Genomic DNA, 70217 nt, shown 5'->3' with positions numbered 1-70217 from the left:
CGTAGGGTTTGATTGCAGCCCCTTTTTGGGCTCGTTCTTAGTTCTGGACCAGTTTCGAAAAATTATTTTCCGCATCAGTAACCTAGTCCCAATATTATAGGAAAATAGGATCCAGTTTGGAAATCCTGAAGTTATCCTTTAATGAACACATAATCTGAGGGACACCAGGGCCAATATCCCCCTTTGGAGCGTGCATTGGCATTTTAAACAGTCTTGATTTTTGGTGCTAAGTGGCGTTAAACAACAGAAATGTGGATAATGTTTATACACCCTGTTCACTAAACATAAACACATTGTTTCCAGTCAATTGTCTCTTAATAAGAGTTGTAATTCGACCAGGAGAGACTAGTAGGTCTCTAAGGCCCCTTTCACAACAGACCATAACACTGTTCAGGCCGCAACTTTTAAAGGTTAAACTCATGTCGGATTATTCTACAGTGATGGTTATTAAGTGTATGATGTTGTGGTAACCGTTTTCTTTTGGGTCCTTTATCTCTGGGCTCCTTCAGAGACCGTGTGTCCGAACCGAATAGCGATCGATTCCCGCGAGGAGAAGGGCTTCGACCTCCTGCTTCATTTGAACTTGGCCAAAAAGACCCGAAAGACACAGGGGTCGTTTTACGGGACTAGAGCCTATGAAGTAACATCTCGTGTTGATCTGAGTGACTCAACAAGGTAATTTGTGCTTTCTTTCCCTTTTTCCTACTGGCTTTGCTTTTCCTTTATTTGTTTGTTTGCTTGTAAGCTTGCGAGTTCATTGCTTGTCCAACGCCTCTTCGATCATCGTATTATCACCGGACCAACTGACATTTCCCCCCTCTTCCCCTGGTCCTGCTGGTCTCCAAAAGGTCCCTGTTCCCCGACGGCCTGCCGCCCTCCTACGTCTTCGTCTCCACCCTTAAGTACGAGGGCTCCGTGACCATGGAGGAGTGGGATCTGTGGCGGGTGCAGACAAAGGACGACAAACCTCAGATGGCCGTGACGCTGAACGGAGCGGACTACACGGTGGCGTTCACCACCACCAGCGAGGCACCCAGTGGCATCCAGACCGTGACGTTCTCGCCAAAGACCGCCAGGGTAAACCGAAACCGTACGCATGCTGCCAACAGCTGAACAGAGGCACACTGGCACGATTCATTCGACCCCTTGCGCACAAACGCTCTGCGTTAGAGGGTGCCACGGGTTTTGGTGGGGGCGGTGAGGGACTATTTTGGAATTGGGAATCTTTCATGCGTTCCAAGAAAACTGACATTGTCATTTAAATCTCCCAAGTGGCACCAAGGATTTGACCGTTTGCTTCCGCCATAAATGTCGTCTTTGTCCCAATGTAACCTCAGAATCCGGACTTTTCCAGCGCATGCATCACATGTCCCTGCTATTTACTTATTTACTTGTTCATTTGTTTATTTATTTTCACACATGCAATCAATCATTTGCCCTGGTCTTGGCTCAAAGGGGCGTCCATTAACTCTCCATTAGAGATGGTTACACATCCCAGCAGAGCTAGAGACAACGTTCCCAACCCTCATGGCACCAGGCATTCATTTATAGTGACCACCGTCTGTCTACCCTCGTAGCTCTCTCCTCTCTCAGTCTCTCACCACAGGACATGTGGAGCTCCTTAATGCCTTGCATTTGATAGGCAGTAATGTGCTAATGTGCAGCGGCACGCCAATAGCTGTTTCCAACGTGCTGTTTCCAACATGCTGTCTCTCTTGACAAAGGTCCTGTTTGATGAGAGGTGGCACCAGCTCAGACTTCTGGTGACTGAGGATGATGTGACGCTGCACGTGGACGACCTGGAAGTGGAGACGCTGCCCTTGGATCCCCCTGTTGGGATCTTTATTAACGGGAAAACCCAAGTGGGGAAGTACGTCAGCAAAGAAACCACCGTACCGGTACGTTCAATGAGGACGGCGAAAGGTTTACAGCACTGTTTCTATTTGAAACATGTTTAAAAGCAAACTAATTCATGTGCTTAGAACATTTTCAATACTTTTTTAACATTTTGACACCATAACACTATAAAAACGCGCTCTGAATTTTTTATACTATTCATATCAAAGGTGCACAGATGTTAAGACCCTGATCGTGTTGGTCTTATCAAGAATAGCAAGTTACATATTAAAGACAAAATAAAATAACATATAATGTTTGTAAATTTGATGCAATCATGCTAGCTTTTTTCCCATTCTTTCTAGATTTTAAGAAAATATAATGGTTTTCATCTTCGAATATTTAATTTGGAACAAATGGCCAAGCTTTTTTCGGAAAACTATTCTATAGATATGTTGAACCATGTCCTCTTACAATATAAAGATAAGTAGGAACACAACAGAACAAATGACATGACATTTACAACAATAAACCTTTTATAACTGCACTTAACTAACTTTACTGGCACATTCTAAGCTCTAATGATAGGCCTGTGGCCAGATGCAGGACTGCATACGCACAAACTCTGTTGTTCTATTCTATTCAAAAGCAACAACAATAAGAAGGGACTTGTGTAACTGGGTTTATTTCGAGACACCTTTAAGTGATGCCAATATCTTAATGTTTTTGGTATCTGTATCTCAAACTAAACTGGTCTAGTGAAGAGGTCTTTTTGTCACCTTTCTATGACTGGAGTGCTTCTTGATTCCTGATTGTATGGATGGTTTTAACTTTTCTCTGGGTTATTGGAAGCGGATGTACAGCTGTAATTGTTTAAGGCTAGCATGCTAATACAAATCTCACAAGGAGTGCTTTTGTTCTGTGCCTAATACTCCCATCTCCGGTACTCGCCACACGGTGAATTATTTTCCATAGTCTTTTCCATAGTCTAAAGGACATTAAAAGGCCATTTCCGTGTAAATGTGTCAAGCTAAAATTCCTAGAGAAGAATGCAGTTTTAAACTAATGAAAAAATATTGGCCCACATAGTCAGTCTATTCTACTCGGTTATAAGACATTGTCTGTGCCAATTCCTTTGATTCACAGATTGTATTGTATGAACCGCATCCCACTCGGTCATTTAAGTATTTTCACATTTTACTCTAAAGTAAATCATGTTATTTTATTTTATTTTGGGTAGTTCGAGATTCAGAAGCTCCGCATCTACTGTGATCCCGAGCAGAACACCAGAGAAACCGCTTGTGAAATACCTGGAATCGTAAGTATAATCGTGTCTTGAATGACATTGAATTGTTCTGTTTGCTTGTCATGCTATTTTTAAATGTGTCATTTGTTTCAGACCCATTACAGTGTGTGTGTTATTATAACATCTGGCATTTCCCTTTGTTTGCAAAACAGAGTATAACCACCAGCGTTGTGTGGTGGCTTGGCACTTTTCTCAGCCGCCCAATCCAGTGCCAAATTAACGTTTACAATGCTTGGTTGATATAAATACTGACTACATTTGGAAGGGCTTTTACACAGGCTTACTTAAAAAATCATGAAATGCCCCCACTGTCTTTTTATGCCCTTCCCCATATGCCTAGTTAAATATTGTCTTTACTTTATAACATTTTATATGTATTGCACAATTGCAAAGCTAGCTACTTGGCTTGCTACCACTCTTACTGGAAATAGACCAGCAGCTAGACTAACTAACCACCCTGTGAGATCCTACAATGCTAGCTCATTCCCAAACAAAAACCTAAACCTAAATTGATGTCTTCTCAAACCAATGACAATCAGAGGAGCCTTTTTCTGTTGTTGTCCAACCTGGTTCAAGTTCACGCGGGATGATTGATCCGTCGTATGTTTCTGTGTTGGCACTGGAACTGTTGTGTTGCGTGAGACAGTGGGGTGGAGGGTTACGGATATACCCCTGGGAGAGATATTTCTTGGCGGCGTATGTGAAATGATTTACACCGGTTAGCGTATGGCGCGGAAGGCGTGCTGTTGGGGGGCCGTTTCATATAGACCTCTTGGCATGCGCACGGCTCATTACAGACCATGTGCACACCATCTCCAGTGGTGATTGATATCTACCAAAGTGCTTTGTTTGCTTCATTGCAGTGTGCCAACAGTCCTGATTACTCAGACCCCACCCCAGAGCCATGTGCCTGTCCCCCGGGACCCAGTGGACTGCCTGGCATGAAGGTCTGTTTGAACTTGGTCTGTCTTCTGGAGCAACGTCGTGAGGAAGGGAATCTGTTAAGGAATATTCTTATGTTCGGGAAATGTTTCAATACTGGACGTGTCGAAAGAAGAGGTGCAGAAACATGTCCTGTTTTTATTGTTTATCAGACATCAGTCAAGAGGGGAGCTTTTAAGATTCTTATCTGGCATTAAGGTTATTAGTTATGTATGCAGGTGAATAATTGCAGGCCTTTATAAAGTATGGTTGGCCTATACACGTTATATACAATTAAATCATACATATTTTTACCAAAGTGCTGTTTTGACAAATAGCTTTTATCACTTTCATAGTTTGGATAGCTGCCCTGCTAAATTCTTACTTAGTGGTTTTCTCTCTCTTAACGGATTTTATACTGACCGTGGATTAAATTGGCACTTGTTACTTTAAACATGGCAGATCCCTAGCTGCCGCTGTGAGTTAACACAGGTCAGTGGTGTTGGGTTCTGTATACTTGAATGTTTGTGTAAAGCAGAACCAGATTGCCGCTTAGGGTAAATAGTTGCCCCAGTGGAAATGTCCTTAACAAGCAACAAAATGTTTCATGTCCTTAACGGATAACACAGTCTCAATTAAAGAAGCTAACTACACTGAGAGCACCTCATCAGAGGCTTTATCTGGGCAACAAGAATGTTTGAGAAAAAGCCCTCCCTGGTGCGGGGACACGTGTGTTTATAAGGTCACGCAGACATGCTTTTACTGCCCGTAGTTACGCACAAAATGTCGGAGGCATCGCTGGCTTGCAGATGTTTTGTCTCCCCACCAACAGACAATTAATTGAGGCAGCACATTCAAGGAAAGCATCATTCCAAATTTCCCATGGTTTAGTGGTCAAATTGACAGTGTACATCCATGAAATTAAAACATATTACATACCTGGTCTTGTTAAACAAACGACTTGTTTTCTTTTTTATTAATGATGATCTTCCCGTTGCCTTCAGGGAGAGCAAGGGGGCTCTGGAGAGCCTGGTAAAACAGGACCAGCTGGTGCTGAGGGTAAGCCTGTGAGTACTAAGCAGTTCAATATACCAAAATAACTTCCACCAACACAAAGAGCTAACCAATAGACATGCCCGCTCCTTATGATGCAGGCGAGAACATTGCATTCAAAATACTCCAGCAAGCAAGACTATTACAAATACTACAAAATAATATATCTACATTCTAAAATATCATGAAATGGTATATGATGCTCTGATGTCTATCACTCAACACATCCATCACAACTTTTTTCTTCTAGGCTGTTCCGGGTCCCAGAGGACATCCTGGGCCAACGGGTCCATCGGGAAAAGAGGTAGTTTAAGTATACCATAATCGACACTGAACTATCCCCAACCATAACCCCAACCCTATGAATACAAGTTGTGCTCCGTGTTTCATTCTCCTTAGGGCCCACGGGGGTCTGATGGGTTCAAGGGGGAGCTAGGGCCGGCCGGTGCAATGGTAGGGAGTTTCATTATTGTGCCTGATTAGAATTTATCACCATGGGCCATCTGGGTGGCGGAACGGATTCGGATTTCCGCATTCGTTTCCCCCACCCCGCCGCCCCTCTTTAGAACAAAGACGGAACCAAGGTTGTCTCTAGGTACATGAGGCACATTGGTTTAATTGTCAAAGTAATTAGTAAATCCTTGTGATCATTGTTGTAAGCTGTGACTCATTCCTTCAGGGAGAGAGAGGCCAGCCAGGGATGTCTGGACAGCTCGGGCCACCAGGGGAAAAGGTGCGACACATTGTTCACTATCGACCCAAACCCACATCCATGCTCATTTCCACTTTCCAGGGGTCAGGGGAGTTTATCTACTGGCTACACCCTACAGATGTACTAATTTTAGACCTCAAAGGACATCCCTAAACAACTGTTGCCCGGTCGCACATTATCTATGGTCTATTAGCGGTAGGCTTTGATCTTATGTAATGACAATGGCTTGCTACGGGAACCACTTTGCATCTGTTTCACGGTGGATTAAACAGAGTAAAACATGTCATGGATGCCTGCTTCCAAGGTCAAAGAAAGATGTGAAGGGGCGTTTGAGTCCGACTTCATTAAATGGTTGAACTTCGTGTTGCAGGGCTCACCGGGACTCCTGGGCAGAGCAGGGCTGCCAGGACAAGATGGAAAAGTGGTGAGAAACGTCATCTCGTCAGCATAGAGGCTGACTAAAAAGCGATGTTACGATGCGTAAAGTTATGGGTAAACACTTCTCGTGCCCTTCCCAGGGGGCTGTGGGCATCCCTGGACCAACCGGGCCAGCGGGTCATCCGGGAGAGCCGGTACGTACCAGGAATCCTCCTCATTAATAATAATAATAATAATACATTTAATTTAGAGGCGCCTTTCAAGACACCCAAGGTCACCTTACAGAGCATATAGTCATCATTCAAAACTATGTAAAACAGACTAGGAATAGAAGAAAAACAGATGTTAAACATGAAGAGTAATAATAATTAATAACACTCAAAGACGCCTACAGTGAAGGGGGGACCTCACTAACCACCACCAATATGTAGCACCCACTTGGGTGATGCACGGCAGCCAATCGGTGCCAGAACGCTCACTACACACCAGCTTGAGGTGGAGAGTTAGGGATGAGGTGGAGAGTGAGGGAAAAGAACATTCAAACACTATCGACCATATGTAAACACTATCGATCACATTTAAACAATATCGACCACATGTAAACACTATCGCCCACATTTAAACACTGTGGACCACATGTAAACCCTATCGACCACATTTAAACATTAGCCCCGTTTAGAGACCCCGTAATAGCTTAAAATACCCAAATCTTTTCGTTCTATTTCAAGGGTATACACGGAAGAAATGGAATCGACGGGATTCCGGGGAGGGCCGGACAGAAGGTAGGCTTCGCCGAGTCTTGTCAACCATTGACGGATTAATAACAGGACGCATGGCCCAAAACAGTGGCAGGCGGTTCATTACGCCAGTCTTTTACTGCACCAGTGTGTCGTTTAATGACCCGTACGAACAGCTTCCCGCCGACCGACCCGTGTGCTTGTGTTTTAGGGAGAGGCGGGCGCCAACGGCATCCCCGGTCTGGACGGACGGGAGGGACACCCAGTAAGGCATCGTGTCATCGTCCTCATTCTTCATGTCGGCCGTTGTGTTCACAAACGCATGTTGTGGTTGATGGTTCGCGTCCACCACACGGTCTGAAGTTGACAAAGTGCCACGGTGAAACGTGTGATGGCTGGCATCCCAGTTCTGCAACTGGCTCAGTCACTCTTTCTGCCAGACGTGAAATCCAAACACATGCTTGTATGTGTTCTATATTTATCCTCATGGGGAACAGTGTTCTCAGATTTCTCTCACTCTCTTAAATAAAAAGTGCTATGACGATAAAAAGAAACCTTTCTAAGGAAAACGACGGTATAGGGAAAATCAAGCCGACCATATGCATCTTATTCAAATAAGCATTGCTAGAATAATACCCAAAGAATAAACAAGCCAAACGCAAAGCATGTGAGGCTCATAATAGCGAGCCACGTATTGCAGAACACATACCAGGAACTAGACTGACACTAATTTGAATGTACTGTACGCTCGCTGTTCAAACAACAAAGTACCATGAGGTCATGAGTAGCAGCATGCGAGTGGCCTCCACAGCCAGGAAATGATGGGTGATCCCCCTCTGGTTCACTCCAGGATAACCCTGTTACGTAACGAGCCACCCGGGCCACAGCCTTCAAGCAAAGGATTGAACCGAGGCCTCGGTTTGCTGATGACAGAGAAACCGTTTGGAGGAATAAAAAGTTAAAATTAACCGTTATCTTCCAGCGGTGCTGAATACGAATGCCGCACTGGCAGTTTAGTGATAGATTTACGAATGATGAGTCAGTCGCTCCACAAAGCCATTATTTCCACCAGAACAAAACATTTAGTGGATGATTTAAGGAGGCGGTATCTGCACTCTTTCAAGCTTTATGTAGAATATATTAAAATAATACATAATCCTTAGCCGTTGCAATCGGTCCGTATGTTCGTCTGCATTGATGTCGGTCTGTCGGTCTTTTCTTCTGTCTGGCTGTTCCTCTGCCAGTGCTTTTCACAGTTGTGATCAAACCGCTTGACATCTGCACTAGTTTTACGTGGAAACCAGGGGCTTGAGGGTTTCCACGTCGGTTTCCTTGGTTCTGATCAAGCTCATAAACAATCAGTGCTCTGAACTGATGAATTTAACTTTCCCTTTCCTGCATGTAAAGCAGAACACATTTCCATTGACAAACATAAACATCATACTTTATTAGAATTTGTTGCAGGCTGCTCACGCAAGCAACTATTTTATTTTGATGTTGAGTCCCATCGGGTAAGTCATGTTGATCATTAAATGTGTCTAAAAGAGTCCCATATCTTTCGTATGTCTTGGTTTTTAGTGGCAGCATGTCTGACATTGATGTGGCTCCCGAGAACCATCGTGTTCAGCATCAAAATGGATTCGGTTTTCCGCCGTAAACAGTGGCGGGAAACAGTTATATTTTCCTTGAATGATTAATGAAGTACGTCCTTTCGTCTTTCTGAACGTCCAGACCATTTAAGAGTTCAGTCTGTGTACAAGCATTACTCCGCCCCATTAAATACATCAATGAATGTCACACATGGATGGATTGATGCTGAAATGGAAAAATAGGCCAAGTAAATACTGGGAAGGAAACCATGGAGTGCAGTTTCAGTGTTTTACTATTCTAAAGGTTTCTTCTTGCTCCTAGGGATTACCTGGCCAGACTGGAATGGCCGGACAAAATGGACTTAAGGTGAGCTCCGGCTTTTGTTACCTTTTTCAACCTTTATCTATGTTTAACAATTGATGTTGTTGTTCTGATAGAGCTGCAGATTGCACTGCTTCAATGAGACACCAATGTGTTGTTGTATCTGTAAGGGAGAAGCTGGACCAGCTGGTCTGAGGGGCTTCACAGGATCAAGTGGCTCACCTGTGAGTCCAAATTCAATTGTTTTATTCACTGAGCATAGCGGTGATAATAATGATGATGATAACAGCACAAATGCTTTTCTCTGGCCCCTGCAGGGTCAGAGTGGTTTACAAGGGGAACGAGGTTCTGTTGGACTACCTGGAACCAAGGTAATTAGTAGTTATATAGAGCTCTTTATCACACTTGGGACTGCTCAAAACGCTTTGCAATTTGTGCCTCGTATTAACCCATTCACACACCAACGGAGGTGTCGGCCATGCATGGGAACAGCCAGCGCGTCGAGAGCATTCAGGGTTAGGTGTCTTCCTCGAGCTAGGAGGAGCCGGAGATCAAACCAACAACCTTCCAGTCGCCAGACAACCCTGCTTTCCCTCCTGAGTCACTGCTATTTTGTTCTCTATGTACATTTAGTTGTGCAGTGGTATATAATTATGTTAACATTAAATACTGGCAGTTAAGCCACATGATATTGCCTTGAAGTAGATAGGTAGATTCAAAGGATAAGTAAGTGTATGACGCCAGTGAACCAGATGAACTCATAGCAGTGTATGGCATATTGAAAAATGCAGATGCATTTGACTTGACAAAAAGACTAAATCTAAAGCTTCCCTGATTTAGAAAGTTGGAATAATAACAGCGTTTTAAGAAGGCAGCTACGCCGGTCCCTTTCATCTGTGTTTGATCAGGAATCATGAAGCATATACTATTGAGTAATTTGTGCTATGGCTGCCATGCTAATGATGCTAAATGAAGTGGTAATCCAGACAGCCTCATTTGGTCTGTGGAAACATCGTGGAAACTCCAATAGTGTGGGCTCGTCTGGCCTGGAACAGTTGTCTGCCAATCAGATCTCATTAGTTCTTGCGCCGTTAATTGAGCCTGAGTGCTTTGCTACATGGCACAGGAGTGAAGCTCAGAGTTAATAGACATGCGGTCCATGTCAGGATTTCTTACCAGTTAAAATAAAAACGACATTTCTTGGTTCTGTTTGATTTCGATGAAAATGAGAGTGACTACGAAGGAGATCGCTGAGATCATAGTTCTTGAGACATAGGATGATTAAATTAAACGTGTGGCCGACAGTGTACTCGTGTTCCATGTGTTTGATCACTGTATGTCATCATGGGAAAATGCTTAGAAAATGACAGGCTTAAGTCATACATGATTTGCTATTAAGTCGTTCTGCAAGACACTTTTATCCAAAGCAACTCACATGAGTGAGGCTTACAAAAAATCAAGGCATACAATAAAGATTGGAGAAACTGCTCAAACTTCCAGGTGCGACACGACCGGGTTCCCAGAAAAAAGCCCCAGACCACCTGGACAGAGTGCAGCGTAGCTATAGGACGTAAACCACATTGTTCTCTTGGTATGCAGCCTGCTCAGACATGGGCGGTCCTAATGTAATCCATGATTGGTTCTTAATGAAGGGGAGCAAGGGAGAGAGCGGAGCCCCAGGACTCTTCGGGAAACCGGGCCAGGAGGTACGTCTGTGCGGTAACGTTGAGGTCCACACAGACAGACATGCCCAGACCACCACACTCTTTGTTTGAACCCTTTAATCCGAAGGATGGATTCAAACAAAGTCAAAACCCAGTATGTTTCTTTTCTCAAATCTTGTCGGTCAATTTGTGTTATTATATTCTGAAATGCTGGTGTTTCTCAATAAAGGAATGGAAGTTACAGTGAAAAACGACCACTGCAGAAACGATAAATGTGCCCTGAGGCACTGAGTGTGGGTAGAACACATTTGATGGGGTCAATAATCGGGTTCGATGAAGTGTTTAATACATGGTCTTTCTGTACTGGACGACATCTTGAAGGGGAAAGCGGGGAGTCCGGGACAAGCCGGGGAGCCAGGTCACCCAGGCATGCCCGGCCTGATGGGAATGAAGGTATTTATAGAATCCCCTTGTAGTCCTGACATCTGTAGTCTCGCCACTGTATACTAACAATGATTCAGCAGTTCTGTCTAGTAATGTCTTATTCTAAGAATATCTTAGTCCAAGATCCTTTGATATGTCTGTCATAGCTCTAGTACTCACTGTATTGTGATACAGCGGTACAAATACTGTGTACTTACTAGTAATTACTGAAGTACTTGCAGTAATCTGGCAGGATGAACATGCCTGTGATTTGTCAAAACTAATATTTACATGAACTGGGCTGCCTGCGTGACGTTGCAAACATTTCGTTTGTTGCAATGTTTTCAAATTGCTTCACATAAATATTAACACTGCTTGATTTTGAGCATACATCTAAAGTGACATTTGCCAATTCTGGTTGAGCCGTTCAAACATATAAAATGCCTTGAATGACATTTAATTGTAGACTTCTGTGTTCTGTAACTGATAATGAAGGTGGAGGTAGAATTGATAAGGGATTTCAATCCGTTTTTTTAATTATTATAAAAAAATGTATTAAAGATCAAAATGGCGGTGCTAAAAGTATGTTCTTGTCTTTCATCAGGGCCAACGAGGAAGTACAGGAGAAAGAGGAGGAGAGGTACCCTACAGACACACTCATTCCCCCCCTGACTGCCTCATATCTAAAGTTGATCATGACCCTTCTCAAAACTGCGTGATGCCAACTCAGCCGGAGCCAAAGAACGCTGCCATGTTCGGCTCAGGAAAACATCCATTCCAATAGTATACTAAGATTGATGTAGAAACGCTCCCCTACTAGAGAAACCTTTCACATAAGATTCATATTTTCTTCATCCAGTAAGGAAAAAAGAATTGCATAATCTGGTATAGATTTGGACAACATGGAGAGGTCTGCTATATTTCAGACCTCGATAAGTACAGTACAATTGGCAGACGTTCCTGCGCCTTGCATGCTTTTCAAAATCTGGGGGCGGCCAAACTTAAACAGCAGCAGCCAAAGCTTATGTCACAACAATTATTATTTTTGCCATATGCTATGGTTTCCTGGTAACTCTCATGTGTGTTCCGATGATATCTGATACATAATATATATATATTTTTATTATATATTATATATATATCTTATGTGTGTTCCGATTATGTTTATTTATCGATTATATGGCTGTGTGCAGCATATATATATATATGCTGCTGCACACAGACATATAATGGAAGCTGTGCAGGGTTTTCTTGTGGTGCTGTGAACTATGTGCTGTTCTTCCCCCCAGGGAGGTAAAGGGGAAAGGGGAGAGCATGGACGACCAGGGGAGCGTGTGAGTGCTTCCATCCTTGTCTTCCTTCTTGCCTTATATATACACTGGCCCATGTATTAATAAATACGTAAATGTTGTCAACGCTGAAGAACAGCTTTCCTTGAGAAAGTCAATTAGAGAAAATGTTATTTTTAAAGTCGCCATGTGACATTTCAACTAGCTCGCTGCTTAAAATTATCTTGACGTCACGTTACATTTCGGGGATTTAAAGGTTGTATCAGCGATGTTAGGCCGAAAAACATAAATGACCACATTCATCACAAAAACAAATGATACTACCAACCACTCTAAACCAAAATAAATAGTATTCCAACCGATCAACGACAAGGGGTGTGTGTTGTGGGGTATTGCGCTGCGTTCATGAACGTTTTTACTGGATGCACGAAACACGGAGGGGAGGGGCGAGCTGGCTCTGTTTGTTTGGGATCTCGCTTCAAACACCAACAGAAGAGACGTCACCCGACATCGCTGATAAAACCTTTAACAATGTTTTTTTGTCCAAAGCGCGTTACAACCAAACCATTCCTACACACATTCACATACCGACAGCAGAGGGGATTGTCTCATCTTACTATCGACGCATCCAAACCCCTCCCACCTGCGCCAGCCGGCCTTCCCAGCTACGCTAGTTTTGCGTCACACAGTTACACAACAATGGAAGGGGCTCAATCTAACACACTGCGACTTTAATAATGGATGACATCAGAAAGAAAACACACAGCTGACAAAAAACATGTGAATACATAATGACACTTTAAGTATCAAGAAAAGCTTAAAATATATATATATATCTGTGATCACTGTTCAACACTACATTCACTTGGTTATTTACATTTTTCACCCTTCACTATATTTATTCTTCCCTTTGGTTCCCTTACTGTTGTCCCTCATAGTATTGGTACCAGTATAAGTATGAGTAGTGGTACAATCCCGTATGATTATCATCAGTCCTCTTTGTTTACTCATGAGCGTTTGTGTCGATGTGTTGTTATTGACAGGGCTCTGAGGGTTCCAGCGGCCTGAATGGAGAGGTGTGTTGAAACCTCGTCCTTCCCCCCCCCCCCATGTCGTCCTTCCCCCCCCATGTTGTCCTCCCCCCCCCCATGTCGTCCTTCCCCCCCCCCCCATGTCGTCCTTCCCCCCCCATGTTGTCCTCCCCCCCCCCATGTCGTCCTTCCCCCCCCCCCCATATCGTCTTTCCCCCCCCATGTTGTCCTCCCCCCCCCCCCCATGTTGTTGTCGTCGTCCCCCCCCCCCCCCATGTCGTCCTTCCCCTCCCATGTCGTCCTTCCCCCCCCCACTGTCGTCCTCCCCCCCCCCATGTCGTCCTCCACCCCCCCCCCCATGTCGTCCTCCCCCCCCATGTCGTCCTTCCCCTCCCCCCCATGTCGTCCTCCCCCCCCCATGTCGTCCTTCCCCCCCCCACTGTCGTCCTCCCCCCCCCCATGTCGTCCTCCCCCCCCCCCCCCCATGTCGTCCTCCCCCCCCCCATGTCGTCCTCCCCCCCCATGTCGTCCACCCCCCCCCCATGTCGTCCTTCCCCCCCCCATGTCGTCCTCCCCCCCCCCATGTCGTCCTTCCCCCCCCCATACCGTCCACCCCCCCCATGTCCTCCCCCCCCCCCCATGTCGTCCTCCCCCCCCCCATGTCGTCCCCCCCCCCCCCCCCCCCCATATCGTCCTTCCCCTCCCATGTCGTCCTCCCCCCCCCCCCCATGTCGTCGTCCCCCCCCCCCGCAGCGCTGCGCTGTCTGCGCCCGGCTAACTCCACGCTTGTGTTTGGGCTAGAAAGGGACAACTGGAGACCCAGGACAGAGGGGCCCAGGAGGTCAGGACGGCCGACCCGGACAGCCAGGAGCCGCGGGCCCCCCCGGGTCCCGGGGCGTGCCTGGGACCAGCGGCTCTCAGGGGCCCTCGGGACCAGAAGGCCAACCCGTACGTATGGTGCTTCTTGAACGGGAAGGACCTCACCAGAAACCGCCGGCATCATGGTGGCGATGATGAGGTGGAATGAAGCGAGGCTGGGCTTTGGTGCTTGTGCCCGACAAACCCGATGGTGTCGGACGAGGACCCACCAGAAGGCTGCCAGTTCCCTGGAGGAACTCGCAGACGATTGAGAGCCTCAGGAATTCTGAGCGCTCGTTAGTCAGAGTGTTTGACCCTGACACCGGCTGAGCGTGCAACATGATGTCTCCCATTATCCATTGTTGGGGAGGCGTTTCGAGGTACGACCGGGACATAAATCCAGAGCCAGGGATCTCGGTGTCCTCGATGGTGGTCACAATCCTTTGTGTTGTGTTGTATCGTATTGTATGAAGGGTACTTTGGCCACCACCCTATGCAACAACGGTTGTACTGAGGATTATCGTACGTGTATTTCAACACAGTCCACTTCTTTCTCTTCGTTTGTACAGGGCAGCGAAACCTCCGACCAGCACATTAGGCAGATTTGCAGAGCAATGCTTGAAGGTAAGTTAGTATGTTGTGAAGTTTGTAGACGTGGGTTTCTATCGGGTCTCTCTTGTCAAAGAGATGCATAAACTCAGTCACAGTTACCACAATGAATAAAAGGTTGATCCAAAATGTGTATATTTGATATTGGCCAATGGGGAGACCCGGTTGCTCACCGGGTAGAGCGCGTACCCTGTAGGGACAGTCCTGAACACAGCGACCCGGGTTCGATTCCTGCCTGTGGTCATTTTCTGCGTCCCCTCTATCTCCAATCTCTCACTCTTAAATAAAGCATACAAATGCAATCTTAAAAAAAAATACATATATAGTTAGTAGTGCATGTAGTAGTATGCAACATGTGAACCTCCTAAAATGGCGTAATTTGATTGGTTCGCTATCTCGGGATATTGGGCAATATCCCATGATTGAGATCTCAAACTCGGGATATTGTTTTCATCGCAAAATGTCCCGCTCTGTTTGCTTATAACAACAAATAAATCCCGGAAAAAAGTGTTATCTTGTGGATTTTTGGAGTGTTCACGTGTAGTATATACTAAAACAATTATTCACCTCAGCCCCCGAGACCTTAAGTCTCGGGGGCTGTTCCCCACTTTTCATTTATATCATAATTGTTAAATATTCAACAACCCATTTAATAATTATTTCGGCCCTCGGACCCTAACGAGCCTAACGAGCCTAACGAGCCCTTCTTTGTGGTTCTCTGCTCCCCAGCGGAGCTTCCTGTGCTGTTGCTGAGCCAGCAGCAGCCCAGCTGCTCCCGGTGCTACACACGCCCGGGGTCCCCGGGCCCCCCGGGGCCAGTGGGGGCCGGCGGCCTCAGGGGGTACCCCGGGGTCCCGGGCGCCAGCGGCTCCCCGGGCCGGCGCGGGATACCCGGACATCCCGGGATTCAGGGGATCAAAGGTACCTTAGGGAAAGGTTTAAGGAGCGTTTGAGGACAGGAATATACACACCGACACTGACTCACACACACACACACACACACACACACACTTCTCTTTCTCTCTACGCCCACTCACACTAAAACTCTGACTCACCTCACTGAATCACCCACTCACTCACTCACACACAGCGTATACACACAGATAGATCAATGAGATAGTTATTGTGGACATGTGTGCCCTGTTTACTGCCAGTACATGGATATAGTAATATCTACAGCGTGTTTGTGTGTGTCTTTGTGTTTGTTCTCAGGGGACCCAGGCTTTAAGGGGGATACAGGAAACCCAGGAAGATCAGAGGTTGGAGATCCAGGGCCACAGGGCCCCCCAGGTAAGACACGGTGGGAGGGGCTGGGTCCCCTTAAAGGGGCCCGATCCGGCCACCAGGTGTGAGTGTGATCTGCCGTTACAATCTGTTTTGAATATGTGCAGCTCCCGACATCACAGGTGGGCGTGTCCACCTAGATGTGTGCTGGATAGATCAGTCTGCCAGCCTACCCAGTGGACCGGAGCAAACGTTGCTCATCTATCCGTCACACCTCTAGGTGGACACGCCCACCTGTGATGTCAGAAGCTGCACATTTTCAAAACGAGCTTGTAACGGCTAATCACACTCACACCTGGTGGTACATATGTACCCTTTAACAGGGGGAAAGAGTCTCCGTTAGACACACTGCAGAAGGCAGAACTTCACTCGAGGACAGCTTGACATGCATCCCCTGGTGTTAGAACCCTGCAAGCTGGAGAACGTAGATCTGGTTTCTACTGCCACACGCATACAAATAGGTACAGCTTGGACTGTATTGACTTTGCATTTAATTAACTATTGAGTCGTTTAGCAGATGCTTCTACCCAAAAACAACTTAAATGGATTAAGTAATTAAGGAGCAGGTATGGGCTTCTTGCGCTGGGATAATTACAGGCTACGGACATCAGGGACCGAGTCCAGATCCCGGGGTCTGGGAGTCGAAGACGCTAGTGGTTCCCGATATTGGGGTATGGACCCCACTGGGATCCTTTGATATGCATATGGGGTCGCAGAACACTGCTGATACAGGCTATAGATATTTGATCATCCATTTTAGCAAACCATTTAATTCATTTTTAAAGGTCTGATAGCTGCCCTGTATATAGGAGCTGACTTCAAAATAAACCTTAGCCACGAGCAAATCAATTGGTGTGCCGTAGAGCGATGCGATTACGTTCACCGAGAGATATATTCTAATGTACCCAGGGGCTGATGAATCCGTACGGGGGTCGTCTGAAGCGTGACCGACAGGCTTCTCGATGGTGCATTTGAATTAAGGCTCCGTTCGGACAGAGCCTTTTCTTTTGAGTTTGGTTAAATGTAATCATTCGACCCTGAAATCGAGCCGTTGGCTCTCATCGATTTTATACATACATTGCATCCACATGCTGATCGGGTCGGTAGCATCCTGCTCAAGGAGCCAGTTTGGTACTCCGCAGGAAAACATAACAATGACCGTGACCAATCTCCGTAACGTTTTGTCGCCAGGTCCCATGGGTCCCCATGGTTACAGCAAGCAGGGGTCGGCGGGTAAACCGGGCGCCCCCGGCCAGAGCGGGGCCGAGGGTAAGCGAGGACAGTCCGGGCCCCCGGGTCAGAACGGAGCTTGTCACCCGGCGTTGTGCTACGGCAGCATGTCGAGGCGGGACCCCTTCAGTAAAGGACCCAACTATTGAGGCCCCCACCCCCCACCCCCCCCCCCCCCCCCCCTAGATTAGACTAGATCACATCAGACCCACGCAGTTGAAACACGTGTCATCATTTCCAATCTCAGGAAGAACTCATTCTTACAGCGTTTTTTTTTTTGTCTTTTTGTTGTTGCGTCATGTGGACACGACCTCCTCTGATAGGCCCACATGTCAGACATGACTTCTTCATCCTCATCGTCAGCACAGCTTCATCTTCAATTTTGTGTGTTATGTTTTGCTGTAATTATCCAGATATGCTTACAATGGATCTTTCTAGTTTTGGGCTTTCAAGTTTTTTACGGTTCTTTCCGTTGCATATTTAAGTGCTACAAGCTCACAAGAATTCGGATTAACCATTCGTTTCACTAGGAAGACGCTGGGGTGGTACGTTTTCCCATGCTGCCCCCTTGTGGTGCTTCTTTGCATGTTTCAACACGGGGTTAAAACTCAAAGTAAACACTCAACTTATTTTAAACATGTTTCTTGCTCAATAAAATATTTTGTGATAACTTATCTGAGGAATCCACATATTTCAGGGGGAAATATGTGAATGCTGACTGTACAAAACGCCAATATTTTGTAATAAACCCGGGAAAACATGACACATCTGTAATTTAATGTCTTGTAATAGGCTTTTACTTGTGAATACCCTCATTAAAATAGGCTATCCCCCAAAGAGTATGTAGGCTGAAATTTCAGTTGTCTTTGTTAGTCATTTTTATTGTAGCAGTTATTTTATTGTTATTTATGAAAGGATCTTAAGTGTATCTTAACAGTGATATGTTTAAGCAGCTGTTGTAAAACTTGTGTGACCGTGTGGATTTTTGAATGGATTTTTAAAAAACTAAATAAAGCTTTTTCTTTAAAGTTTGTGAAATAATAATCGTCATTTTTTTATAACTTTCTGAATCATATTATATAAAATATTTGAATCTCAATGTCGGCAGCACTTCTGCACAGAAAATAACGTGCTTCTCTTAGATATCCCCTGTAGACTACTCGGAAAAGTTTACAAAATCCTTTAATTTACCTTGTAGAAAGGTAAATTTAAGAGGCCAACGTTTCCACATGACACCAGGGGGCGCTGTTGAGTAACATCTAACTTAACGATCAACCCGTTTATACAGCGAAATCTGATTAAACCGGAGCGTTGTGTGATGCTCATAAACACTTGCTGCCTCACCAAAACAGGACGCAGTGCAATAAAGAAGGCATTTCCAGCTGAAGTGTGGAGCATTAAGCTTTATTGATCAACGACACTGTGCGGTAATAAAACAACAAAATAAAAAATATACAACTATTTGAATGATTTAACACGCATTAGGCCCCACAGTTCAGGTGGTTTTCACTCATATATTTCACGTTGGCTCAACACATGGTTCTTCCGCACATTACTCGGGTGATTAAAGGGCTCTGTCATTATTCTTTCTCTTGTTAAGTCCAGTCTCCGATTTCAAGTGTCTCCTTTTACACATTTGAGCCGCCACATTCATCTTCCGAGTCAGTTCACTTTTATTGCTGCTGCCGCTAGCTGGCGCAAAATACACACACGCACGCACGCACGCACACACACACACACACACACACACACACACACACACACACACACACACACACACACACACACACACACACACACACACACACACACACACACACACACACACACACACACACACACACACACACACTCCTCAGTGGGATGGACTCGTAGGGGCACAACATGCCTCATCACTTCACTTGCTCCACAAATCCTGCTGGTGGAAGCATGTTCTTCCAGGTAGGCCTACTACAAGTCGCCACCGCTTTGCCATCGTTCAACACACTTTATTCAATGAGGAATCTGGGATCCCTCGACTGGATGGGCGTAGTCTACGTGCTTTGTCACCGAGGCGGAAAAAGTTGCGGGACCAGGTCATACTACACCAGCAGTGCAGCGCTTTAAATATGACCTGCTGGTGCTGCTGCTGCTTCTCGAAGAGGAGTAGGGCTGCTGCAGACTCGCTCTGAAGGACCGGAGACCCCCACCCAGAGAAGAGGAGACCCCCACCCAGAAAGGACCGGAGACCCCGGTCCAGAGAGGAGAATCCCCATCCAGAGGAGAGGAGACTGGGACCTCACAGCCACCAGTGGATCACTTTCTCCCACGATCCAAACTTTTGTTTTCCTGTGGTTATTTGATCACAACCAGGCGATGTGATTGTTAGAACTGTTCTTTTTAAAACTATTTTTAATAAATAGGCTAGGGCGATGTAGTTTGGCTCAACTTTAAGTGACATTTCGAGCTACTTGTTATCACCATGGCAACGACCCTGAAGCCTCTGAACCGCGCCGTCGGCCTGCTGGGACTCCTGTGGGGCTGCCTGAGCGCCCTGCACGGCGCCCACTGCGGCTTCAGCGACAACCACGTGCACTCCAGCTTTATTTATAGGCGCCTGCGGAACCATGAGCGTAGGGAGATCCAGAGAGAGATCCTCTCCATCCTCGGTCTCCCGCACCGCCCCAGGCCTTTCTCGCCCGGGAAGCAGGCGTCCTCGGCGCCCCTGTTCATGCTCGACCTGTACAACGCCATGTCCATCGAGGAGGAGGAGGGAATACAGCAGCCGCAGAGCGCGGGGAAAGGCTACGGCGGGAAGCACTACGGAGCCCCCACGCGTAATAAGGCGCTCCACGCGTCGCCGTCTGCCCAGGGCTACTCCCGGATGGCGCACTACCGCGCGGCACCCCTCACCAGCCAGAGCCCACCGCTGCCCCCCGCCGCCGCGGCCCAAGACACCAGCTTCCTCAACGATGCTGACATGGTCATGAGCTTTGTTAACTTAGGTGAGTTGGTGTTAACTTAGTTGCGTCAGATGGTCACCCTAGTTCGGTTGTTTTTGCACTGGTTTTTGTTTTGTTTGTTTTGATGGAGCTGGAGGTCTGTGTTATTAGGATAATATTGGGCATTTTCCCCGTGTTCAGTATACTTTCTTATTTTTCATACTTCCTATGTTGTATTGTGGAGAGGATAAGTAGGATCATATCGTTTATTTCTTTATTCTTTGAAACAGATTGATCCCTCGTCCCACTCGTGTATTATGACCTAATTAAGTTGTTCTAACTTTGAAGAAATGTGGCATGTAATGCAGGCAGGCCTCGGCGTTTTAAAGCTGTCCATTTAGTTCTCCTGGATAGTTAAATTATTCAGTTTCTTCGGTAGCAGCCGACCCTTGACCCAGCGGTTCAGAGCAGCTTATCAGATGACTGTCTGACCTTGGGAAAATTGTTCTCAATTATTTCCTGTTGTTAAGACGGAACGCGGCAGAGCGATGCCTTGTGTAGTTCATACCCTGGTTTATCCCCTCTCCCCGAAGGCCAACGTTGTCTTTGCCACTAATTGAGGGCGCAACGCTTTTGTTTATTTCATCAGACTTAAGCATCAGTTACATTTAATAGGCTCAGAAACAGCGGGCTTCTTTTGTAATGTGATACAAAGTCGATAATGAGATGAACGCAGCTTCACAAATTGGCCTGTAGGTTCCACGCCATGCACTATAAAGCAGAAACAAAATGTGTATCAGTATAATCACAAGTCAAAGGAATGTTTTTTTCTTCTCAAAGAGACCGTGATGCATGTAAAGCTGAATATATGTTGAGCTGGTTGGAGAACTAATCCCTCACCTTGGCCCATGGGCCCATCTGTTTCCACTTAGCGCTAGCGGGGCATGCACACTGTCAGCCTTGAAAGCTCCGCTCTCATGTTGGGGACTGTCAGTGAAGTATTCAATTGCTCTTTATGGCAGAACACTCCAAGCTCACTGTTGACGGTTAACTTCAAATGTTTTACAAACCACTCTGTGACTCATCCGAGTCACTCACTGAGGCTACTAATAATAACCCATAGGCTACTACCACTATTAACAACAACAACGCGATACTAATAACACTAATGATGATATTATTAACCTGCTAATACCTATACTAATAATATAAGTAATAATAATATTATTAATAGGCTACATGCATTCATTATTATTATTAATAATAATGATAATAATAGCAATAATACTACTAATAATAAAATTAATAGTTATAATAGAAAGCACTAGAGTCAAATTGCTTAGGTGCAAACAACATGTCGGAAAACTATGGGAAAAATGGATTCAATAATTTAAAAGTTTATTTTATCAAATTAAGTAATTCATGTAAATTTTTATAGATACCCTCAGTAACAATCTTCCCTCAGATTACTATTGCTATAATAAGACCTACCCTGTAAAGTACTAAATTAACCCACTACAACTAACATATTGGTTTGAAAAACGATGGATAAGACTTAAACCAATACCAATTATTATTATTGCTAATTTTATTCAACATAATTGATTCAGCAACCCATATATTTTGAACACGGCCTGTGTTTTTCTCATCTCCAATAGAATTTCTGAGAATATCATAGATAGGCCTATTGAACGTCATCATATTCCTAACATGGCTGTTAAAGGAGTGAGTGATGCTAGCCAATCCCGGGTCAATATAAGGTCAGGTCTACGGACGTGTCATAGCCACATGACGTGGAGTCTTTCCCTTTAACTGAAACACAAATTCAAGCTTTGTATTTTCTGCAAGGAAATACACATAGGCCTACATATGGAATATCTCTCATTGTATCGTAAACGGCATCATCTGAACCGCGTGAGTCAATATGAGGTCAGGAATGAGGTAAGAATCCGTCGGTCACATGATGTGAAGGCCTGCTCCTGCCTCTACTACCCTCTGCGTGACGTGAGAAGCCGACGAAAGCGTCTTTAATTGAAATCAGCCTGTTTTCCCTCCCTGACAGCCCATTCATCACGGCCAGAGAATGCAGTTAGCTGCACAGTAGAGGGCCTGTCTGGGAGCGGCTACCTGTATTCACTTGACTGATTTAATGGAGTGGAAAGTGCTTTTCTAGGTAGTCAAAATGTTTAGATTGGAGCTGGAATGTGAAAGAAGATGTGATGAATGTATTCCAGCGTGGCGTTTCACATCCACCCCGCTCACACGCCCGCTCCGAGCGGGAGCTGAGGCCCCTGTTTTCGGATGAGTAACTGTGTTTCCCTTTCTCCCGTTCAAACATGGCCGCCGCTGTGTTTTCCTTCTCCAGTGGAGAAAGATAAAGACTTTTCCCACCAGCGGCGACACTACAAGGAGTTCCGCTTCGACCTCACCCAGATCCCGGACGGGGAGGCGGTCACCGCCGCGGAGTTTCGTATTCACAAAGACCGGGGCTATGCCCGCTACGACAACGTCACTCTCAAGGTCACCGTCTATCAGGTCGTCAAGGAGTTCCCCAACAAGTGAGTACCGGCGTCCGACCGTGCTGGAGGGGGGGGGGAGATGGATGCAGAAGGGTCTCATTGGTAGTGTGTTGTCTTTCACACAACAGTGCTTTGTGTTGTTGATTCATTATGATGTTTTGCACAAATTATAATTTGTTGTGTGTCGTGTCGATATGAGGACTGTGTGTCTTGTTTCATTCATAGTTCTGCTAAAACAGTTATTTGGGAAACATAACGACCCCATAGCTTGTTGAAGCCTGAAACACCAACCAAAATAATGTTTGTTATTGAATTGGCATCATGAAAAGCTAAATGAGCTCTCTTATCATCATTTAAGTATAATTTCAATATATATTTCCCAGCCCTGTACAGCGTCTTATTTTTACATTCAAGCAACACTTCCCCAGGCTCTTAATAAATAAAACAAAATAACTTGATGATTAAATTGCAAATGACACAAGACAAATTTCTTTGTGATTGAATAATTTTCTTTCGGTCGGGGACACATTATTTATAGCTCTCAAACATATGAAATACATATATACGGCAATAACTTTTTTATTTCCTACCACAACGTCTCCATTTCAAAAGGGTAAAAAAAACAAACAGAGCAGGAACATTTCTTTAGCAGCTGTTGTGGATTTCCACCGTTGTATCTCTCAGGGAGCAGTCCGTGGCGTACAATGCGGCTATCTGCTATCTCAGACCCTGTTCCACTTCATTCTCACCGAGGCCCTCCTTGCAAATATAGTTCCGGGATAAAGAGGATTCCATTAGTCGGCCGGCCACTTATGAAGCCTTGAAGGCCTGTCACTCAGCACCCCTTATGTGTTGCCTACCAGGGCAGCCCGGGGCCCGGATCGGGTTATGAGGGCCCATTAGGGGGTGTGGTGGGACCGGGCCTGTCACGGGGGGGTGGGGGGGGGTGCCCGTACGCTGTCTGCTTTACCCTCTCCTCTCGCATGCCCACCACCTGGGTCCCTTAACAATATTCCGGAAGTTTGAGCCATAACTCAGCCGAAGGCACAGGGGTGCACTTAAGGAACGGGCCCACATTAGCTCACCAGAAATGTGTTGAGGTGATGGAAGGCCAGATAGGCCCGTTACCCTTGGGGGCTTTGAAGAAGGCCCAGCCACTAAACCATGTCCCGTTTCAAACAGGGGGGGGGGGTTGCAGACCGCCCCTTCAATGTTTCTACGGACAGATTTATAGTCTCCGGTAAACATTACTTATAACTATAACTCGATACTTGTCTTCTGACCCAACACTGTGCATATCATGTTTGTCGAGCCATGTGAAAAATGTGACGGCAAGTTTCCAAAGAAGGAACGTAAAGAAAAAAGCATTCTTCTAGAGCTTCAGGATCGCGCTACATTCGGCCGAACCACATGGTGTGTTGTGATTTGAAGGCGGTTTTGGTGGCGTGCGTGAGACGTGTGGTGCGGAGCGTGTGTTCATCCATCATGTGGTGTAATGTTTGGATCGTGTCAGTAATTTGGTTTAACTCCGCTTCCTGAAGTGCTTAAGACCTTCTCTCAGCCCTGAAATGCGTCACAGCTCCTGACATCCTTACAGACTGCTTTCTAAATTTATCTTGGATTCCAGCATTGTTTTGGTTTAAGAGTCCCCCGAAAACAAATTGAGACTGAACAAAGTAAACGCACACTTGTTACATTATAAATAAAATACAGATTTAAAGTGCCACCAATTAAGAGATTAAAAAAAGGATTAAGTTAAGGTTGAACCAAGAAAGTTAAACTAATGTTACTCATTGGCAACCCTGTCAGATAGTTTAAAACCTCAAAGCAACATTAGTGGTCAATCCCTGCTACTGTGTTTCAGTCTACTGGTGCGGAGGTTCGAAGCCTCTTCAATTCATGGCCGGATATGATACTAAAGGAACTCCAAGACATAGTTTCATTAGCTTACTCCTTGTCATGTCAATGTTGTGAGAGCAATTGTTTAGGATAGAAAAGTTAATTATTTATACTATGTGTATACATATACATAAGTAAGGGAGTTATATAAGCAAGGGAGACAGACTGATGCATCGCCTTGTCAAGGTTTATTCACTCTAATGACCGGCTTGCGGAACATTTTCTCTCTGATTACAGGTCAACTTTTATTATTGATTTTATTGCTACTGCTAACAATAAAGTAGTCCATTAGATTCTGCGGTTTGAAATAGCGTCCGTAGCAACGGTCTGTTATTCACAGCATCAGTCTGCTATCCAGCAATAACAGACCACTGAATGCCGTAACTGATCATTCAGAATTGAGCATTCAACAAAGCCATGTAATAAATATACATGTGTATGATTTGCAAATGTATTTATGTGTTTGTTGATATACTTTTGGTGATCAGCCCCAAAACTGAACTCAATGTTACAAGGGTAAAAAGCTTAATCAACTAAATATTATATTGCCTGATGTATATCTACTGTTTAAATTCTAATTTGAGAGTTTCACTTTTGAACAAACGCCCATTATCCATTCAGAGACGCAGAGATGTTTCTGCTGGACTCCAAGAAGGTGCGGGCGTCTGATGGGGGGTGGCTGGTGTTTGACATCACAGCCACCAGTAACCACTGGGTGGTCAACCCGCAGCAGAACATGGGCCTGCAGCTCTGTGTGGAGACGCTCGACGGTAAGAAGAACCTCCAGCTTCTCTTTTCATTGTTCTGGACGGTTAATAAAGAGTTTTTAGAGTTGTTAGTATAGGCCCCTTTTTACGATATGAGGCGCTCGAGGGAGGGGGTTTCAGTCCATGTGAATACATACCAAACATAAATACTGTATTCCTATACTATATTTAACATGTATGTGGTTTAAATCACTTTCTGTTCAACGGCTACAAAAAGAAAAGGGGGAAAAAATACCAAAAATGACTTAAACGGATACAGTCCGAGAATAAAAAGCGTTTGACCGTTTCACTGGGTGTGAGCTGACGTGGCGCGTTCTGATTGGTTCGCCCGCAGGCCGGAGCATCAACATGAAGTCGGCGGGGCTGGTGGGCCGCGGCGGGCCCCAGTCCAAGCAACCCTTCCTGGTGGCCTTCTTCAAGGTCAGCGAGGTGCTACTGCGCTCCATCCGGGCGGCGGGGGGCAAGAAGAAGAACGCCAACCGCAACAAGTCCGCCGGGCAGCAGGAGACGTCGCGGGCCCCCGGCGCCGGAGGTGGGGCCCCTCGCCGATCACGCCGGCTCTCTCTGCTCGCCGACCCCTAACCTCAGACGTTACTGAGCATGTGTCGCCGAAAAACGGTTGAATGCTGTTTAATTAAGTGGAATCAGTATGCTTCAGTTTTGCGTCTGGATCTGTGTGTAATACAACAATATGTTAATTAAATGTATATATGCTTACAGTAATAACAGGGTTCACAGGATCCAATTTGATCACATTGTGCTCAAATATAGGTAGATCTAATAAGCCACACCTCGCATCAGGACCATGATAATACTGATACTGATTAACATTTATGTCTTAAAATCAATTGAACAATACCCACGTACCTTTTCCCGACATATTTATTATATATCATTAGCAGTGCATCAATCCAGTAACTGTGGCTTAAAAATGTATGTTACATTATTTCTGTATTATTTCGGCTCTAAGCAACACTAAGTTATGTTGACCACTTTTCTTCATTTCTTTTTTTCTTCTTCCAGACCTCAACATGAGTGAACAAAAGCAAGCCTGCAAGAAGCATGAACTCTACGTCAGCTTTAGAGACCTGGGCTGGCAGGTATGCAACACGACCGTTATAACCACGTAATCCACAACTCCGGCGAGGTCAACGGTGTATTCGGTGTTACGATAATGGAAGTCGCCATCGCTCTCCGGTCACAATGAAAGACAGGGACACCTTCTATTCTCTCCAAGGACACTGTAGCACCTTGAAGAAAACCTTTCCTAATGGCAACCTGGCAGGCTCATACCCGACTCGCTGATATCTTTGGGGGCCTGCACATCCTCATCCAGTTTTAATTTTAGGCCAGCGTGACGTTGCTCGGATAACAGCAAGTTGTGCGGATCTAATTGAAGGTAGTTCTTAAATAAAGGTTGGAGGTGCGCCACTTTCTTCAAAGCCCCGTTGACGTGTTCGTATCTGACATTTTGTTGGCGGGATGAAAGGGGCTCCGCTTACGCAACACTTCTGTTTGAACCCATTGAACGCTCAATAGACAGCCTTGAATGTATAACCACGCCGCTGCCTGCTAAACCGTGTAAAGGTTTCTACCTGAATGCCATGCACCGTGTTATAGTGCATTTGTCACATACTTTGTACAACGATTTCCAATGCATTCTTGTGAAGTGTGATGGTGGGGGTGCCACTCTGGCTGTGTGTGTGAGGTCTACGCCGTACTGGGTTGGTTTGATTTGTGTTATTTATTGAAAAGGTACTCACAGAAAGACACTTCTTTTTTTTCCCTCCTCCTCCTCTTCCTCCTCCTCCTCCTCCTCCTCCTCCTCCTCCCTCCTCCCTCCTCCTCCTCCTCCTCCTCCTCTTCTTCTACTACAGGACTGGATCATTGCACCGGAGGGCTACGCAGCTTTTTACTGCGACGGAGAATGCTCCTTCCCTCTCAATGCGCACATGAATGCGACCAATCATGCCATTGTGCAAACCCTGGTGCGTATTTTGTCTGCCTGCATCAAACGTTTATTTGACCAGCATTCCAAGAGGAAAAACTACACCAACGCTAACATGTGTTAGCATAACAAACAACTTATTAACTGCCTGTCACTTCCATCTCTGTTTTTTCTTTTTCCTCTTCCAGGTTCATTTAATGTTTCCTGATAACGTGCCAAAGCCATGCTGTGCCCCCACCAAGTTGAACGCTATATCAGTGCTCTACTTCGACGACAGCTCCAACGTTATCCTTAAGAAATATAGAAATATGGTAGTGAGGTCTTGTGGCTGCCATTAAGCGTGAAGAGTCACTGTTTATTTATGATAGGTGGTATAACCCAAAAATAAATATATGTTCCACAGATGTGATCCAATGTACAGTATTATGTATATATGTTTTGATATCTAATTTATTTTCCACTCTTTTGAAAGACAACAACACTGAACGTCATAACATTCATACAAAATGGCACTTGACTGTTTCCCTTTCTGTCCATTGGCATATAATCTCTATTAGTCACAGCTATATAAATTAGAACCTTGATTTAACATATTATATATATATATATATATCCATTGGATATTAACGCATCCACTGGATTATAAGAATATTACATAATAAGATGTGCTTGGTTCAATGCAGACTGGAATGCATTGAACCTCAAAGCACCTAAACAGATAGATTCTGACATATAAACGTATAAATATTGCGAGGTGTGTTTCCTGTTGTGTTCTTTTGAATAGCGCTGTCCACCCTCAAAGCACTTACAATCAAACATTTCATGTTGTTACATAACTGCCTTATTACTGCAAAGCAACGAAACTGAGTATTCTTTGTTCCTTCACATCAATATAAAGATCTTCAACAACAACTTTTTTGGCACTACAATTATAATCTCACCAAACAAACAATTGTAGTAGTTGTGTTTTGTATCTCCATGTTACAATATCAACATGATTTTTGTGTGTTTTTATAAATGGCTATGTATTTTAATAAAGATGCCTTTTTTCTAAACACTGCCTTTTCTCTAACTCAATTGAGCTCTGTCAAGTCTCCCCAAACACGCATTGAACAATGAATTTCCTTATCAGGATTCCTACTTGGTCAAGTCTCCTTTCCTTTTTTATTTTTCAGCTAAATACTTTTATGCATTGTTGCTGGACTGCAGTCCTCAGATTTCTCGTGTTTAACAATCCTGGAACCAAATAAAGGAATGAACCCGTGAAAGCTTGTGAAACTTCTCCAGTAGAGTCACTGGTAACACTAGCGCCGCAGTGCTGGGAACCAGCGGAGTTGCCAGGAGGGGGAAAGCGTTTGGCGCCTGAAGGGATGGCCAGAATCACACGCCAACGGCAATAAGCAATCACCTTCAGCATGCGAAGGACGCAGGTGATTTAGACAGAGCGCATGGCTCACTCCTGCACCCGCTACAGGTTGTAGGAGTATCTTCACCACAACGCAAACGCCGTTGCCAACTTGGGAAACAATCGGCCCACACTTGGGAGATTAAGTCCAGGGGGGGGGGCCTGGGAGTCAGAAAGTTACCGAATGCTACTTGGTCCGAATGTTTATTGAAAGTGCCCATTTAAAACCACCAGTATTATAAGTATATTTATATATAACCGTTCTATATTACATGTACTGCGATAAATAATAGGGAAATGTACTGCAAGAGCCGGACCTTGACAGTCTTCGTTGTTTGTCTGTGCCAGATGTGTTGCAGTCGAGTAGAGCCAAGTACTGCCCAGAACCAACAAATACGTTCGGAGTTGCCTCGAGTTGTACCACGCTATGGCGTAGATGTGCGTGCGTAATATCGAAGAGGTTCATATATTTCTTTACTTGCGGAGCTAAGTTCCTCAGGAGATTGGGTTCATGGGGATTCATATTTATTTACTCAACTGTGTTGACCTTCAGCCGAACACAGCACCCACACTGTTACACCGGCTCCCCTCTCTGACCCTCCCCCACTCCTTAACTTCTCTCTCTCCCTCCCCCCCTCTCTCTATCTCTCCCTCCCTCTCTCGTTCTCCCTCCCCCCTCTCTCTCTCTCTCTCTCTCTCTCTCTCTCTCTCTCCCTCTCTTACTCTCTCTCTCCCCCCCTCTCTCTCTCTTCCTCTCCCTCCCTCTCCCCCTTCTCCCTTTCTCTCCCTCTCTCTCCCTCTCTCTCTCTCTCCCTCTCTCTCTCTCTTTCCCTCTCTCCCTCTCCCTCACTCTCTCCCGCTCTCTCCCCCTCTCTCTATCTCTTTCCCTCTCTCTCTCTTTATCTCTCCCTCTCTCTCTCCCTCTCTCTCTCTCTCGCTCTCCCCCTCTCTCTCTCTCCCCCCCTCTCTCTCTTTCCCTCTCTCTCTCTCTCTCCCTCTCTCTCTCCCTCCCTCTCTCTTCTGCCTCTTCTTCTCTCTCTCTCTCTCTCCTCCTCTTTCTCTCTCCCGCTCTCTCTTTTCCTCCCTCTCTCTCTCTCTCTCTCTCTCTCTCTCTCTCTCTCTCTCTCTCTCTCTCTCTCTCTCTCTCTCTCTCTCTCTCTCTCTCTCTCTCTCTCTCTCTCTCTCTCTCTCTCTCTCTGACAGGGCAGAACATTGAGTGACTGTATTTGCCTTAATTAAAATCAGCACCCTGCGTGCCCAGATGTGATGTGGGCTCCAGCAGGGTGCTGACGTGGGGCTGAATAGAGGAGGCCACCTGCTAACTTCACTCCTGGCCCCACGGACGGTCAGCATTCCTGCGGCCCGGTTGCCTGGCATGATTACCACTAACACTCCACAATCCCATCTACTGTTTTAATATCATGGACTGCTTCCAATCCCGGCGGGATAACTCCCTCGCTCGCTTTTCCGTCACGTACGGGCGGGCGAGAGCATGAATGAGCTACCTAGAGGAGGAGGTTTTCTCCGAATCCGCACGCCTCGTCCTTACCAGAAGCCAATTCCCGACCACATGAATGGCACGCTAGTAACAATTGCGTTATTGAGGCCAGGCTAATGAAACGGGGCCATGTTTCTGCCCTCAGAAAGCCTCTGTGGCTGACTGGATCCCAAGGGGAGTTCAGTGGGCCAGGACCCCATGCCCATCGGGGTGGTGGTGGGGGTGGGGTGGGGGGGTTCCCCTGCCCAGAAAGTAGCGAACAGCCACACAAGAGACCAGTCGTGTGAAAATAAACAGCCCTTCAGCGTTATTTATATGGAAATCATCAGGGTTTTTCTGTTGTTATTATAACGTGTGGCTAGGTGTATGTGTGTGCTGACACCTCCAATAGCGCTACATATCAGTGATATTATCCATGAAATATATTATGTTATTATCATTATGTATTCATGGGAAAAGTGAATAGGCTTAAGATCGGTTGTTATGCGCTGGTATTCTTTAGGCACACTGTGGTTGGTTCTCTTTCCATGGCTGTTGCGCGTAGTCTGCGAAACAGACATATCGTACTAGATAACAGAAAACGTTCAGATGCTTATTAAATGATATGGTTTCAGAGAAGGGCGGATGTGAGGGTTTAAACTTCTGAAGCTTTCGGTAGGTCTTGGACTTGACATTTAATGAATTGAGTCAGGCTTGTGGATCCGTCCTCTGGCAATCATTTGCAGAAAATGGCACGTGGTTCTCGGCTGGGGAAAAAGACCCAGAAGGGTTTCATAACGACAGTGTCAAGACACAGGGGTTTATACCCGGAGCACGGTGATTTACTTAATGAATGGCCATGAATGAAACACTGGCTTTATGTGTCCCACGTCAGGTAACCTGGTTTCCTATACCTATTCCTTTTCCTTAGGATTGTATATCAAGGCCTATGAATATCCCCCACTACCAAGGCAACCTGCACACACTTTCACCAACTGGTGAAAGAGAAACTCTTTGCCTTGGTTGTACAATGATTGTTATTTTTCGCTCAAGTTGAATTGAGTGCAAATGCAAGAAATAACAAAAGTGTTTCCTTCTGTTTTTCTGTTTCCTTCTCTTCACAAAGCTTGTCTTGTGTCTTGCTGAGTTATTTCCAGATTTAGTCATTGCATTCTGCACACAGAAGTCATGGATTTGAGACTGGAAGATCTCTATCTGAAAATAAATGAAGGCTACACTTAGCCTATTAGATGAATGCTAGAAACACTACACTTAACAATAACAGCAAGATAGCAATGTGAAAACAACAGAAAAATCGAGATTATTATGGTTGGCAAAATTTCGATTTATTTTGTTAATCAGAAGAGAAAACCACTCCACAATGTGAAAATAAATAACCACTCCCCAACTAAACATGTTTTATAGATGAGTTAGGAGAGGGGGGGGGGCATTGCTAACTGATATAGTTTGTACAGATATTAGTCTGTAGAAAGGTCCTACAAAAGAGGAACCTCCAAAGAAAAGTAAGTATTTATAGTGATGTTTTGTGCCATTTCACCGACAACACTTTGTAAACTACCCATTTTCTATCCCCCTTTCCCTTTTCCACTGTGCCTCTGTTTATTTGGAAAGTGTCACCTTGCAGGTTCATCCACGAGGCTCGTGAAATTGTATCTAATAAAAATGTTGTGCAGTTTACCTAATTCATATTTCCACATGTGGTTTTCCTTAGGGGTGTTCTGTGGGTGGCCCCTGACTTCCACGCTGCTCAATCAGTGCTTCTTGAAACAGGGGGTGGGGGGTGTAGTAGGGTTGAGGCTAGGGGGAGCGTAGGGGACCATCTGGGTCACATTCTTACGTGTTGTTTGGTATGACAGGGCTGAGGCGAAACTCGCTGAGAATGCGTCCTAAACGCGGGCCCATGTAGAAACCCTGATTGTTTGTTTGTTATTCCCATGTGCACGTTTTGCTTCACACACATGCCATCGTGCACCACACACAAGACACCCACACAAACACACTTTTGCGAGCACACACGCACACAAATACATGTGACACACAGACACACACACCGGAGGGAAAATGTGAAGTGGATGGTGTTGTGAAACTCAAACAAAGCAAAGACACCTGCTTATTCAAAACGTGGTTTCTATCTGTGGGGACTGCTGACAAACATTTAAAATTAATCTATTTGATGATAATTCTCTTTGTCCTCTTTTTAAAACCGTGACGCTACATAGTTTAGTAACAAAGGCCTATAATGTTTAAAATGGATAGAAAATAAACCTAATTTCCGTGCAGTCCAACATCATTCATTGGAATCTGTCTTGGGTTAATATTATCCGAAGACAATACTTCATAGGGAAGTGGTATTAAGACTGTCTACTTTCCCAAAATACTATTCTTGGGGGTTTTATGTGACAAGTACTGTTTTACAGAAAAAACTGTATTCAGACTGCAAAAACTCTTGCACCTTAAAATAGGTCTTCAGTGCAGGATTGAAATACTCGCAGCTTCCATTCTAAGTGGTTCCATGTAGAGCGAAGGGCTTCTTTGGTCGTTCTGTGGTTATCAGCACAACTGTAAATATGTGGCCGTGTAACACATATAAACTTGTTTGTTTGTGGTTAGAAATTTAAATCCAAGAGTGGTTGGTTTCCAATCGAGAGCCAAGAGAGAATTATTTTCGGCCAAACTTTATTTGGCTGAACCGCAGAGGTAAGCATGAGAGTAAATATACAACCAAGAGGATGACATGGGCAGTAAAATGAAGTATATACACTATATACCTATATATACATTTATGCAAGAAGAAATACTAAAATAATAATATGTCAGTGTATGTTTTTTAATGCCATGCCTTTTCATTGAGGAAAAACTGATGTCAACAGCAATTACGCTATAGCGCAGTAAATTTTGTTTATATCTAATTTCTTTTTACAAGAGACGTGGACAGATTTAAGAAAACAAAGTCCAACTTTATGGCCTCGTTGGAGTGTTTTTCCAGCCATGGATTCCCCAGAAGTACAATTAAACACAACGCACAATATATCTGTAGCTACTTTGAAACATCTGCTCGCATCTGTGGCCCTGTACTATCTGTAATGAATAGGCCCGAGAAGTTTCCCATACCGAACCTTAATATCTCAGCCAAAGACTTTTTCTTACCCCAAAACAGAAGTTCCTTGTAATTAAAGAACAATGTTCCTTTCAAGTCTGGCCTAATTAGCCACGGGGCGAGCCGAGGTGAACTTTAACAACATTTGCTGAGCTTGACAAATTCTTTGATTCAATTCAGATTCCGGTGAGTTTTACTAGCCTTGGCCTATTCACTAGGTGATCATTTGATGACTGAGAAGCAAAGGATCAGGTCACTGACTTGACTGACCTGAAGCCATGAGATCCAATGGCGTGTGAGTGCTTCTGGGTAAGCTTTTACACACATGCTCTCTCCAAGGAGTGTGTGTAGGAAAGTTGGCGCAGATCATGACAATCCTCTTCACAAATTATAAGCATGAGCCACAACTTGAACCAATATACCCGATTTATTTGTCTTTATTTCCCCGAAAAAATACGTGCAACAATTGCCAAGCATCGTGGTTGCACAGGAAAAAAGCTAACTAATGGATTATGCCATTATATTGCATTCAGGGTTAGGAAATTGTGCCAATCTCCCAGTCATGGCACTTTTCTGTTGTTACACTTCAGTAAAATCCATGATGGGGAAATCGAAGACGGATGTAGGATGAAAATTGATTTAATCTGGTTCCTGTTTTCTTTCTTCCACTTTATTTTCAGTGTATATCTGAGCGCTTTAAACCTCTTTCATGCCAGTGCTGAAACCTGTACCCCATAAAGTACGTTTTGGACATCTGCTCTCCCTCTTCCCCATGCTCCCATCCAAACACAAAAAACACACACAGAAGAGTCCCTCCAGTTTGTAAAATAGATGTTCAGCCGGTGGCAGGCGGCAAATCTTTTAGTTTACGGTAAAATACTGAAATACGTATATAGTCTGTTTGATCGTAAGAGGCGTAACAAGGAAAGCATTTTGCACTAATGCACTGTATACACAAGTGTTTTGCGTCTGTGGGAGAAGGGGTGCAGTGTTGATAGCGGTGGGAATGCACTGCATCTGCCGGACGGAAAGAGGGGTACAACCCGTGCCTAATGGAGACTGACTTATATATAGTCTGTAACCTGTTTCTCCTCAACACTAACATACCTATTGTCATTAAGCATGAATGTACGATCCTTGAAAGATATACCAGCCAGCGGTGAAACCGTTTTTTCTCCTGTTTTCGTTTCGCTCCCTGTGAACACGAAGGCCACAATGTGAATAAAACATATTCTTAAAGAGAACAGATGTTGCTATGCTTCATTACTATAATTAGCATTAACAATCGCCAGCCGGCGGACTACCAAATCAAAAGAAGCCTTTTCAAATATCGTATTCCCTGAGCCAAGACAGAACACGTTTCAAGTAGGTATGGGAAGGGAGAAATTATAGAATTAGAATCTATATTTATAAGGCCCAAAAGCCTTCCCCCTGTATCATCTGTTTAAATTGCGGCTCCTCATTCACCTGCATTGCGTTGCTTTGTTCACGTGGCCGGGCCCCTGGGGGCCCTCTCTTTAGAGTAACCCGCTCCAGCTGCTACCGGTCAGGATGAACCTCCGCCGCTGGGTTCCCTCTCAGGAACGTCAACAAGGCCTTCCCGGTGAAGACGCAGGCAGGCCTACCGCCCATATATGAGCCTTCTTCTACCGCAGAGAAAGAAGGAGATTGTCTGTTTTTAAAAGCAGTCTGTTTAATAGATCCCTTTGCACCTTTCTGACTGGGTTAAAGTTATTCTTTAGAGTGAAGAGAGGGATATGGGGAATGATGCCTTTATGTATCAACGTTACTGTGAAAGAGTCATGTTTGACACATTCAACGTAGGGCCTATGTTATATGAATACTTAATACCGCATAAGCTGTTTCATGGATTATAACAAAGTTGACCTGCTCCAAGTTCAACAGCTCTTAAGTCGGCCTATTGTGCTGATTGTAGGATTTCCTTTCCCCTGTGCGGAGCTGTTTCTTTCTGTCCAGCTGAAAGAAATGTAAAATAAATTAAACCAGTGAATTTCTGCTGAATGAAAAAAACCCAAGGATGGATGTGTCTCTGGCAGATATACTCTGAAACAAAGCTTAGCTAAAAACCAAGAAAGATAGCAGAAAGTTCAACAAGTTGATAACCAGTGCACACAGACACATCCACAGACATTGTACTAAAAAATAAAAATAATAATAAAATAAACACAAAATGAGACACACAAAAAAATCAAATAAATATTTATGTGCATCAACCGACACTGCAAAACAACGTTAGTCCTGAGGTCACAAAAAAAGTCGTTCTCAGCGCTGATGCAGAATCAGAGTAGCCACCATTGGGTTCTCATCAGCGGATGGTTTATCACGGAGGAGGGCTGCCTTAGTGCGAGGCCTTCATTAAGCCGGTTCTATTGTTAACATCTGTGCTACGAAGAATGAGCCTTTCTGTGGTACAGTTTGCCCTGGCTTAACAAGGGATTTTATTACACGCTGCAGTTGATATTGGCAGCCCCGGCGCGTCTGGCAATGGAAACTGTTCAGCTGTTTAGGTCACAAGAGATCAATCAGAGCAGCGTGTTTCCCCCGCTGCCTTGACTCTCAACAGGAAGTAGGCTGACATTGAATAAGTAGGCGGGGGCAACATATCCTCGTGACAGTAAAGGCGTGTATAGTGTGCTGTGCTTTAGGCATGGGTTCGACACCTAAATTGATCGGTCTGGGAAAAAAAATTTCGTTGTAGTAGCAGCACTCTCTGTAGTGTAGACAAAGCACATCCAAAAGCTACTGTTGTATCAAAAAGTCTCTCTCTCTCACTCTCTCTCGCTCTGTCTCTCTCTCTGCCCATGTGATGCTGCTGCCATGGCAACATGCTGAATCATTATTTACGGTGTACTGCATCCGACACGACTCCTCCTGATGTAATCCACTCAAGCATCTAAGCCAGCCTCGCCGTCATCCCCGTCCCGCACGCACGCATATCGATCGATGCACCCATATTGGATGACGGGGAGACACTGACACCGAGGCGGCATCGTGAGACGACGTGTTTCTACCGAGCCAGGTTGTCAAGCGAAAACACGACCAACGAGGACGCGGATGCTGTGGTAAGGCAGCCGTCTGGATGGGCAACGTACCCACGACAGTGAAACACTGTCTGAGCCACGAGCAACTCGCTCGGGACTACCCGTGGCTGAAGCGGTGGCTCGTTGAAGAGAAGGTGGGCATATTTGCTGTGTCTGGTTTGTTTTTTCCCCGTCTCCTTCTTGCACGTGTCTACACGCCACGTAACCATCCCGGGAAACGCGAGAGGATGGGAGGGGGGGGTGATGCAAACATGTGAGGCGTTTTAAACTGAGCTTGTCTGATGCAAAATGTAAAAGATAGCCTATTGCATTGTCATAGTTTAGATAAACCCATCTTCAGAATAGGGAGTGGCGCTAGATAAAATAAAAAAATGTTGTATCCATGTTATTCTCTTTTAATGATTGACATCAAAACTCTTGCATGCATGTTGAATGTTTATAACTGTTAAAGGTGTAGTGTATAGAATTGAGTAGGATCTAGCCAAGAGACTTGGCAGATGGAATATCATTTTCATAAGTGTGTTTGAATTAGTGTATATTCTTTTGAAATAAGAATCGTTTACTTCTGTTACCTTAGAATCAGCGCATCTATCTTTGTAGGGTGCCCTTCCATGGAGCTCGCCATGTTACTACCGTGGCCCCGAAGGGACAAACAGCCCTAGAAAGATCAATTTAAGAAAGGGGGGGGGGGGGGGGGGGGGAGAGATTCTGCAAACTCACTGCTAGATGCTACTAAATTCTGCCACCTGGAACTTAAAAGCTGCTCTCAGTAACTCAATGGGCCCTTATGCATTTGTGTGAATTCACATACGCCTACTCAACAAACACAAACTGTTTTAAAAAAACAACAATATAGGCCAATATTTGTTTGTGCGTCATTTGGTTTTACCTTTTCTCCACCATCCAAAGGGCACATTTACTATTAGTGAACAATTTGAAACACAAGGCCAGACATTCAGCGTTCTCATCATCTCCAGAGTATCACCAGGTTCTACATCTGAACGCAATCACACGTCTGACTCCTCTGTGTTTCTGGAGCTCGGCTTGGGGAGTCGTTCATGTTTTGCACACTAAAGAACGATTAGACCATGAGTTATTTATAATGCAATACCTTCACCAGTTCACCCCATGCCCCTCTATAAACAGAACGATCCTTTGATATCTTTCCAGAGTCTTGGAGCGCACGAGTACCCAGAGTTTGTTAAAATCGTTGAGGTCGGGCCAAGAGATGGGCTTCAAAATGAAAAGGTATGCTCTTATATCTGTCCAAACTGTTTAATAATTAGGCGATATTTCAAATGAAAAATCTGTTCCGTGCATATAGGAAACTTTTCCAATAGTAGGCCTACATCATGTGGTGTATGATCTATTCTTGTAAATCTGGATATTTATGGGAGTTTATAGAACATGCAAGCTTTTTGTACATGATCGCAGTCAGCATGTGTTTCACATTTTCTTTTAAATATCGTACGCTTCAAATGTTCCTTAGATTCAACAGAAAACATGACACAGGTTCCCTAGATAGCTTTCTGATGCTTTCGCTTTGGCACCAAGAAATCGCAACTCTTTCCCTTTTTTCCAGCCCGACACAATCTGAAAAATATGACATGATGAGGGACTTAAATTTCAGCAATTTATCTGTGAATAAAAATATGTATTTTTTAAGATTCAGCAGGTGAGTCCGGTAAATCACTGCGATTTGCAAAGGTGTAAAAAGAAAAGAAAAAATAAGAGACACATTGCTGTCTGGTCTTGTCTTGTGATACTTCCAGCCTCGAATGAGATCACGTCCATAAAATCAATGTTTCAACTTGATTCTGCTTCAGGAGATTGTTCCGACGGAGGTCAAAGTCCAGCTGATAGACAGGCTCTCAGACACGGGGCTGTCTGTAATCGAGGCCACCAGCTTTGTGTCTTCAAAGTGGGTACCCCAGGTAATAAATCCATGCGGCCGCTCAGACAGCGTTGAGGGATTTATGGAGCGTCCGTTTTAAGAGCGTTCTACTGGGGGCTAAAAGCAGCACGTTTAGCAACACACCTTATTTAACGCGTGGAGGTTTTGAATGAGTAAACAGAGACTTATACTTTTATGTGTATTTGTATAGCATCACCGGCACATTTAGCCGCCTTTTTAAAAAATATTAGTTTGCTGTTTCATTGCACGTGGCTAGGAAAAGGCTGCCTTTGTTCTCCCATAAGGTTAAGTTTTATGAGGCCCAACTGATATTCCTTTCCACCATATGTTCTCAGATGGCCGACCACACTGAAGTTCTGCAAGGAATCAGAAAGTCGCCGAACGTTCACTATCCCGTTTTGACGCCCAACATGCACGGCTTCCAAAACGCGGTGAGTGCTATCCTTCATCGCTTTATGTGATGTTTTTTGTAACTTGTTGACATCGTTTGACATCTTTAATACCTGTGAAGACGTAGGTGTTAGCGTTTTCCCTGTATTATTTCAGCTTGCGGCGGGTGCTACCGAAGTAGCGGTGTTCGGGTCGGCCTCAGAGACGTTCAGTAGGAAAAACATCAACTGCTCCATTGATGAGAGCATGCTGAGGTTTGAGGAAGTCCTCAACGCCGCCAAAGACCAGCAAATCCCAGTGCGCGGGTTCGTACTCGAGACGGTGTACAATGTCCCCCTTTACAAGGAGTAAAACCGCACATCGGATTTGATACCGACTATAGTATCTAACGGCGACGAAAAACCCCACAAAATGTTATATTTATCTCCAAATGAAGAAAAATATAATCCGTTATGCAAGGGAGTACTTACACGATTCAGCAGTAATAGGTCTGTTCCACTACGTTCCAGATGTGCACCAAGCTATTATATGCCTTGGTAAACCACAAACACACATGTACGTCGAAGAGAACAAATCAAGACCTTCGTTGGGGAAGGTATAGAATATCGTCACATACCAAAAAGCCACCAGCCACTTCCGTAATAATGTTTACACTTTATTTCAGATTTTTCTTGTTTTTCTTAAAGGTCAGGCTACTTATAAAATAAAGAATGGCTGTGCACGCCATTTACACACATGACCCCCAAGTCATGCATGTGCATTTTATGATAGCTGATTCGCAATCTCTGTTATCCACTAGGACTGCATGGGAAACCACAGGTATTCTAGCGGTGTTAGGTATTCTAACATATTTGGTGTTATTGCCTTTATGTTTACAGAATTCGATATTTCTCAAAACGTCTGTTTCAAACGAATGATGTCTCTAACTTAACTTTGTTTTTTAATTCAAATGATGATGATTTTCAAAATAAGGCGCATCTCACTTATCTTCTTCAGATATGTTTCCTGTGCCCTCGGATGCCCTCATGAGGGACCAATCGACCCTTCTAAAGTTACAGAGGTAAGATATACAGTTCTTTGTCTCCCAAATGTATAGCCATAATATGGTATAATAGAAAGGAACCTTTATTGTCTGCATAGGCATTTCCACACTCCAGCATTTCCACACACAGAGTAGCAGTGAATGTTTAATAACAAAATGCAGTTATCTTCTTCCAAAGTAAAATGTTTATTAAGTAATAATAATTATTATACTGCTAATAATTATTATCATCATCATCATTAGTGCTTCCCACAGTATGGCTTATGCTACACCACTGACTGTACTCGACAAACTCTCCCGTACATGTGAGATTATAATTAAAAAGGGAGAAATATACAGAATGCGTTTATATTTATAATAACAGTAAAGCAATTATTTAAACGTACAGAGGACCATTGAATTGTATCCTATGTGGTTCATTCAGGTAGCTGGATTCAGGTAGCAGCATTGTTTCTCTCACCGCGCAGTTTCACCGTGTTTTCCTCACAGTAAACAGGTCGCATCTGTTCATAACGACCCAATCATCAATCAGTCATTATAATTTCCCCAACCATCTTTCATGTTTCAAAAGCTGTGTGATTAGGTGTTATACCTTGATTTCCCTGGGTTCCTAAATTAGACAGAGGTGCCATAATGAGGGTTTCTAGGGTGACTCCCAGCAGAAAGGTAGCAGATTCGATCCCCTATGTCATGCATATATTGATCCATGAATACATGTTGCATCTATGTTGCTTTGAATGAAAGTCTCTGCTAAAAGAATTCACAGTCACTAATCCTGCACTTTTCGAATATTGTATATATTTGTCTTGTTTGTCCTGCTTATTCAAGTCCAGGAAGGCCCTGGCTCACAGCATTCATTAAAAGTAGCCTGACCCCCGGGGTCAAAAGGTTCTGGGTTCGAACCCCAACCCCGCATTCTCAGTCTACCTGAGACTCGAGCAAGCCCCCCCTCACCCTTAACTCCCCCCCCCCCCCCCCCCCATGAATGCCGTGTGTCTCAAAAACGAAAAATGTATGTGGTGGTCGGCTAAACGGCCGATAACCTCCCAGGTGGCGAAGAGGCTGTACGAGATGGGCTGCTACGAGGTCTCCCTGGGGGACACCGTCGGGGTGGGGACCCCGGGCTCCATGGCCGCGATGCTCCGCAGTGTGACCCGGGAGGTGCCCTGCCGCGCCCTGGCCGTCCACTGCCACGACACCTACGGCCAGGCGCTCGCCAACATCCTCACCGCTCTGCAGGTGAGAGAGCCGCCGCCCTCACGCAGGTACGCTCACGCAGGTACGCTCGGCCAGGGCCGTTCGCGGGGCCGTTTAGTGAGCCGACCAATCACAGCCCATGAGCCGACCAATCATCGACCAATCACAGAATTTAGTGAGCCGACCAATCACAGCCCTCGCAGCTGCGTCGAGGCGACGCAGCTGCGAGGGCTGTGATTGGTCGGCTCACTAAATCCCGACGCAGAACCGTAACAGGTTCACGACTGCGCCGAGGCGTCTGCGTGGTCATTGCGTCGACGTGGAGCCATAACTGAGCCTTTACTTCTTAGTGATTTGATTGGATGTCGCCGAAGTGACAAAACGCTCGAGCTGTGGGTCAGCATGTTGCAGGTTTTATACGATGTTGAGTAGAGGCCGGATTTCTGATGTCTAATTAAAACCGGTTGGTTAAAAACTGTGTTAAAACTCAGGTTAGGGTTAGGGTTAGGATATGTTGTTCTATGTTTTATGTGTTTTTATATCTAAAATATCTTTTAGATGTACTTTGAAGAAGAGGCAATTTGTTAAATAGGTGAAAACCATGCGGTAACTTACAAGGGGACATCAGTCTCGAGCAGTGTTTTCGAAGGTGGACGAGGTGGATATTTTACTTTATCATCAATCAGACCTACAGCATAGAAAGAGGGTAGTACCCTTATTGGTCCTACAGAGGTGCTGGTAAGCTCTGACCGACAGACGGCTGTGGTGAGGAGATGTCGGGGGGGGGGGGGAAGGGACGCATGCTGACCCCGACATGGGGAAAGAGTTTCCAAGAACACAAATCCAGAGTGTGGGAGAGAGGACATTGTACATGAGGAAAGTTTGAGTATGGTGGTGCAATTGGGGGGGGGGGGGGGGGTGGGTTGAAGGTACAAGGAGAAGACGAGGACAGGACAGGGAGTCAAGCTCTGCTGGAGAGATGAAGGAGACGTATCCATCATACTTGGGGAGGAAGAAGGGGAAAGGAGCAGGAGGGAAATCAAGAACGCTAGGAGAGGATTGAGGTGGACGGGTTGTTTTTCCTAAGAGAAAGGGTACACATCGATGTGGAGTATGATGTAGATTTCCTCGGTCCTGGCTTGTGTCGTGATGGATCTGGAGATGAAGAGGCTCCATTGTTCTGGGTCCAGCTGAAAGTGGAGAGGGCCTCAAGGAACCTTTGGGAAAGATAATGGTGATGCATGATATTCTTGACAAAAACAAATGTTGTGGTCATTTCTCTTTTTCTACCTTTAATCTCAGTCTCTCTCTCTATGCAGGATTGTTTTGGGAACTTTCCCCCCCCCCAACCCATCATTTCTCATACTGTGCACATACATATTGTCCAAACCACAAAAATGCCCCAGGAATATGTTCTGACAACATGCGGCTTGCATCCATTAGCATCACTCCCCTTGTTGCTTTGAGGAGATATCTCCTCCAGATGTTGAACTCGAGGAGCTAATGCGATTTTCTGTTTAACGCTATTAGCTAGAGCAGTCGATGTGAGCGGGCCAGGTGAACGCGTGTAATCCCGCTTTCCAGCTATTCCTCTTAAGGAGTTCATCTTTGATGTACAGTGTAAAGAAAGGCCCTTATCTTTTGTGTATTTTCCATTATAACAATCATCTCTACCGGTCGTGTAATTATTTCCATGTCATGTACTCGGAGGTTAACTGCGTCTAAATGAAGTGATTGGTTGCTTTATTTCAAGGCCAATGTCAAGAAGCGTATGTTTCCTATGAGCTGACGAATGATTAAATTGGTACTTGATGTTCATATTCTACGTTTAAATGAGTGGATTTCGCCGGAGTGACCTCGCTATAGACCTGTATCGACAGGATGTCCTCATGAAGAAAAAACAAAGGTGCTCAAGCTCATCTTTGTCCTCGACCGGATTCTACTTAACTCTCTTTGATGGATGACAACCCGTAATTTTAGCGAGGTGTTTGAAAGAGATGCATTAGCAAAGGACTGGCTAAGGTCTTGGCAACCGATTTGTTCGTTTTACAAACGTTTTCGTCAAAGTAGTCCTTTGAAAATGATGAATGAGCTTCAGTTAGCAATATAAAATTGCTTTTTTCTCTTTAATATGGCTATATATTAGCCATATTGGATGGTAGGTAGTAAAAAATAACACCAGTTCTTCTAATTTAAAAAAAACAACTAAAAAGCACAATCTCTGCTTCGTTTGCTGTTATTGTGTGTTCATATCTATGGCTATGAACCGAAACGGACGTACCGAACAATATGTCACTGTCCCGATGTTATTGTGCTTATTGTCTGCTGTGTAACCCAACTGCTGTGTGTCACCACACCTCATTATGAATGTGTTCAGTGGTGTTGTACTGAGAAGGTACTGTTTGCCTCATAACAAATATGGGGGATTACAAGGGGCATAGAGAGAGAGAGAGAGAGAGAGAGAGAGAGAGAGAGAGAGAGAGAGAGAGAGAGAGAGAGAGAGAGAGAGAGAGAGAGAGAGAGAGAGAGAGAGAGAGAGAGAGAGACCATCAATCAACATGGACAAAGCATTAAGTAACATGATACGAGCCTCTTCACAAAGGAAGATGACTCAAAACCAAGCCACAGAAGAAATCCCAGAATTTAAATGAGCATAAGATATTCCAGTGGTCCTGCCCGTCAAACCAAGACACACACACTCGTCTTTGATGATGCGCTGTTGCCGCTTTCTCCTCCGAACATCTCCCTCAAGGTCCTCGTCAGCCTGAATCAGAAGAAGCACCCCTCGTTTCTGTGCAGTGCCGTACCTATCGAGTGCATCACTCAGATGTTTATTTTCACTGTTTGTCTGTCTTGACTTTCCCGCCACTTCTGACCACCGTGAGGAGGGGGGGGGGGGGGGGGGGGGGGGGGGTTGTTGTCTGTGTTCAGAGGAGAGGGATTCTCTTTGAGAGCCCTGGGTGGGTCACTGCAGGTGTGGGGGGGGGGGGCGGGGGGGGGGCAAACACAAAGGCTCACCTATTCAGTGTCTGTTGGACAAAAGCGAGCGAGACTGCAAGGTGGACGGATAGAGAAGCCCTGGGGGGGAGTTAGGTTGGGGGGGGGGTGAGATGAGGTTTGGGGGGGAGATCATCCTTTCACTTTCCCCCTACTGAAGTGAGCACATGAATAATGCTTTATATGCAACTCCAAAGCTGTCGTAGTAGGGGTGTGTGTGTGTGTGTGTGTGTGTGTGCGTGTGTGTGTGTGTGTGTGTGTGTGTGTGTGTGTGTGTGTGTGTGTGTTTGTGTTGATCTAGTCTCCCGCAGCGACGACCACTTTGAAACTCGAGTCCTAGTCGGGTGTGCTGGGAGACACTGGAGTGTGTGCGACAACGCAACGGTTTTAAAGTATTTTTGCATTTGTAATTTATACATTTTACACAGAAAAGGTTGCACTAGGCTTCGCTGTGTTTTCCTCAACAGATGCCTTTTCGGGGGCTGTGCAGGGATTGTGTGTAGTGGAGTCGTGAGAAACGGCCAACTAAAGTCAGACTACTCCGACAGTTGACTTTGTGCTTTGCTTGCGGACGGCCCTGAAAAAAAAGAAAAAGGGGACCAATTGTGTGAGACAGCGAGACATCCCCCGCGGATCGCGTTTCGATTGGATTTAAGACGAGACAACCCCCGCCCCCCCCCCCCCCCCACACACACATACCCCCTTCGCCATCCCCCCCGTAAAGCCACAGAAACAAATGTCTGCCAGGGATAATTAACGCAAACATTTGCTGGAAATGAAAAACTTTTATGACTGCAGTGTGCTCGTCGTCTAAGTCCACCACCAACCGGGAGAAGAAATTAACTCTGCCATCTCTCTCTCTCTCTCTCTCTCTCTCTCTCTCTCTCTCTCTCTCTCTCTCTCTCTCTCTCTCTCTCTCTCTCTCTCTCTCTCTCTCTCTCTCTCTCTCTCTCTCTCTCTCTCTGACTCAACTCCTTTGTTCCTGATAAAGACATTCCATGGTCTTTGTACCGTCTTTCTTCTTCTTTTTTTCAGCAGGTCGACGGGGCTTTGTTAACCGTAAAAAAAAAAATAGAAAAAAAATAATAGTCCTGGCAGGTCACACAATGAGAATGTATGTGCTTATATTTCACAGGTCTGGCAGCTCAAGGTATTCATCTCAGCATCCCCGTCATTGGGTGAGCTGTCAAGGGCTGCATTGCTCACCAGCCAGTAGAATGAGCTTTGTTTTGCCAACAGCTCATATTTTGTAGGGTTGGCTGTTTGATACATTGAACGGTTTACGAGATAATGTTACCTCACATCGGGGTAAAGAGGGGGTTAAGCTATCTGACGAATAATAGATGAAAGGTGAAAACAGGTCTGACCTCTTTAGTAAAATCTAGAATTTAATCTTGTGAGCGGATCGACTAAAACCTTGTCAGACTACTTTATCACTGTTTGTCCGTTCAAACCAACACACATTATAATGTACCAGTTGACAGCTTGGCAGATTCTCAGTGGCATTTGATTATGGAAACCAAATCCAAGATTTATCTAAACATCAACCTTTCAAAGAAAAGCTTGAAGTCTCTTTCAAAAAGCTTGCCAATAATGTGATGTGTTATAGCATCGGACTCCTCCAAAAAGCCAAGCTGAAGGTATTCTCTTTTAAGTAACCCATGACAGTTGTAATAAACTGTGTGGTTGCTTATTCCTATTTCAGATGTAAGGTGCGTTAGGTTGCGTTAGGTCGCTAGGTTAGGCGTTGCGTTCTTCCATCATGGCAAGTTTAAAACACACCGCCAAACAGCCACAGCTTCAAAGAGTCCAAATATTTTTGGACTGTACTGCAAATATTTCGGTTGTTGCTTTCTCTCGTGCGGCCAGCCGGGTCAAAGCTGGAATAATTTCATGTTGAAAGCGAGTTCCCTCCAAGGATACGAGCCACATGGTCACTCACATGGCCCCGCCCCTTCCTGAAATTGCCGCAGACGACGTTCCCCAGACGAAAATTAATTCAGCGGGTTGCACAAGGTGTCTTAACGCGTCCCAGGTGAGCACACCTTTTGTCATTTAGCAGACATGTTGATCCGAAGGGACTCGCAGTGGGCATCACCAAAACTAACACCCTAACAACTAGGCTGTCCTCTCCCTGATTGGTTGGTTGGTTGGCTCGCTGGCGGGTAGTTGGCTCATTGGTAAGACTGCTAATTAGTTGGTTTGTTAGTTAGTTATTTGGTTCATTTTAGTGCTAGAGTTTGTACACTGAAATCGTGTTCAGCTTCTTAATGTTTTTCTTCGTTTCGACTTCCACTCCATTAATATGCGTAACAGATTGGTGCTTGATGACAGACTTGTTTATCTGTTGGTCTAAATACCTTCCCATGTGATGTGCTTATCAGCTGTGGATCTCACCTGTGAAACCCATTTATCCTCCTATTCACAGCCATAGAGCCACGGTTTGCAGGCTTCAATACACATGTACTATGTTTCCTTTTTTCCCAGGTCTTTCAACCTCTCTCTCTCTCTCACTCACACACTCTCTCTCACTCACACACTCTCTCACACTCAGACACATACACACGCACACGCACGCACGCACGCACGCACGCACGCACGCACGCACGCACGCACACACACACACACACACACGCACACGCACACACGCACACTTGTTATGACGCAGTTGCAAAAACCCAAAATGTATCCAGTGCAAGTGTAACGTATCGCGGAGCTGCTTAACCACCTGAATAATGAAAACAGGAACCAGGGTTTGTATTAGACCCAGGAATGCACTGTGCATTTTCCAGCCCGACACAACCAAGGCTACTGCTAACTTAGCGGTGCGCAGTAATCCGAACGCTGGCGGGAAAGGGCTCCCTGACCACCAGCTCCTGTTTGATTAGCGTCCACAGAACCAGCGCAGGACCGGCTGAACGGGAGCCTTGTTCCCGGGCCTTTTGTTCCTGCGGATCCCCTGTGGCCTTACACTGGTTCTGCAGCCCCCCCCGCCAGCCCCCCCTGCCCCCCCCACCACACACACACCAACCCACTCCCAGAAAAAGTGCGAGGATCGCCGCGGTGGATTACAAATCCTTGTTTATACAAAAACAAAAATGAAGTCTGAATATCCTGCTGCTCTGGCTACGCTGGGGTTTCTCAAGGTCTGGGAACCCCGTGTGGGCGAGCGGAGCTGCCACTGTTACCTCGAGCACCTCTACTACTACTACTACTACTACTACCACTACTACTACTACTACTACTACTACTACTACCACCACCAGCCGCGCCCGCCTCCTCCCTACTTGCTCCCCGCCAACACAAACAGCAATTACTACAGCCCTTCTGGGGGACCCTCGGAGCAGAGACGGGGGCCGCCTTGCCCCGGGATTTACACGCCAGAAAGAGGGGCAATTAGGAACATTGTTCCACGGAGGAACAAGAGGTTTTCATGACTAAATGCTGTTGACCCAGAGGTTCCCCAGGGGGGGGGGGGGGGGCTGTCTCCCTACGATAACGAGAAGCGTAACCCGCTGACCGCGGAGGGGAACGGGGTGTTAATGAGACCTCACTACGGGGGTCTGGCGTGTGGTGGTGGGGGTGGGGGGGGGGGGGGGGTGGAGGTTGACGTTCTGGCATCTGGCTCGGGCCGTGCTGGGTCCGGGCTGCACATCTTCTATATGATATTCTCACGACAATTCCCCTGGCATGTGGAACGCATCCCGCCGCTTTGATCTGACGACTCAAGGCCTTTGCTCTGGAGTTGTTTTTTTGGGGGGTGGGGTGGGGGGGCAGGCATAGTTCTGCTTGTGGCATTTAGAAGAAGAAGAAGAAGAAGAAGAAGAGAAGACAGCCGTGGTAATAGGGGTAGTAGTGTGTGGCTCTCGTTGAGCAATGCAGCAGCCTTGTTTAAGTTGAGACCTGCGTGTGTGAGTGATGCCATGACTTCTGTTTCAAAGCGATGAGATGGTGTGAGAATGGGGGCGATCCTCCCGGGGCTCAAGCTTCTTCGGTCTGTTAAGCACCGACGGGTTTTGGGGCGCTATACGCTGCAGAGGAAGTGATGTGAAGGGCTCCATCCTTTTAAGTTCGAAGCAGTGGATGACTTCTATTGTTATCAGACGGCACGTCATTTCAAATACAACCGAGGCGATGGCGCCAGCGAGGACGTTACACGGTGCAGGTTGAGCGTTCCAACTGATATAGTTTTCTCCGAAGCGATCGAGGAAGAAGTCAGTTATTTGTCAGTATCTTTCGGCTTGGAATTGAAAATACCCTGAGAATTAGGCTATTTCTTAGAAACAGTGCGACTATGACTCAATATTGCTCAATTTCATATGAACGACAGAGCAGAGTAAGCCCGTATATTCCTACTTTAGCGGTTACCGGTTAGTCTGTTCCTAAGGCCTCGTAAGGAACAAAAAGTCCCTGTGCACGCCGGTAAGTATGAGCAAATCCCCATTCTGGTTCAGGGCAGAGAGCGGTGCTGTACAAACACGAGTTACAAGGAACGTTAGGAGTGCATGAAGCATACTCTTCATAGCGGTCATAATGCCTCACTATGAACAAGGCCATAATTACCCCGCCACCGGTGGTTTGGATGACACCAAAAACAGGATGAGTCAGCCGTATCGGTGTGCCTACTCAATCTCCCCCCAGACATAAGCCCACAGTTCTCCTCAACAGATGTAAAACATGACCACAAGGACCTGGCAAGTGGGTACGGGGCACCAAATCCAACAAATAAAGCAGAACCAAGGACCATTGTTCCGGGGGGGTTTACCTGGGGGGGGGGGGGGGGGGTTAGGGAGTGGAAGCCAGGGATCAGGGGTGCTGAATGTCTCTCTTGTACGTTGGTCCCAGATGGGGGTTTGTGTGGTGGACTCGGCAGTAGCAGGCCTGGGGGGATGCCCTTACGCCCAGGGTTCGTCTGGCAACGTGTCAACGGAGGACGTGCTCTACATGCTCCACGGCATGGGCATTCAGACGGTAAGTGTCCCCGTCACTGTCACTTTATTTGTTTTGGATTGGATTGGTTGGATTTTTTTTTAGCGTTTTTATTATTCAGCGTGCATTTGTGGCTGCCAAAAGTGACATTGTCATCTGGTCGTTATTTGGAAGATTTGATTATGGGGATACTTTGATTGAAAGTCCTTTCGAAATCGTCCCGATATTTTTTTGTAGCGCGATGAATTCACCGGTTCGCTTACATGTTTTGCGCTGTGCCAAGTGCTCTCCCTTCTGGTGGGACTCGCTTACTACACATTCGAGAGATTTTATTTTTTGTGTGAACTAGAAATGTGCTGCTCTTAGCCCCTAGCACATATTACCCCAACACCTACTAACATCAGCGGTTTGTGTGTGTTTTTTTAATGATGACGAGGATGATTATGGGAATATTAGTGATGATGATTGGGAAGATGGCGGTGATGATAAGGATGATGATGGTGATGCCGCTGACGAATATTATTATCACTTTGCATTGTTTATTTCAGGGAGTGGACCTCTCCAAAGTGATCACAGTGGGGGACTTCATCTGTCACTCGCTCAACCGCAAGACAAACTCCAGGGTCGCGCAAGCACGAGGATCGCAGCTGTGAATCAAAGCCCGGGAGACGCAATCCTTGGCACTTCAACTGCTGGTGTTGCCGGTCAACTCCTTGTCCCGTTTCCCCTGGTTACGCAGCCAGCAGACGGGGCAGTAACAGGGCAGCTGTATTGAGAGGCTATAAGAAGATACAAGGTCGGTGGCAGTCACACAGAATGAGAAGGATTTAGGTATTGCCCTATTCAATTGACGTGGCCAAAGAAGTCTGATTTAGATATTTACTGTAACTTATTTTACCTTTATCTAATACATACGCTATTGAGCCCAACAAAGTAACACCCGCACATCCACACCCACACGCACACATTGATAATGATGCCTCAAATCCCAACCCCCTGAGCTCACTAACCATTGCCAAAGATTCCTGATTTGGAAATATATATATGTATGCAGAGAGAGAGAGAGAGAGAGAGAGAGAGAGAGAGAGAGAGAGAGAGAGAGAGAGAGAGAGAGAGAGAGAGAGAGAGAGAGAGAGAGAGAGGAGAGAGAGAGAGAGAGAGAGAGAGAGAGAGAGAGAGAGAGAGAAAGAAAGAAAGAGACAGACAAAGAGACAGACAAAGAGACAGACAAAGAGAGAGAGAGACAAAGAGAGACAGAGACAGAGACGGAGAGAGACGGAGAGAGAAAATGATATACTACTTCCATTTTACCACATTCCTTATATCAAATAATATTCAGTGCACTGGATAGAATGTGATGTCGTTCATGGACTGCAATCAGGAATGTGGGATAGTGACCATGGTTGGTGAAGGCAAAACAAACTTACTTACTTAAACTTTACTTAAGGTCTGAAAGCCCAGAAGGGAATGTTTGTTGGCCATAACAGAGGCAGATACTTATCCCAATGTCTGTAATTTTGTCTTTGATAATTACATCCATGCCATGTTGCCGTACGGTCTTTAGTATAATTTAGTATAATTTGCATCGCTGGTCTGCCCCTTATAAGCTGCCAAACTTGAATGCAGTTTCAAACCATTCAAAGCATCCAAAACCAGGAGTGCAATCGTCAGATAGTGATGGATGATTCAGTTATGTGGAGGATTAAGAAGCAAAAGGTTTTTTTTTTTTTGGCGTGCCACCCTAGTGTCTCTATGAGCCTTCTCCAACATATTCTCTCGCTACCCTGCCAGATCAGCCTGCTGCTTGCCCTCATTATCAGACCTCTCTTTGATGCCTGGCATTAATGCCAGTAGATGGGCGGTATTTCAGTGCATGTAATTTCAGTTTGTCGTGTGAAATACTTACACACAAATATTAAATATATGGATATTGTGTGGGTGTTGGATGCCATGCAGCTGATGTTGTTTCGTCATTTGGTAACAGTTTTTTTTTTTTATCATTAAAAATACATGAATGGAAATAAATATATATGTTATTTTTTCAGGCAACAAATCAATGAACTGCCCCTTAATAATCAATAACATCATTCATATCTTGCTACAAATACAAAACAAAAAACAGGAAAGAAAACAGGGAAGCATGAACATGAAATGGGGAGAAATACCAACATGAATACCAACATAGTCCCTTTGAGGAAAGTGTACAGCAACAACAAAACAAATATCAGTAAATAAAGGAACGGCACATGTACCATTATAACTGTGGAGACCCCCTGCCAAGGAAAGCCCTATGTTCTTTCCCCTCTTCATGACAGAGAAACGTTTGTTTAGTTTGTCAGAGAATAGCCACACATGTTGGTTTCCCCTGGGGGTGAAACTGGGTTTGGCCTTTTTTCCTCAGCACACTGGAGAAAGAAATGAATCACACGTTATATAATACGATGACTATGTTTTGGATATTACAATCACATTTAATTTTGGTGCCATACTTACCCAGATTTACAGAGAATCCCAGTGGTCACTAAAATGACGATTACAATGAGGGCCAAGTATATCAGCCCGTAAAGGAGGTGGCCTGAATGGACAACATCTTTAATAGTTTCATAATCGAAAATGTAGCAGTGAGATGCTTGTTATTATGCAAATGAATGAATGAATGACACACACACAACACGCTAATCATTGTGTATAGTTGTACTACATATACAATATATCCATAAATCATTTAATTGCCTTACCAGTCACCCAGGTGTGTCCATCAGACTTCGATTCCCCAGTGTCAAAGGTTTTGTTAGAATCCACCAATGTTGGCCAGAGTCCCGCTATAAATAATAAATTCAAACGAAAAACATGTGTAAAGTAGAATCATGTGACCAGGCCCCTCGCTATACGAGCTACAAATCACAACGAATCACACGCCTCGTAACACGAGCACACTCACTGAAGCGTGAGCGATTTTGGAGTACATTACTGACGGTGTCGCATCTCTGCCGCTCGCGGGAGTTCAAGCCCGTGCAGGTACACGGGTACTGAAGTGGGGTGCCCATCAACGCGAGGAATGCCGTTCTGCACTCGGCCTCTCCGCTGAGAAGGAGAGCTGGTTCCATCTGCCAAACGCACTCCTCATTTCCATCGTCATATTCCCCGCACGTCGCACTCTCCGCATCCCAGCATTTCGATGTAAAGCTTTTCAAGCGCTGTCTGTTTGTTTGGATGCAACAACAAAGCCACAACAGCAACAGCAACAGCAAGGCTATAGGTGTAAGCAAGCTTCTTGTTGGATGACAGTGCTGTTTAGCATTCTCAGCCCTTGAAATTGTTTTCCTCCCAATTACTGCCGAGACAATGCAGACTCCATTATGTGCAGCAAGTGCTGCTGTTCTCACACAGACTCAATGTGGTCATAAAAGATCCCAGGAGTAGGGTAGTATCGCAAAGAGTAGGGGTTTCCCCGCTGTCAACCAGGGGGGGGGCCCTGAGTCAAAGTTTATAAAATGAAGAAAAAACAACGGTGGGCCTCTTCGTAACTCATTTATATATTTCTGTCATTCAATAATGTAATTATCATTTTTATTATTTTTTTAGAAACCTTAATTTTTGGTGCCCCCCCCAGGTACTTGTTGCCCTACGCACTCTGCATACTCTGCGATTAGGGAGCGGCGGGCCAGTACACACTGGTGGTGGTGAGTTGGGTCCCCCCCTTCACTGTAAGTGTCTTTGGGTCAATGAAAAGCGCTATATAATTATTATAATCATTATTATTATTATAGATTTTCGTGAAAGGACATTCCGTTTTGGTGTATGGGATCACATTTCATCTTAATTGGACGGTTTGTGAAGGGGAGCAGGGACAATGAGGGAGGGGGGGGGACGAAAATGTAATTAAGATAAGGCTGCAGGGAAACATACATGGCATTATTCATTACATTGGCTCACTGAATGATTTGTATGGTTGAAGATGTTTAACCCGTTTTGCACGTAGAGATTACATTTTGTGTGAATCAGGGACAAAAGCTATGCTGTTAATGCTACACAACAATAGAAAAGCAGTATAACAGTGCCTTACAATTCTCCACAGTGACTGATTGGGATAGACGTAGATAATGACATGTCTCATTAGATATTCTGATATTCAAATGTATCCTATATTTTCGCTCATTCAGACTTGCAGAAGAGGAGATAGAAAGGACATAGAAGTGAGAGACAAAGACGGAGAGAGAGACAAAGAGAGAAGAGCTCTAGAAAGTGGTCGAAAGGCAGAGATGGGGTGTGAAAGCGAGAAAGGAGAGAGGGAGAGAAAGTTATAGAGACAGATCAAGTGAGCAAGAGAAAGACAGATAATTAGTGCAAAGAAGACAGAGAGAAAGAGAGTGGGTGAAACACCGTGAAAGAAATACAAAAAGGAGCAACACAGAAGGCAAGAGAGCGAGGGAGCAAGACCGATTGAGTGAAAGTGTGTGTGAGAGACATAAAGAGCCCGGAGAAACAGACCCCATAGCAGAAGGGGTGAGAGAAACAGACCCCATAGCAGAAGGGGTGAGAGAAACAGACCCCATAGCAGAAGGGGTGAGAGAAATAGAAAGGGTGCGCATGAAAGAGACCGAGAGCAAGAAAGAGAAACCCAGCTGGCAAGAGAGCGAAAGAGCACACACACACACACACACACACACACACACACACACACACACACACACACACACACACACACACACACACACACACACACACCACACACGCGCGCGAACAATCTCGCTCACACACACAAACAGAAACCAAAACCACACATGTAGGCATACACACACACACTCTCAAAACACACACACACACACACACACACACACACACACACACACACACACACACACACACACACACACACACACACACACACACACACACACACACACACACACACACACACACACACACACACACACACACACACACACACAGAGAAGGCATACACAGCCCACATACCCAGTATATTAGTACCTGCAGCTCTGGTCCGTCCAGCAGTGGCTAACCCCTTCCTGACAACTCCACATTTCACCGCCGCACGTGCCACTGTGCAGCCTGGCGGCCATGCGCTGGCAGTCCTTCTCCCCGGGCCCGCAGTCACACATCACCAGCAGGTCGGCCACGGACGCGGGCAGGCCCCCGTAGAAGTGCCGGGACGCGCCCCGACAGCGCGTGCCGTCGCACCGCTCCTCGCCGCACGCCTCCAGCAGCGGCCAGAGGTTCCGGTTGCAGACCGGGTCGGCGAGACACGTCCCGATCCGCTTCAGGCAGGACCCACCGTCGCTGGACACTGACACGGAGGGAGGAGGGACACCACTTGATGTTGTTGTTGTTGTTGTTGTTGTTGTTGTTATAGCCTTTTTGGTGCCCAAGGAGAGCTCAGCACTCGTTGCCCCTCCAACATCCCCCCCACCGAGACACACACACACACACACCCACACACCCACACACACAAACACACACACACACACACCCACACACCCACACACACAAACACACACACACACACACACACACACACACACACACACACACACACACACACACACACACACACACAGTGACTGTAATCAGTGTATATGAGCACAGAAGATTGTTCCCAGCCCCCAGCCTGTAAGGGGGGAACGGGACCACTGGGACAGACTCCTCTCTCCCATGTCTTCTCCCACACCCAAAGTTTCCCAATGCACGACTCGTGCATACGTTTAACATTATAATGGTGTACCTCGTTTAAATATATTAATATCTATTACTACTCTTTAAGGACATCCTTATCTGTTCATTTCATTGTGGACCATGGAGCCAGACAGGGACGGACTAGGGCCAAACAAGGAGGTCACTTGAGTGTGTGCACATTGTTTTTATTTAAGTCATTCCTCGATTTAATTTGAATTGCTGTGGGTGGCTGGAGCGCAGTTTTCATTCTGCATCCATGGGGGGCACCTTGCTGTCCATATTCATTTTCACCTAAGTATTTGTGATTGGCTCTGCGCCTCACTACGGACTGCCGGCGGCCCTGAGTGACAGGCTAGGTCTGCCCACGCCAACCTTTATATTGCACCTGGTCCATTCCTCCCTCCGTCTAACTTTTATGACACAAGCTGCCCTAGTCTACACAGTATTGAAAACAGTAATACCAACCAAGGAATCTGTTGGTCAGCAAGTTGTTTTTAGTTTTAGTGTTCTATTGGTGCGTGTTATGCCCGTACATGGTATGGCACTTGAGATCACTTGGGAAGCTTATAATTCAAATTAATAATCAGTAATGTGGACCAGCAGTGCTGTCGTTACATAATGACATTCAACCCATTTTCTCTGTGTCGATCAATAACAAAGAATCCATTTCCATGCACTCCGTTGAGCCATCCCAACCCAATCAGGAAGAAGACAAGAAGAGAGATAATTACCGACGCCGAGTAAATTGCTGGCTTTCCAGTCCATCTCTGCAGGCGTGCTTCTCTTCCGCAGAGCTGGAACACAAACAGGAGAAAGATCGAGATTCAAGGTTCAAGATGGTTCATCAGTCATGTGCACAACAGTTACAACAGCTGTCACTGGCAATGAAATCCTTGAGTCTCAAGGCTCATGGTTATGGTTCCACGTCTACGCAACGCAAGGAGCGACCAGACGCTTCGACGCAGTCGTCGACCTGTTTTGGTTTATGCTTTTGGTTTACGTCAGGTTTTTTGTAAGCGGACCAATCACAGCGCTTCCTGCTGCGACGCCTCGACGCAAGGTGAACATTTTTTGGGAGACGCACGTCCGGCCCTTGCGGTGGACGCAAGGAGGGAACGCAAGGACGCAATGGCTCCGTAGACCCTCTTGCGCTGCGTCGACGTGGAACCATAACTGAGCCTTTAGGCTCCTGCAATATAAAAAGAAAAAAGTACACAAGTGAAACACAAACTGATCATAATGACAATAAAATAAAATATAGTAATAACTCTAAACGAAATAGAATACAGTACATGGAATATAACAATGTGAAATATGAATATTTATGAGTAGTATGCACCGATGTGGAAGAGTTGAGTGGTTATGTAAAATAGATAAACAGGTGTGAAATGTAAACATACATTTTTTTAAGCAGATGTCGACTGATCTAAAGTGGCGTAGTGGTGAGCTCAGTAGCTTACCATCACCTTCCCACTTCTCCACCATCAGACATCCATCGCTTCGAACACATTTTATTTATACCCTCGTGATGCCCCCGGAGAACGGGGCCAACCACGATTAACGAACCCCCGGACCTGGGTAAATAAGTGGGCCATTCAGAAGGTTTCAGAGATTATGGGGAACAAGGATGGTGAGAACGCTGCACCTGGTTTCTGGTGGCATTGTGTTGTGAGTGCTTGCAGAGAGCGACAGGGCTCCTCCTCCTCCTCCTCCACCTCCTCCACCACCTCCAACCAGACACACATACACTGCTGCAGTGACGGGAACTGCTCCAGCATGGCCCCCACGCTCACGTTACAGACCTCCGAGCCTATTATTTGACACCCTTTGTCCGGGAATGGAGCGCAGAATAAACAGGGAAGAGGAAAAACAGGATTTTTCACTAATCAAGCAAAACCTTTTGATGATTAACCCTACCACACACACACACACACACATACACACACACACACACACACAGGCACGCACGCACGCACGCACGCACGCACGCACGCACGCACACCTGCAGGCCACACACACCCCAACACACACAGGCAACAGACCACACACCTGCAGGCAACAGACTCACGCACACATACACATGCACGCACAAACAAAAACACACACACGCAGTTGTATTGTACATTACGACTTTGCACACATCTTTGAATACAACTGTTCTCAAGGCCTGTATCCACATAAGTGTGTGTTTAATAATGGTATTGCTGTGTGCTCAAGCTGTCGGCAATAGGGAGGTGAAGGTTCTCCCCAGTTACAATCATGCTACCGCTCAAGGCTATTTCTTGAGCTAGAACAAGCTAACCATATTGCTATCTGCCAAACTCAATTCAGTTCCTAATCCTTCTGAGAAAATGTGATCATTGTTGTGTCGCCGTTAATGACAACCGAGAAAAACAACAACACACTTACAGTATACGCACAACAAATACTTCTTTATTAGCACCGTTTGGATGCTTTCTCTCATGTTATCACCCTTATTTATGAATCCATGTCCTAAGTATTACACTGTTCAGAATCAACCTGTGTTATGCTGTTTATTTGAGAGATCAAACACTTTAGACATTATGTGAACGATGATGGTGAGTGTGATGTGATATTTACCGTCATCGCCACACAGTGAGCCAATAGCACCTGCCTGTTCCATGTTTCTGCACAGATCAGAGATGCAGGTATCTATCGACCTCAGGCATTCGGGGGATCTAGAGAGCAGCCCCATTGCAACATGATGGATCACAACTCCTGCAAAGGAGTCATGCATAGTTCATAAACCACTTTTAAAAAGGTTTGGATTTCTAGTCTCAATTGTGTTTTGTGTGAATTGATGAAGTGGTGCTTCCCATTAGACTTGTGCATCTATTTTATCTTGTTATCCACTTCGATTGTAGCCTACAACTAAGTTAGATGCGATGTTTTGACTTACAAAAAAAGTTCCCTCTAAGCAGTGATGAATAGTAAAAAAGATAAATGAGATGATATAAGGCAGAATTCAAAGTGAGAGAATTCCATATTGTGATGATAGTCAGCAAATGTTTTTAATCCATTGAAACGCGCAGTCTAGAAGAAACAGTTGATCTCTGATATTTATTATTTATATGTCTATGCTTTGATCCCTTTTCATAAAATGCATCCAAATTCACCCAAAAGCCTAACAAGTGGCACTCACCTAGTATCAGAGCGTTTCCCAGATGTGTTGGCGGCATGTTGACGTGTTTCTGATCTCGGGAGGGACAAGTGGAGTAAACGGCAGCTGCTCTGTTGACACTGAGCCGACTCTGCCCTTGACGTCAACATAAAAGAGCGAGATTTGAGGCAGCTGATGACAGGGTATGTCCTCGCGATAGATCCCAATCAATCTGGCGCGTCCGCTCAATTAAACCGACAAAGCGGACTTCCCATCGCAGCTCTACAGACAGTTAGTTAAACAACAACCATGAACAATAGGCCTACATCATTTACTGGATCAGCCTGGTCCTTCGAAAGCACCAGGATCTGTTCTTCATGATTTTTTTTGAGGGCTGTGTCAGGCCAATTTGAACATTATTAAATGTCAGCCATCAGACATTTCCTATAGGCCTATTTAGGTTTTCACATAGTATCTCTAGATCAAGGATTTCCAGATTTTGGAAACTTGGTTGGCTACATGGGGCTTTTGTTACATGCTGAACCTTTTTGCCTCTTGGACCCTTAAGGTCCGCATGGATTTGTTTTCTTCTGTACAGCGAGAGTCAGCCCCCCCTAGGCCACCCCTGTTAGTAATTGTGCAAAGTTGTGGGTCAATAGCTCAACAAATTACATCACCGTGTCAGTATCAATACTGATAATAATTAGCTAAGCGCTGATGCTCAAAATCGCAGATAAACGGATTTTGTTCCTGGTCCATGACTCGGACTCGCTCCAAATCGCTTGGGGGACGACACTCATCTCCTTTCCCCGGGTGACGTGCCCCCCCCCCGCCCCTATCAGGAGTTGAATTCCATACACCCATCGTTTTGCATAAATGAAAGACTCCCTGAGCTTGTGTCATCATTTGACACAAGCTCCATTCGTTTTCACGATGGAGGAAACGCGTCGTCGTCGAGGTTAAATATTTATAAATCTGCAAGAATGTGACTTGAGACATGACACAAATAAGGAACCACCGATGTGCGGTGGAAGTGATCCGACCGTCACCCCTGACATTGATTGCAGCCCAGTGCAGGGGAGTTGTGATGCAAGGGCTGGAAATACTGGGTAGACAAAAACCCAAGCCGTTATATGTTTAGGCCCAGGTTACATGTGAATAATATAAGTAAATAAGTAGGACTCAAGTAGCCTACCATGAACAATGTACCAATGAAACGACATGAAGTAACAGTTCCCTGTTAAGGTAATAAAGTTTAAACTAATCTTCGAATATCAGTAGTATGAGTAAGTTCTAATTTATTACATGTATTTGTTTAATTGTCAGGGAAAATGCAGAAAAAAAACATGGAAATATGAGGTGGACGTGTTACATATAGGTTAGCCTATAGGCTTATGGGAAGCCATTACCCTGGTCAGTGGCGGACTCAGACTGTTTGAAGGGCAGGGGCGAAAAAATAAAAAGGGCACATTCTGGACAACATGGGGCCCCACCAGCGGACACAGTGGCTTTTCTAACCTGATAGTGTTTTGTTCCCCCAGCGGAGCCTTACCCTGCGTTCACACCAAAAGATGCATTTGCTGCCCGAACGCGTTGACGCCTGAGTTTTGCGGCGCGTCAAATCAAGTTTTGCGGCGCGTCAAAGGTTTGCGGCGCGTCAAAGTTGAAATATTTCAACTCGAGCAGCATTTGACGCGCCGCAAAATACGTGAACGCGCCCTTCGCCCGTGCCCGGCAGCGGGCACGGGCATGCCGCGCCGCAAATCAGATTTTGACGCGCGTCAAATCAAGTTTTGCTGCCCGTTTTCTCGGCAGCAAATGCATCGGCAGTAAAGCAGCAACGCGTCTCTACATTCACTTTGAATGGGATCACGACGCGCGTCAACTTTTTGCATCTTTTGGTGTGAACGCAGGGTTAAAGGCAGCGCTGCCTGGAAGGTCCTATCCCTAACCTTAGCAAGCGCTGCCTTGAAGGTCCCATTCAGGGCACTTGTGACATCTCCATGTAGCACTTAAAAGAATAGTTGGGCTCATAATTTAAATGGGGGGTCTGGGGGTCCTCCCCCAGACAAAAAAATGCTTCAAAGACACTGTTTCCCCTTATTCTAGTGACTTTATAACAACAAAATGAGTTGTTCACATCATTGTGCACTTTCACATTTTAGCCAAAGAAAGGAGGATGCCTTACTGCTTTCATCTTTACTAACATTTAACTAAAAATTAGACTGGAGAAAATTCAATGTGCCGCTACCATGCAGTCTTTGACCGCTGACAGCCAGCTACGGAAACATTTAAGGAAGTTTTCCTTCATGTTGAGGTGATAGCTGACCATTATCGTCTCTCTTGCATGAAATGACCTACACTTGAATGATCTTGAACGCTCAAAAAATGTATACATTTTAAACGGATTATGCAAACTGAAAATATTAAGTTTTTCTAACTTGGCATCTAATTGCGCTTTTCCACTATGGGTACTGACATACTCTTAATCCGCTTTTTGCTTCGTTATCCAGTGGAGATTTAAGTACCACTCAATGTAGCTGTTTGTCATGGCGACACCACATGAAAGCAACGCCTCGCATTCCCCGTTCGTCAGCTACCAAAGAGAGGAACGTCTGCACCTCAATAGCTAACCACAACATGTTTTTTTCGGTTTGCCATATTCTTGCCCCAGAAGGCACATCATCATCATCAGGGGCAACCTATAGGGCACTCATTAATTTTGTTCATGTGTAAAGGTCAGCCAATAAGGCACTTTCTCTAATTTTCACCACCATAGAGGGCACTTTAGGACACTTTTTCAACCATGGGGGCACCAGACGGGCAGAAGGGCACTAGAAGGGCACCAGACGGGCAGAAGAGCACTAGAAGGGCACTATATGGACCAGACGAGCAGAAGGGCACTATCAGGGCACTAGAAGGGCACTAGAAGGGCACTAGAAGGGCACTGGAATGTCACTAGAAGGACCAGACGGGCAGAAGGGCACTATCAGGGAACTAGAAGGGCACCAGACGGGCAGAAGGGGACTATCAGGGTACTAAAGGGGGTGTAGTTTTTTTTTAGCTGTGTAGGTGAGTAGGCAGCCCAACGTTTTAACTGGCATTATTTTTAATATCATTCATTCTTAGCTGAATAAGATTAGCTCCTGAAAGCCAAACCCACTCAGATTAATTTAAGTATTACCTTGACGCATGACAATGACCATGAACAAAGAATACCTGCCATAGGAATTTTATTATAATTGAAGATTAGACATTGATTTACCATTTACTCCTCTGCACATTAAACACTAGCAGTTAAAAAATGTAATGATTATTGACAATAGGTTTAAAAAGTCTGTTCATTTGGACAGGTGTATGTGTGTGTTTGTGTGCTGTGAAAGTGTGTGTGTGTGTGTGTGTGTGTGTGTGTGTGTGTGTGTGTGTGTGTGTGTGTGTGTGTGTGTGTGTGTGTGTGTGTGTGTGTGTGTGTGTGTGTGTGTGTGTGTGTGTGTGTGTGTGTGTGTGTGTGGGGGAGATCCTTATGTAAGTGGGTTTTTATTCACCTTGGCTATAACCCTTGACAGAAATGTATGGTTGGGTAGATCAATGCTTGGATGGATAGATCGATGAATGAATGCATGAACCAACGGATGGCTGGATCAATGGCTGGAGGCGTGGAATAAAGAGGTAGATGAATGAATGCATGGCTCAATGGATTGATCATGGGACAGATGAATGAATCGATGTCGTACAGGTCCTTTGATTGCCTGTTGTTCCAGCAGAATACTTAATATTGTTGCTTTACTTCATAGAATCACGTGATAAATGGTTCACTTGACTGAGGTATTGGAAAAAAACCAGATTGAAACCTATTGACGACGTACTGCAATCTTGTTAAAATACGTGTATTTAGTGTAACAATTATACTTAACAATCGCAAGCAATGCAACCATGTGTCTGAGGGATTAAACAATTGACCCCCAGCTTAAACACAGTGTACAGACTAGAAAGAAAGACGGTATGGACGTTGTTGTCAGAGGTCACTAGAGGGCTGGTGCATTGCTATTCCAGTCGTTGTGGATACCACTGAAAAGGGGTTGTGGTGCTATATAGGTCACCATGGTGAACAATGGCAGGGGATGAGGCTCGGCTGCAAGATATTACAATTCTATGCATTCGAATAACAGCATGTCCACTAAAGTCAACAAAACAACAAAGAAAAAAATCCTAGGCCTATTATCCATGGTAACACATAGGCAGCCCCGTCGAGCTCTCTCCAGCTCAAGGATTGTAAACGAGAAAATCACGATTTCCGTCACGTTTTTAAATTTTTCCAATCCTCCTGTCTTAACATGTGAGAGGTTGGGATGCGCCGATCCTTAAATCACAGCAACAGCAGGGGGTAAGCACGCTCGCAATCCCCAGCGTATACGCTTACAACCGTGTGCGTCACGTTTGGAGAGATTCCGCTGATCATCTCATTCATCCGAAACAGTGCGTCATTCCCCTGGTGTAATAAGTTTGTGTCACACAATCTAGACACAAATGCATTTGTCAACCCGTTGGAGAATCTAGAGGGGATTCCTGTCTGAACACAGCAAACATGAGACTTTAAGTGTGGACCATGAAGCTAATGTGAGTGGATGGTGTATACATGCATGACCACAAATACAAGAACTCACATGCACACATGCACTTACATTCGCTGAACCTACCACCTCTAGAATGACAACAGCTGCGCAAGCATACCCCCTGCTGGGTAACCCTCCCACAACCTTAGTATATCAACGCTTTTTATCCATACACATATATGCTGCTTTGAGGTGTATCACAAAGCAACTTGTAGGAATACCAAAGATCAAGACAGATCTCTGGGTAATGTAACCAAACCGAGATCCGTTAAAAAGCACATTTTACTGTGTATTATAGGGAAAGTTGCATAAAATGATTGCATTAAAATGAGAGGATGAAAACAATTTCATCCTATCATTCGTCCCTAACCCTTAACCCTTACAGGGCAGGCATGGAATAGTATACTTGCATCATCAAACTCATCTATAAAACACAAAGCCTCTATGTCAATACGAACCTATTCTTTGGGCAGAGGCAACAGTGAGGTCATATTCTTCTAATGAGAGCCAACATCTTTTTCATTGCAAAGTCCATCTGTACATAATATATCCGATACTCCATGTTACAACAGGCTGCGTTCTTTCCTTGCGTGATATCATATATTTACAATAATTACAGTGACTACACCAGTGAAAAATATCGTGCGGTTCAACAGATCGATCTACGTCGTTTCAATAGCCGTCTCTTGTGCGACGGTATGCGTCGTGATGAGCTCCACTCTGTTGTGGGACAACACCACCTGGTCTGAGATTGCGTGACACGTGTCCATCGTTTGTGGAACACTGCGTCGACAGTGACTTGCGACTGTCCGTGCTCGCCCTGGTTCGCCTCTTTGTGCGGCTTGTGGCTTTTGACCCACAGCAGTGGCATGGAGACCGCCGCCTTGAACTCCTCACGGACTTCCCTGTGAACCATAAAACTGTGGGTGAATACTACTTCACGGGGGCCCCCTTGCACAGAAACAAAAGGGCATTGCACGTTGTGTCGGGCAGTTCTTGCGAGCTTACCGCTTAGGAAGTTTGTAGACCGATGGGGTTGGCGGCGCTGTTGGCGTAGATGAGCAGTTGGGAGAAGGTGACCAGGCGTAGACGGTTTTCTCTGTCGTGGTGTGTTTAAAAGTCCCCGAAAACCCTGCAATGACAGTCAGACATAACAGCCTGAAACTCAGCTCCAATTTCCATCAGTACTTTTGTTTGTTTGTTGCACGGATGTGAATATCCATGCTGCACTTTTTGTACACAATAAAAAAGGTAAACATGCCAAGATTGGACTAGTTGCAAGAGTAGCACATTGCCCCGTCTGAAGAGCTGAAGCGTGCAGTCCAGTGAGTGTGTGAGTGTGTGTCCAGACGGTGAGATTGGACGAGGTCACCAGCACCGCCCGGCTGCATAACCTTACCTTTTCATCATGTTGAGCACGCTGATTGGCAGGGCAGAGGGCGAACACGAACAGCACCACAATCAGCATGCGAGCCGTTTTTCCGCCGGGCCCGGACCTGCTTGACCTCCGCGCACACGGACGGTCCTCACCCGCACGGGCTCGCCAGGGGCCGAGGCCTGGGCGCGACACTGGAACGAGTGCCACTTCCTCTGCACGACCGACGCGCTGCCTGGGATCTGGGGGTCGGGTTCATTTGAAGGTAAAGGGAGAACGCGTCAGGCATCACGACGAGAGGCTTGTTTTGGCAGAGCGGGCGAATTCCAGCGTTGTGAACGGGGGGAGGTTTGTACATGCATGCAGGCAGGCGTGTCGTTGGACCCACACACCTGTTGGCACCACAGCTTGTGGCATATCTGGATGTAGGCCAGAACCATGAAACACAGCGGCGCGAAGTAGGTGACGATGAAGAAGCAGGTATGGTACACCTTGGGGTAGATCTCCTCTGTCAAAAGAGCAATTCAGGAAGGTTTCTTTAGTGGATGTTTGACTGGTGCCAGAGGCCTTACAAGCTGTCACACTGGAGGACAAGTTCAAACTGATGTTTCTTTTATTTTAATGAATAAATTAATTACAGAGATACAACATCCAATCATGCTAATGACATAATATTACCCGGCAAGAAATCAGATTGGAAAATGCTGGCTACACAATGTAACAATTAAAATGATCATAGTGCCTGTTCTAGCCTGTTTTTTTATTGATGACATTATCTACATACACTGTTACTCCCATGTCTCGAGAACATAATTATTTACTTGTAATTTGTTTTATTTCGTTGTTGTGATATCATCATTATCAATTCCTATAACAACCAGCGCATTCGGAGTAGTTTATATTATATGTGCCACTCAGATTCCCTCGGGTGATTATGATTAATCGGGTCAGGTTTCATCCTACATTTTCCTAGGGTGTTTAATCAAGTAAGCTGACTTCATCCTAAAATTTCCAGTGTGCTAAGAAGCAGAGCAGCAACCAAACCTCATTTGATTTCGACCCCGAAATATCATCCGAAACCCTGATTAAATCGACGTTCTTTCCAATATTTCTGCTGGAACAACAACACAACCATCTCATCTTTCAGCACACAACACTGATCCCCCTCCCGAGCTCCACCGAGCGATCATCCAGGGCAGCCCACGCACCTTCCCAGTGCTCGTCACACACCGTGAACAGTCTGGTCTTGTTGGTGAGCTCAGGGAATAAACTGGTGCACTCCATGACGATTGCCTGGTACCATGATGGTGCAGGACACCAGCCAGATCAGCACGATGCTCTTGCGCGCACGTTTCGCCGTGCTCTTGAAACAGAGGGTGGCAGATGGCGTACCAGCGATCCTGGGCGATGCAGCTGAGGGTCAGCACAGAGACGGACACGGAGATGGTCTGGGGGTTTACAGACAGAACACACACCGTGGATGGGGTTAGTCCCTACTGGGGTTAGTCTAGTGTGTGCGAGAGCGGGAGGGGTTATGTGCTTGTTGTGGTTCGTGGTCAGGCGAATGCCTGACCACGAACCACAACAAGCACGAACCATTGCTGAGTGCCAGAATTATTGCTGAGTGGAATATGTGTGGTTTGTTTTGATTCTTATCTTCCACATAAAATCCAGTCTAATGTTTTCACTACACTTCAATTACGTCAGGCAACGCCGTTTAGCTTATTTTACAATGATCATTAAATGATTGCAGATGATTTTATCAGTGACTCATTGGGGATTAGATCATTTAAAAGCAGGTTGGGTTATGTCCTCTTGCATGATGCCTATAGTCTCTGACTCTTACATTGAGTATCGTCTGAGAACCTTTCCCCTGTTAGTGGAATAGCCTATAGCGATTATACTACTCCCGGTGCGTGTATTACGCAGGAAGAGAACTGTATATGTACTCTAGGAAAAAAAAGGCCACAGTTGGAGAACACAAATTCAAGGCTGTGTATTGGAACTCAGAAACTGTGTTGTCACAGTTTGCATATGATAAGATATGGGTCTGCCTTGTAACATTATTTCCATTGGCAAATGAAACCAAGGATTTAGTGGATATGCTTTTACTGGTGTGTAGAAACACACAAATCGGACTCACGTCTCACGGGGCATATACTTGTGAGGATGTCGCAAAAAACCCAAATTCAAACTGCATTAATGTGTGGCTGAATTTGATTGCATTTGCAAGTCAAATGTAACATTAACCAAATTGTGGATTTGATCTCGAGGGGGTGATTTGACACAGAGGCTTCTACGGCTGAATATATATATATATACATATTATATATATGAATTTGATGTGATAAACGAGGGACATTAAATAACAGTGTGAAAAATCCATTTTCATTTCACGCTGTCTTTAAAAAAGCTTTGGCTGTCCCGAGGCCTCATTACTACTATTGCTTATTGCAGCGCGGCGGTGTGGAATCAATAGACCAGCGCGGTTGATGCTTCTTTATTGGAGAGACAGCTCAAAGCGCAGATGATTAAAAGACTCAGCCTGTCCGGCTGGAGTGCTTTCCTCTGGTTGTGTGTTGGGAGCAGTCCGCCTCAATGAGCTGACTGCGGAGCTCAAAACAAGTGCCAGAAGTTTATTTACCAGTGCCTGAAGAAACAACAGGAAAAACCTTGTATCCGTTGTTAAAAGTCCCTGAATTGTGATTACATTACCTGCTCTTGTGCATTTCAATGTTGGTGCCTTTTTCGGCACAATGCTTCAGTATTATCAGTAGGTCAGCATTTAAAATAGTGCAGTCTTGGTTTTACAACCAATCCATGGAATAATGTGTGATTGGTAAAAATGCTTTTGTCTCCTTAGAGTTTTTTATAAGGAAATGGCTGGATATAACTTTATTTTCAATGGCTAACCTTCAGGCTGGTATTATTCATGATGAATTCATATGAATAACTGTATCCTGTCCATGACCATTTAAAACAGTTCAACAAAAGGCTCTTTAAGGAACAGCTCCACAGTAGCTCCAAGTCCCCTATGCTGTATTGATTGGCAGGGATGGATTGCCAAGGTCCCTATCAATGTAAGACGTGACTGAACTATCTCTATATCCCCATAAAGAAACTGTAGGACCCTACATTGCTTGTGTCCCCAACGCCCGACACAAACTCAAACGTACGCCCCTGTGCACTTGTGTTTTCCCACTTTCAAAATGTGAGGATCCAAACTTGTGGTTGCACGACCACGCTAATCAATTCTTCCTGATTCAATGTTTGTTGATTATAAACACTCTCCACCACCATCATTAGGTTGGGCTGATATCGGCAGGCCTGCCTGAATGCTTCTGACTGATTTGCCAGACGCTTGTTAACTTAAGAGTGAACCGAAAGCAAAATCAATGCAATTGTAAACATCGGAGGCTTTCCGCCGCACTTTGGCCTGCCGAATCATACATATTGCCTTTTCTGATTTCCCCACTTGTGTGTGTGTACGCGCGTGCGTGTGTGCGTGCGTGTGTGCGTGTGTGCGTGCGTGTGTGAGTGTGCGTGTGCGTGTGTGCGTGTGCGTGCGTGTGCGTGTACGCGTGTGTGTGCGTGTGTGTACGCGCGTGTGTGTACGCGCGCACGCGTGTGTGTACGCGCGCACGCGTGTGTGTGTTTGTGTGTGTGTGTGCACTGCCTTGACCTTATCACCTCCCTCAAACAGCATGCAGTTATTGTTATCATTACAGTATACTTAAGGGTGTGCAGCAAATGACAAATGACAAGGCCAGCCTACGTTGAGCCAGTCACGTTCCCTGGTACGTCACAACCCTTTGAAGAGCTCAGATATGGACCATCCTTTGAAATAGAACCACAACTAGGAATGCCAGAGTTTGGCAGCGTTATAGTATTTTTCTACTTACTGTATGGTAATGTTCCTTTTTTGAACAGAGGAATGAAAAAAAATAAAAAAAAAAATAGTCTTTGGCGAGGCCAAAGACTTCCCTTTCATGTGACGTGCTTGATTTATGTAACGCACAGAACCAGTGAGAGGGGGCAGCTTCAGGTGTCTGTATTACATTATTCATGAGGCTAATTCAGCTGGCTGACCTAAATGTGGCGTAATATAGAAACTGCAGAACCTGACCTTTGAAATGAATGAATCTAATGTTAAGTTATGAATGCAGCCCACCAAAATATCATCATCTTACCTGAAGGTAAGGCACGATTTTGCAGAGCGTGCTTCCAAAGAACCATGTTTCGGTGATGTCAACCACCAGGCTCGCGGGTAGACACGTGAGGGTGACCAACACGTCGGCAAAGGACAGGTTGACAATGAAGTAATTGGTCACCGTCCGCATGTGCCGGTTCTTCACCACAGCAAAGCAAACTGAAAGTACAGGACAGCAATATGGTAAGTGTTCTTCACTCCTACACATCAACTAATTGCGGTGTGTGCCCTTCAAAGCCTTTTGAACCGCAGGGTCTCTGTGCCGAAAGAAAGGGTCACGTCAATTCATTAGGCGCCACGTTCGTTGCTTGATTATTTCAGTGGTTTAGTGTGTTGAACACAGTGAGTTGATGGCATTCTCTCTATGCAGTTTTAACACAACGGGTCTTGCCCTAGTAAGATGGGAACCATTCATTCATTATTTCAGTGATTCAGTATTTGGAGCACAGCGAGTTAATGGCATTCTCTCAATGCAGTTTCAACAGGTATTGTAAAATGGGAATCTTTTTCTATGGTTATACTCTATGTATACATTATAGAAGTTAAGACATATTATAATATATATATATGACCAGAATAGATCACTAATAGCAGATTAGATTATTATGCAAAAGTACGATTTTATTCTGATTATTCGAATAGTTATTTTAATATTGGAGTACGGTATACGTGAAATGTTAGAATATCTCAATGGCATTTAAAGCGCGGTTCCAATATAGGCTATGAGTATTTGACATTTAAATTGGCTTCAGAGGAATACGTGTCTATTGCACACACTTTCCTTTGAAGCGACCGCAGTAGCTGTCAATCCAATCCGCACATTTGAATAAAACAAATAAATCGTAAAGAGAAAAAATAAATTAAACAACAATGAACTATACCACAGATCATCAGATCATCAAACAACATAAAAAAATGTGAGTGGTGAGTTTGTTTGTCGAAATACAATTAAAACAAAGAGTCGTCTACATAAGTATTCATTTAAATACTTCAAACAGTACAACTTACCTAGTGAATTTCCAATAAGTGAAACGAAGAACACAATAATGTATCCTGCGATGAGCACCCATTCATACTGCTTGGGTTGTAGGTACTCCCTCCAGATGTACTTCACAAGTTCATCATCCTCATCCACCACTATAGCGGGAAGACGCAGTTGTTCCACTTCACTGCTGTTATTCATATGGGCGACAGAAGGGCGACAATCTCCACACTTCGAAATGACAGTGATCCCAGATCCAGACATCTGGTGACGGAAACAAGCCCGGTGTGTCCCCCGCTGCGCCAAAACCGGAGCTCGGAGAGCAGGTGATGCTGAAGACAGTCACTAGGATTCCTCGCACCTTGTGGCGAAGCGCTGCCGGTTCGCCAATGCACAGCGTCAAAATGACGCAAAATAACTTACCCAATCTCGCTACGGCTCCCCCCCTCCCCCCCCCCCAACACACACACACACACACACACACACACACACACACACACACACCACCACATAAACCAACACACACACACACACACACACACACACACACACACCACACACAACACACACACACACACACACACACATAGGCGTCGATTACGGGGGGGACGGGGGGGACATGTCCCCCCCACTATTTGAAAAACGAATTTTGTCCCCACCACTTTTAAAAAAGGAAAAAAAAAAAAAAAAAAATTAAAATCCCCACATACTCAACCGAAATCGTCGAGTCTAAAATCATGTGATAGGCGCGCTCGAAGACATCATTTATTAGATAGGCCTACCTAATAAACCGTTGGAACACACAAGACCGGAACCCATGGCAACGCCGGTAAACAAACCCCGACTCCCGAGAAGCCCAATCCCTATGAGCTCCCTGCGCTACGGCCATCCGGAGGCACACAGAGCTTTTGGCCGTGATTGATATTAATATACAATTATATTATATTATATACTATTATATATAGAGCTCCGAGAGTCACAAACGGCAATAATCACTTTCTCCTCCATGCTGCAGTACACCCCGGACTGCACTGCGCTGAGTTTGACGGTTGAACGCTGATTGGCTGTTACGTACACATGTCACTCAGTGGCCACGCTGTTGAACGCTGATTGGCTGTCATCACGCGAAATTCGTGTCAAAGTTGAAATTTTTCGCGCCACAAATCCTCGTGAACGCGCTTGCCTGTGCACGGCGAAAGTGTAGCGCGACAAATCAAAATATTCGCCCGATACGCGTCTATACGTTCACTTTGTATGGGATCTTGTCGTCCCGTTGCATTTTGGAGTGAACGCACTGGAGAAGTTTCAAGACAGACAGCCAAAATTGACATTTTTATTCAGAAAATAGCCGGTCCTTTTGCTTCCTATAAAAAGCATGTTTGTGACACTAGATA

At 45.3% G+C, this 70217-nt stretch overlaps 4 protein-coding genes, 1 long non-coding RNA gene and 1 pseudogene across 6 annotated transcripts in view; 3 read left to right on the top strand and 3 right to left on the bottom strand.

The window, feature by feature from the left end:
- LOC130404581 (collagen alpha-1(XXI) chain-like) overlaps nt 1–17399 on the top strand; it is a 22305-nt gene extending 4906 nt beyond the window's left edge. For both annotated transcript variants that reach the window (XM_056609391.1, XM_056609392.1), the window contains 26 exons: nt 510–675; nt 849–1077; nt 1725–1898; nt 3077–3154; nt 4006–4089; nt 5068–5130; nt 5367–5420; nt 5516–5569; nt 5796–5849; nt 6199–6252; nt 6347–6400; nt 6935–6988; nt 7155–7208; nt 8855–8899; nt 9025–9078; nt 9172–9225; nt 10507–10560; nt 10900–10971; nt 11546–11581; nt 12231–12275; nt 13274–13306; nt 14063–14209; nt 14689–14743; nt 15458–15649; nt 15941–16018; nt 17204–17399. In XM_056609391.1, the coding sequence (XP_056465366.1) occupies nt 510–675; nt 849–1077; nt 1725–1898; nt 3077–3154; nt 4006–4089; nt 5068–5130; nt 5367–5420; nt 5516–5569; nt 5796–5849; nt 6199–6252; nt 6347–6400; nt 6935–6988; nt 7155–7208; nt 8855–8899; nt 9025–9078; nt 9172–9225; nt 10507–10560; nt 10900–10971; nt 11546–11581; nt 12231–12275; nt 13274–13306; nt 14063–14209; nt 14689–14743; nt 15458–15649; nt 15941–16018; nt 17204–17391 (2225 nt within the window). In that variant the 3' untranslated portion in view covers nt 17392–17399. The remainder of the gene's footprint in view (nt 1–509; nt 676–848; nt 1078–1724; nt 1899–3076; nt 3155–4005; nt 4090–5067; nt 5131–5366; nt 5421–5515; nt 5570–5795; nt 5850–6198; nt 6253–6346; nt 6401–6934; nt 6989–7154; nt 7209–8854; nt 8900–9024; nt 9079–9171; nt 9226–10506; nt 10561–10899; nt 10972–11545; nt 11582–12230; nt 12276–13273; nt 13307–14062; nt 14210–14688; nt 14744–15457; nt 15650–15940; nt 16019–17203) is intronic.
- A 1771-nt stretch (nt 17400–19170) lies between these two features.
- LOC130405088 (bone morphogenetic protein 5-like) lies at nt 19171–28426 on the top strand. Its single transcript, XM_056610053.1, has 7 exons — nt 19171–20226; nt 22529–22721; nt 25203–25351; nt 25683–25880; nt 26372–26448; nt 27226–27336; nt 27485–28426. Exons 1-7 carry the CDS (start codon nt 19704–19706, stop codon nt 27632–27634), a joined length of 1401 nt encoding a protein of 466 aa, XP_056466028.1. The 5' UTR covers nt 19171–19703; the 3' UTR covers nt 27635–28426.
- Nucleotides 28427–36201: 7775 nt separating this feature from the next.
- On the top strand, nt 36202–49928 carry LOC130405225 (3-hydroxy-3-methylglutaryl-CoA lyase, cytoplasmic-like). Its single transcript, XM_056610264.1, has 9 exons — nt 36202–36492; nt 37529–37606; nt 38185–38292; nt 38609–38704; nt 38820–38968; nt 39660–39723; nt 40756–40944; nt 48745–48870; nt 49377–49928. The coding sequence occupies exons 1-9, from the start codon at nt 36397–36399 to the stop codon at nt 49479–49481; spliced, it is 1011 nt and encodes a 336-aa protein (XP_056466239.1). The 5' UTR covers nt 36202–36396; the 3' UTR covers nt 49482–49928.
- A 988-nt stretch (nt 49929–50916) lies between these two features.
- Nucleotides 50917–56219, bottom strand: LOC130405226 (GDNF family receptor alpha-like). The gene is made up of 7 exons (XM_056610265.1): nt 56168–56219; nt 55254–55316; nt 53821–54136; nt 51770–52029; nt 51567–51650; nt 51322–51403; nt 50917–51233 (listed from the first exon to the last, which is right to left on the bottom strand). Exons 2-7 carry the CDS (start codon nt 55285–55287, stop codon nt 51164–51166), a joined length of 846 nt encoding a protein of 281 aa, XP_056466240.1. The 5' UTR covers nt 55288–55316; nt 56168–56219; the 3' UTR covers nt 50917–51163.
- A 43-nt stretch (nt 56220–56262) lies between these two features.
- On the bottom strand, nt 56263–57767 carry LOC130404445 (uncharacterized). The gene is made up of 3 exons (XR_008904229.1): nt 57686–57767; nt 57124–57261; nt 56263–56347 (listed from the first exon to the last, which is right to left on the bottom strand). It is a non-coding gene; the product is annotated as an uncharacterized LOC130404445 (long non-coding RNA).
- Nucleotides 57768–62928: 5161 nt separating this feature from the next.
- Nucleotides 62929–69024, bottom strand: LOC130404919 (orexin receptor type 2-like; annotated as a pseudogene).
- Nucleotides 69025–70217: the final 1193 nt, after the last annotated feature.

The sequence above is a fragment of the Gadus chalcogrammus genome, chromosome 15 (assembly GCF_026213295.1).
Source record: "Gadus chalcogrammus isolate NIFS_2021 chromosome 15, NIFS_Gcha_1.0, whole genome shotgun sequence".
Classification (NCBI taxonomy): Eukaryota; Metazoa; Chordata; class Actinopteri; order Gadiformes; family Gadidae; genus Gadus; species Gadus chalcogrammus.
Note: the sequence above shows the minus strand (reverse complement) of the source record. Positions and strands in the feature narration are given on the sequence as shown.

What these genes read in the sequence shown, in the direction of transcription:
- LOC130405088 (XM_056610053.1), top strand. Translation starts at nt 19,704, where the DNA reads ATGGCAACGACCCTGAAGCCTCTGAACCGCGCCGTCGGCCTGCTGGGA. An exon ending in GCGGGCCCCCGGCGCCGGAG is followed by an intron (nt 25,881 to 26,371) that starts GTGGGGCCCCTC and finishes TTCTTCTTCCAG; the next exon opens with ACCTCAACATGAGTGAACAA. An exon ending in ATGCCATTGTGCAAACCCTG is followed by an intron (nt 27,337 to 27,484) that starts GTGCGTATTTTG and finishes TTCCTCTTCCAG; the next exon opens with GTTCATTTAATGTTTCCTGA.
- LOC130405225 (XM_056610264.1), top strand. Translation starts at nt 36,397, where the DNA reads ATGGGCAACGTACCCACGACAGTGAAACACTGTCTGAGCCACGAGCAA. An exon ending in CTTCAAAGTGGGTACCCCAG is followed by an intron (nt 38,293 to 38,608) that starts GTAATAAATCCA and finishes ATATGTTCTCAG; the next exon opens with ATGGCCGACCACACTGAAGT. An exon ending in CAGCAAATCCCAGTGCGCGG is followed by an intron (nt 38,969 to 39,659) that starts GTTCGTACTCGA and finishes TATCTTCTTCAG; the next exon opens with ATATGTTTCCTGTGCCCTCG.
- LOC130405226 (XM_056610265.1), bottom strand. Translation starts at nt 55,287, where the DNA reads ATGGACTGGAAAGCCAGCAATTTACTCGGCGTCG. An exon ending in CAGCAATTTACTCGGCGTCG is followed by an intron (nt 54,137 to 55,253) that starts GTAATTATCTCT and finishes CCTCCGTGTCAG; the next exon opens with TGTCCAGCGACGGTGGGTCC. An exon ending in TGGACACACCTGGGTGACTG is followed by an intron (nt 51,404 to 51,566) that starts GTAAGGCAATTA and finishes TTGTCCATTCAG; the next exon opens with GCCACCTCCTTTACGGGCTG.